Source organism: Heterodontus francisci, chromosome 34, assembly GCF_036365525.1.
Source record: "Heterodontus francisci isolate sHetFra1 chromosome 34, sHetFra1.hap1, whole genome shotgun sequence".
NCBI lineage: Eukaryota > Metazoa > Chordata > Chondrichthyes > Heterodontiformes > Heterodontidae > Heterodontus > Heterodontus francisci.
In genome coordinates, this window is record NC_090404.1 from 13,364,814 (window position 1) to 13,436,902 (window position 72,089).

Below are 72,089 nucleotides of genomic sequence, written 5' to 3' on the forward strand. Positions count from 1 at the left end.
ACATTGTATAAATACACATTCTTGGGTCATACAGCAGCTTCATGGCCACTTCTACTGAAAACCATATTTTTTATTTCCAGATATTATCTTCCAATTCTCAAACTGCCATGGCAGGATTTGAATTCACGGCCTCTGGATGAATGGAACAGAACCACAAGCTGTGTGACAGAGTGTTTAATTCAGGAATTTGGTAAGTGTGGGAATTTCAAGGGTTGATCTCTTTCTAAAATCTAGTCAAGTTTCCATTTAACATGACTTTAACATTAAATTGTAGTTCCTTTCAGTCTTAGTCAGTGGTAAACAAGCTGCCCGCTAGTATCTGCTGCACAGTTAGTTACGTAGGTAGCTAGTTAGAACTGGTTCCTCAGTCAGCAGGGCCTGACTCAGGTCTCTGGATTTCTCGTTAATATAAATGCTGGAGGTTTTGCTAATGCACAAAGTAAGCAGCACAAAGATCTGCGAGACAGAGAGCTGAACTCAGAATTTGGTGCAATGAGGGAGGAGGTGCTGTTCTGGTCTTTTACAGAACAAGCAGTGATCCAAGAGAGGGAGCCAGAGACAGTAAAACCTGAGAGCTGAAGCCCAGAGACATCCATTAGGGAGCAGGTAGCTGATTGGTTGGTGAGTATTAATTTTTTTCCCTTTATAAACTGGGCCAGTAGTTTAAACTGGTACTGACGAGATATAAGTATTGTATTAAATATGTAGGTTAACTAGTTAAATTACTAAATATAACTACAAATTATCAGTGATATTTCTAAACCTAAAACCTAATTAGTTAAGTAAAACACAGTAGAGGTGGCAGGGCAGGTAATGTGTTGCAGCTGTAGCATGTGGGAACTGGTGAATACCAGTGTGATCCACCGCAATCGTATCTGCAGTAAGTGTCTGCAGCTCGAGGAATATCAGCTCAGAGATGATGAGCTAGAGTCCGAGCTTCAGACACTGCGATGCATCAGGGAGGGTGAAATGTCACCTGGACGCTTTGTTCCTTAGGCTAGGTACTTCAGATGTGGTCCGTGGTCTGGGACAGGAGGGTGTGACTGCGAGTGAGGCAGGTATGGGGACCCAGAAAGTAGCAATGGAGGAGTCTCTGTCCCTGCACTTGTCCAACAGATTTGAGGTTGTTACAGCTTGTGTGGCCGAGAGCAGGGACTGCAGGGAGGATGAGCAAACTGACCACAGCACCGTGGTGCAGGGGGCCATTCAAGTGGGGGAAATAAAAAGGAATGTTGTAGTAGGTACAGTATAGTTAGGGAGATAGGTACTGTTCTTTGCAGTTGACAGTGTAAGTCCCGAAGGCTGTGTTGCCTACCCGGTGCCAAGGTTAAGGACGTCTCCTCGGGGCTGGAGAGGAACTTGGAGTAGGAGGGGAAGGATCCAGTTGTCATGGTCCATGTGGGTACCAACAACCAAAAACTGAACTGTATCCGCTACATAAATACTGTGGCTACAAGAGCAGGTCAGAGGTTGGTAATTCTGTGGTGAGCAACTCCCCTCCTGTCTCCCCAGTTCCTGTCCTCCATCTACAAGGCACAAGTCAGGAGTGTATTGGAATACTCTCCACTTGACTGGATGGGTGCAGCTCCAACAACACTCAAGAAGCTTGGCACTATCCAGGACAAAGCAGCCCGCTTGATTAGCACCCCATCTACAAACATTTACTCCCTCCATCATTGACGCACAGTGGCAGCAGTGTGTACCATCTACAAGATGCACTGCAGCAATGCACCAAGGCTGCTTAGACAGCACCTTCCAAACCCGTGATCTCTACCACCTGGAAGGACAAGGGCAGCAGATGCATGGGAACACCACCACCTGCAAGTTCCCCTTCAAGCCACACACCATTCTGACCTGGAACGATATCACCGTTCCTTCACTGTCACTGGGTGAGAATTCTGAAACTCCCTTCCTAACAGCACTGTGGGTGTACCTACCCCACATGGACTGCAGTGGTTCAAGAAGGCAGCTCATGCCAGCGATGCTCGCATCCCATGAATGGATTTTTTAAAAAGAGAGGATTAAGAAAGAGGTTCGACTGAGGGAGTTTGAGCAGCAAGGGGCTAAATTAAGAGGTAGAAGCACAAAGGTAATAGTCTGTGGACTGCTACCTGAGCCATGAGTGAATTGGTGTAGGGTAAATAAAATCAGAGAGTTGAATGTGTGGCTCAAAGATTGGTGTGGGAGAAATGTGTGACATCACAGGAAAGCTGCAAGGTGATTGATTGGTGAGTAACCGCTGTTAGGGAACTATGCAGCGAGTCCCACTCCCCGACTCGATCCCCATAGACCAGCAAGTCTGTTTCTCTTAGGTGGCCATCTAACCTCCTCTTGAAGTCATTGATCGTCTCCACTTCCCCCACCCTTGGGGGCAGCAAGTTCCAGGTCATTACCACCCACTGTGTTAAAAAAAAAAAAGTTCTTCCCCTGCATCTATTGCCCAAAATGTTCAATCTGTGTCCCCTAGCCCTTGTGTCATTTGTTATTGGGAACAGTTTTTCCTTGTCTAACTTAGCTAAGCCTGTAATGATCTTGTACACTTCGATTAAATCTCCCCTCAATCTCCTTTGTTCTAAGGAGCACAAACCCAGCTATTCCAACCTAACCTTGTAACTAAAATTCCCCTTCCCAGGAACCACTTGAGTAAATCTCTGTTCTGTGTGTTCTGAATTTCCATTCTGTACTCACGGTGATAACCTTTGTAAAACTCCTTTTGCAGGGTGTTAGAAGGGAAGGATTTGCAGACAGGATACTCAAACTGTCGATCACCTCATGATCTGACAGAGTCACTCGATTCATCAGGACCTGAATATCATCAGCCTTTGAATGTGGAAGGAGAAATGTTTGTCTGTTCTGTATGTGGGAATACATTTCGGACATCAGTGTGACTGGAAAGGCATCGAGACACACACGCCCGAGTGGGAATGTTCCAGTGCACTGACTGTGGAAAGAGCTTTAACCAGTTACACAGGCTGAAAAAATATTACATTGTTCACGGTGTTCTGTGTATGGACGAGACTTCCACTGATCATCCAACCTGGAGAGATATAAGGACACTCGCACCATGAAGAAAGCGTGGAAATATGGGGACTGTAGGAAGGGATTCAGTTGCCCGTATGAACTAGAAATTGATTAATGCAGTCACACCGGGGAGAGGCCATTCACCTGCTCCGTGTGTGAGTAAGGATTTAATCGATCATCTACCCTGCTGAGACATCAGCGAGTTCACACCGGGGAGAGGTTGTTCACCTGCTCTGTGTGTGAGCAAGGGTTTAATCGATCATCTACCCTGCTGAGACATCAGCGAGTTCACACTGGGGAGAGGTTGTTCACCTGCTCCGTGTGTGGGCAGGGATTTAATCGATCATCTACCCTGCTGAGACATCAGCGAGTTCACACCGGGGAGAGGTTGTTCACCTGCTCTGTGTGTGAGCAAGGGTTTAATCGATCAGCTACCCTGCTGAGACATCAGCGAGTTCACACTGGGGAGAGGCCATTCACCTGCTCTGTGTGTGAGCAAGGGTTTAATCGATCAGCCAGCCTGCTGAGACATCAGCGAGTTCACACCGGGGAGAGGTTGTTCACCTGCTCTGTGTGTGAGCAAGGGTTTAATCGATCATCTACCCTGCTGAGACATCAGCGAGTTCACACTGGGGAGAGGCCATTCACCTGCTCTGTGTGTGAGTAAGGATTTAATCGATCATCTACCCTGCTGAGACATCAGCGAGTTCACACCGGGGAGAGGTTGTTCACCTGCTCTGTGTGTGAGCAAGGGTTTAATCGATCATCTACCCTGCTGAGACATCAGCGAGTTCACACTGGGGAGAGGCCATTCACCTGCTCTGTGTGTGAGCAAGGGTTTAATCGATCAGCCAGCCTGCTGAGACATCAGCGAGTTCACATCGGGGAGAGGTTGTTCACCTGCTCTGTGTGTGAGCAAGGGTTTAATCGATCAGCCAGCCTGCTGAGACATCAGCGAGTTCACACCGGGGAGAGGTTGTTCACCTGCTCAGTGTGTGAGCAAGGGTTTAATCGATCATCTACACTGCTGAGACATCAGCGAGTTCACACCGGGGAGAGGTTGTTCACCTGCTCTGTGTGTGAGCAAGGGTTTAATCGATCATCTACACTGCTGAGACATCAGCGAGTTCACACCGGGGAGAGGTTGTTCGTCTGCTCTGTGTGTGAGCAAGGGTTTAATCGATCAGCCAGCCTGCTGAGACATCAGCGAGTTCACATCGGGGAGAGGTTGTTCACCTGCTCCGTGTGTGGGCAGGGATTTAATCGATCAGCTACCCTGCTGAGACACCAGCGAGTTCACATCGGGGAGAGGTTGTTCACCTGCTCCGTGTGTGGGCAGGGATTTAATCGATCAGCTACCCTGCTGAGACATCAGCGAGTTCACACCGGGGAGAGGTTGTTCACCTGCTCTGTGTGTGAGCAAGGGTTTAATCGATCATCTACACTGCTGAGACATCAGCGAGTTCACACTGGGGAGAGGTTGTTCACCTGCTCTGTGTGTGAGCAAGGGTTTAATCGATCATCTACCCTGCTGAGACATCAGCGAGTTCACACCGGGGAGAGGTTGTTCACCTGCTCTGTGTGTGAGCAAGGGTTTAATCGATCATCTACACTGCTGAGACATCAGCGAGTTCACACCGGGGAGAGGTTGTTCACCTGCTCTGTGTGTGAGCAAGGGTTTAATCGATCATCTACACTGCTGGCATCAGGTGGCAGGACTATATCTCCAACACAGAAGTCCTTGAAGCGGCCAACATCCCCAGCTTATACACACTACTGAGTCAGCGGCGCTTGAGATGGCTTGGCCATGTGAGCCGCATGGAAGATGGCAGGATCCCCAAAGACACATTGTACAGTGAGCTCGCCACTGGTATCAGACCCACCGGCCGTCCATGTCTCCGTTATAAAGACGTCTGCAAACGCGACATGAAATCGTGTGACATTGATCACAAGTCGTGGGAGTCAGTTGCCAGCATTCGCCAGAGCTGGCGGGCAGCCATAAAGACAGGGCTAAATTGTGGCGAGTCGAAGAGACTTAGTAGTTGGCAGGAAAAAAGACAGAGGCGCAAGGGGAGAGCCAACTGTGCAACAGCCCCAACAAACAAATTTCTCTGCAGCACCTGTGGAAGAGCCTGTCACTCCAGAATTGGCCTTTATAGCCACTCCATGCGCTGCTTCACAAACCACTGACCACCTCCAGGCGCGTATCCATTGTCTCTCGAGATAAGGAGGCCCAAAAGAAAGAAGAAACACTGCTGAGACATCAGCGAGTTCACACCGGGGAGAGGTTGTTCACCTGCACCATGTGTGGGAAGGGATTCATGAATTCATCCACCCGGCTGACACACCAGCACATTCATATTATCCAGTTGAGCTGGAATCTCATCTACGCAGCCACACCCTGGAGAGGCTTTTTACCTGCTCCGTGTGTGGGAAGGGATTCACTGAGTCATCCAACCTCCGGAAGCACCGGAGTCTTCACACTGGGAAGAAACCTCTTAAATGTCCAGACTGAGGGAATTGCTATAAACATTCAGCTCAATTGAGGTCCCATCAACGTGTTGACACTGATGAGAGACCGTCCAGGTGCTCTCAGTGTGGAAATGGATTCAAATTATCAAGCGACCTCACTGTACACCAGCGCATTCACACTGGAGAGAGGCCGTTCACCTGCTCTGAGTGTGGACAGGGATTCACTCGGTCATCCCACCGGCTGAGACAGCAGCAAGTTCACACTGAGGAAAGGCTGTTCACCTGCTCCACATGTGGGAAGGGATTCATTGATTCATCCAACCTGCTGAAGCACCATTGAGTTCACACTGGGGAGAAGCTGTTCAACTGCTTCATGTGTGGGATGAGATTTGCTCATTCGTGCCACCTGTTGACACACGAGTGACTTCACAAGTAACTATAGTGATTGAATTCTGCTGTTAATCACATCCAGGACTGAACCATGTTATGACACTGAAGAGAAGTGCAGCGATGAAAATACAGAACCAAACAGAAGAGTTATAAAAATTATAACAATCTTAAAAGACTGATACATTTGTTGTCACCAAAATGGAGGATGTGTCACATGACCCAAACCATCTGCATTCAAGTCTACTAGAACTGAAACCAATTAACTCAGTCTGTGTGGAAATGAGACAGCTTATCACACATGGATGTGAGCTATACACAAAGAGTGCTAAGACAAAGGCATTCCCCAGACTATACGTCTCCAGCTACCCTCACCACAATAGAGTGTGAGCAGCCCTCATGTTATCAAAATGGGGCCATCAAAAACTTTCAAGATCTGAAATCTAAAGTCACATTGGCAAAACTAACACTTGTGAGTTCACCTTTAAAGGTAATCATTTTGAAGAACAAAGAAGTCTTTTCAGTTCAAAACATCAGTCATTGACATCACTGTGGGCTCTCTAGCTACGCGGCCAACATCAAAAGACGTCTTGAATTCCAGCACAAGGTTGAGAGGGAGAGAGAGATTAGTTCCATGTAACACCGTTGAACCCTGCTGAGACAAGTTGGAAGCCAACTGTCAGAGAACAGAGAGTGCCTTTTAATCAACTCCTTCACCTGTGAAAACTGAACTAAGAAATCAGCACCATCTTCAAGCTGAAGTCTTCAGCAACCCAGCAAATACAAGTCAACCAGCAAACGGGCCTGCAACTTTAAAATTCACCTTCCAAGAGGATCCCACAGGTTTTACCTGAAACAATAGACTTTTACACCATGAACATATAACACCTCTTGCCCTTTGCCTTCTATCAATCTTCTCGAGTGTGCATGTGAGAGTGAATGCGTGAGTGGGTGGTGTTGCAAATATTTCCGGTGATGAGTATTGTTCAATAAATATTTAACCTTCTGTTTTTAAACCTATGAGGAAACCTGTCACTCTCTGTTTATTTGGCAAATGAAACACAGGGACTGAAACACTAGTAATACAAAAAACACTGGTCAGTGGGAGGTAAAAAATGAAACAAGCCACGCTATTTCCCATTGGGGTCTGTTTCTGCTGATGTTAATTCCAATATCTGGGCTGGAGTTTAAGGATCTGGATCAGGGTTATCTACTATATGGCCCGTGGGCCAGAGCCTGGCCGGCTGAAGGTTTTCCATCTGGCCCACCAATCTGCCTGTGACTTGGCTCTGATTGACAGCTCCCCTGCATGTCAGGTGGAGAGTGCAGGTGGGATCTGCATCTGACACAGAAGGGACCCCTGTCTATGATTGCTCACTCCCTGTGGCTGACGGGCTGCCCAAGCGGCATTAGCGCTGATTGGTGGAATGCGGCACAAGCACCCTGGGATTGGCCGCCCCTGTTGCTTTCGCACAATTCAGTAAATATCCTGTATCCTGCACACTGGACAGGTTCCCGCCTCTGCTTGCTCCAACTTAAATAAAACAGCCATGGTAAATACATGGTAGTGGGAATGGCTGCTGCGTGGAACATGGAGTGGGGAGTGAGGAGCAGGAAACACGGAGTGAGGAACGGGGAACATGGATCAGGCAGCGGGAACATAGAGCACAGAGTGGGGAGCATGGATGTGGAACATGGAGTAGGTAGTGGGAATGTGGAGCATGGAGCAGGGAACATGGAGAGGGGAGCACAGAGTGGAGAACACAGAGAATAGATTGGGGAACATGGATCAGGGAGAGTGGAACACGGAGCACAGAGTGGGAAACACAAAGCAGGGAGTGAACACGGAGCTGGGAACACAGAACAGAGTGGAAACATAGGAGTAGGCCATTCAGCCCATCGAGCCTGCTCAGCCATTCAATATGATCATGGTTGATCATCCACTTCAATGACTTTTCCCCACACTATCCTCATATTCCCTTATGTCATTTGTATTTAGAAATCTGTAAATCTCTGCTTTAACCAACCTCAATGACTGAGCTTCCACTGCCCTCTGGGGTAGAGAATTCCAAAGATTCACAACCCTATGAGTAAAGAAATTTCTCCTAATCTCTGTCCTAAGTGGCTTCCCCCTTATTTTGAAATTGTTTTCCCTGGTTCTAGGCTCCTCAGCCAGGGGAAACATCTTAGCTTCATCTACCCTGTCTATCCCTTTAAGTATTTTGTAAGTTTCAATGAGATCACCTCTCATTCTTTGAATCTCTTAAGAGAATACAGGCCCAATTTCCCCAATCTCTCTTCATAGGATAGTCCCGCCATCCCGGGAATAAATTTGGTGAATCTTCGTTACGCTCCCTCTATGGCAATAATATCCTTCCGAAGGTGATGGGACCAAAACTGCTCACGTACTCCAAGTGCGGTCTAACCAAGGTTCCATACAATTGAAGCAAGACTTCACTACTCCTATACTCAAATCCTCTTGCGATTAAAGGCTAACATACTATTCGCCTTCTTAATTGTTTGCTGCACCTGCATGTTAGCTTTCAGTGACTTATTGTCAAGGACACCCAGGTCCCTTTGTACGTCTGAACTTTCTAATCTCTTACCATTTACGAAATACTCTGCACATCTATTCCTCCTACCAAAGTGGATAACCTCATATTTTTCCACATTATATTCCATTTGCCACATTCTTGTCCACTCACTAAGTCTGTCCAAATCCCCTTGAAGCCGCTTTGAATCTACCTCACAACACACATTCCCACCTAGTTTTGTGTCATCTGCGAACTTGGAAATATTACATTTGGTCCTTGTGAACATCTGGGGCTCAAGCACTGATCCCAGCCACACCCCACTAGTCACAGCCTGCCAACGCAAGAATGACCCATTTATTCCTACTCTGCTTTCTGCCTGTTATCCAATCCTTAATCCATGCTAATATATTACCTCCTATCCCATGTACTTTAATTTTGCTAAACAACCACCTGTGGGGGCCTTTATGAAAAGCCTTCTGGAAATCCAAGTATAGCACATCCCCACCAACTCTCCTTTATCAATTCTGTCAGTAACATCCTCAAAAAACCTCCAACAGGTTCATCAAACATGATTTCCCATTCATAAATCCATGTTAACTGTGCCCAATCAGATCATTATTATCCAAGTGTCCATTTATCACATCCTTTAGAATAGACTCTAGCATTTTCCCAACGACTGATGTAAGGCTAACAGGTCTGTAATTCCCTGTTTTCTCTCTTCCTCCCTTCTTAAATAGTGGGGTGACATTTGCGACCTTCCAATCTGCAGGAACTGTTCCAGAATCTATAGAATTTTGGAAGATGATCACCAATGCATCCACTATCTCCATAACTACCTCTTGCAACACTCTGGGATGTAAAATATCAGGTCCTGGGGACTTATCAACCTTCAGCCCCATTAATTTCTCCAATACAACCTCCTTAACAATACTAATTTCCTACAAATCCTCATTCTCCTTAATTCCTTGGATCTCTAATTCTGGGAGATTTCTTGTATTTTCCTCAGCGAAGACAGACACAAAGTAATCATTTAGCTTCTCTGGCAGGGGTGAGACTGCTTTCCATCACTATGAGTCTGAAGGCGCAGTAATACACGGCAGCGTCAGTCAGCTGCAGCCCCGAGATGGTTAAACTGGTGAATTTAGTCGCGGTCTGGAGCTCAGCAGAGAAACGGACTCCAAAACCTTCGCCTCTCTCTTGCTCTGTTTCCCAAGACCGTCTCCACACAACAAACTGGGGCTCTTTCTCTGTGTGTTGCCGGTACCAATATAAATAATACCAGACTGCAGTGGTATTATAGGTACATCTGATAGCCACCTCTTCACCTTCTCTCCCGCTCTCTGAAGGCTGGGACTGAGTAACAGAATCGCCAGCACTCTGATCTGTAACATGTGTTCAGGGAGAAGACAAGATCGAGAATTAAAAGGCGTTACTGAAATAATATTAACACAGTCGTTTGGACGCGACACACCTGAAGTCATCCTTACCAAGAATAAACACAACCCAGGCGCTGAATATCCGCATGGCCGCTAATGAGACCGAACCTGCCGGTCCCTTTGAAAGGCCAATTCTGGACCGGAACAGACCCCATCAGAGGCTCCTATTGGTACAACGTCACTTCCTGGTTCAATTGTTCCCCTTGAATGAAGCAATCTCCAGACCACCCGCCATATATTAAAATGAGATTCAAATGAGGGTCAGGGATGATTAAAGCTCCTTTCAGCCACAGAATGAAATATCTGATGGTGGAGTCAGTCACTCAGTGAGCGCAGTGTATGATGTGAGGGAAGCATCGTCTTCGCTGGGGTTGGGTTTATTTAACTGGTCGGAATCAGCTGCACTGAGTGTTTGTTTATGTTTGTGTCAGTGTGTGAAGGCTCATCGAGAGCATTGACGTCATTATCATGCACATTCCCTGTTTTCCTCTGGTCACTATCCCTAGCAAAACAATGATCGCATTTGAAAAGGATGAGCTTGCGGTTTCGTTTAAACAGTTTTCACAGGAGATTTCCACAGAGCGACCAGAGGAAATCTTCTCCTTGTGTGTCCCCAACAGAAGGTTCATCAAACCAGGCCCCGGTCAACCACCTCAGTCTGATGACAAGTAGTGAGTGAAATAAACTGAACATCTTCATCTACATTCAAAGCCTGTCTTTATCACTTTGAGATAATATCTTACCGCCATCATCTGACAGTGTTATTAATTTCCCGAAGGGGACTATCTGCTGACGCCGTTGGAATATTGTCTGAGTGCAACCAAGGGGAGGCGCCATCCCACTGAAATTAATCAGGATTGGGATTATGGTGGTTATTAACATAGAGATTCTTTCATGGGATATGGGTGTTGCCCATCACAAATTGCCCAGGAACTGAGTTCAGAGGGCAGTTTAGTCAACCATATTGCTGTGGGTCTGGAGTCACATGTAGGCCAGACCCGGTAAGGACGGCAGATTTCCTTTCCTGAAGGACATCTAGGAAGCAGATGGGTTTTTACCACAATCGATAATAGTTTTTTATGGCGCCATTACTGAGACTAGCTTTCAATTCCAAATTTTTAAATTCATTTTGTATGAATTAATTGAATTAAACTTCCAGCAGCTGCCTCGGTGGGATTTGAACTCAGGCCCCTAGGCCATTACCCGGAGCCTCTGGATTGCTAATACAGTGATATTACCACCACGTCACCGCCTCCCCGTTAAAGTCCTAACCCGGGTTACAGTCCTATCTCCATGGGTGTGCCCTTCATTCCACATTTTCACATTTAAGGCAGTTTTCGTTCAATTCCTTCGGCGGTTTAAGGTTTTCATTGCATTAGGGATGGACAAAAAAATGCTGGTCTTGCCAGCGACGCTTACATCCTAGGAAAGAATAAAAAGAAAATCAGCAACTCATTCACTAGCGTGTGGGGAGGGATTGTGATAGTGAATATCAGACAATAACTGATGGTTTAATCGGCCTCGCAGCACTGCCGGATGAACCACTGCAAGCTCCTAATGCCGACCCAGATACCTCACTCTCAGCTGCCTGATCGGAACGACTTTAAATAGCACACGCAAACTGTTTGCTTTATACATAATTTTGGCACACCAACTATTTATCCAATTCCCTTTTGCTTTTGAATACTACTATATATTTCTGTTATATATTACTGCTTCTACTGGCCTGTCAGGCAGCGCATTCCAGATCATAACAGCTCATGGCATAAAAATGTTGTTCCTCACGTCTACAACAACAACTTATATTTATCTAGCGCTGAAAATACAATGGAACGTCCCATCAGCCGGTCGCGTCAGTGATCTTACTGAAACATGATTCCTGCTGAGGCCGATGCTGTTGAGCACATAGGTCGCCGACTGTTCTGTCAGAACCAGGAATATTACTTTTCACCAATATTAATTACACTCAGATTACGGGACAGCCTAATTTTAAGACACCATGAATCCTTAGAAATAATCTAATGGTTGAGTTTACTTCAATCCACACTTCAGAGAGGATGTCAAAGCCTTGGAGAGGTTGCAGAGGAGATTTCATTGAATTGGATTAGGGATGAGAGACTTCAGTTATGCAGAAAGATAAGAGAATCTGGGATTGTTCTCCTTACAGCAGGGAAGCTTATTGGGGGATACCTAACAGCGGTGTTCAAAATGTTGCACAGTTTTGATAGTGGTACTAATGAGGTGTTTCCACTGATAGCAATGTCGGTAACCAGAGGACACAGATTAAATATGAAGCAGGGGAGGGAACGAGGCGATTTAAAAAAATACAGCGCGTTGTTATGAGCTGGAATGAATTCCCTGATTCAGATTCAATAATAATTACTAAAAGGGGATAGGATAATTACTTGGCGAAGGGAGATTTCCTGGGCTTTGAAGAAAGACCAGGAGAGTGGAACCGATTGGATAGCTGTTTCAAACAGTCGACACGATGGGTCGAATGGCCTCCTTCTGTGCTGTCAAACTCTATTTTTCAATGAATTTCAGTTCCATCAATCAACAGTTTTGCAATTGTGCTCCTGAAATTGCTATTTGTGACATCAGTGGATGGAAGATGAACAGCAATGACGTTATATAATGTTATTGTAAAATAATAGATATAAAATGCCACCTGAACACATAAAGCATTGTAATAACAGCTTGGATAAAGTGATTTGACTCTGATTGTGGATTCCACCTCAATTTCAGAACCGGAATATATTAGGTTTCCAATTGGTGCAGTGTTGAAAGGACACTAACTTATCGGGGACAATCTGAAACAATGATCTCTCCACCGCCCCTTGTCTGTTGAGGTGGGCATTAAGCTCCCATGGTTCCATGCTGTCAATATTCCTCCCTTTAACCGAGATCAACAAAATTACATGCACAGGAATTGAAAACTATGCTCTATTGTTGATGTTTATGTGCACAAATCGGCCACATTCATCTGTAATTAGTTACACTTTAAATAAGTTGGTAATTCCCGCAGAGGGTGATGAGCTGGTGCATCAGTGAATGTTGCATCATTGTACTCAGTCTCACCTTTATCTGTCTCGCTCTCTTCGTTTCTCTCTGTATCTCTCATTGTACTCAATCTCACCTTTATCTGTCTCGCTCTCTTTGTTTCTCTCTGTATCTCGCATTGTACTCAGTCTCACCTTTATCTGTCTCGCTCTCTTTGTTTCTCTCTGTGTCTCTCATTGTACTCAGTCTCACCTTTATCTGTCTCGCTCTCTTCGTTTCTCTCTGTGTCTCTCATTGTACTCAGTCTCACCTTTATCTGTCTCGCTCTCTTCGTTTCTCTCTGTATCTCGCATTGTACTCAGTCTCACCTTTATCTGTCTCGCTCTCTTCATTTCTCTCTCTATCTCTCATTGTACTCAGTCTCACCTTTATCTGTCTCGCTCTCTTTGTTTCTCTCTGTGTCTCTCATTGTACTCAATCTCACCTTTATCTGTCTCGCTCTCTTCGTTTCTCTCTGTGTCTCTCATTGTACTCAGTCTCACCTTGATCTGTCTCGCTCTCTTTGTTTCTCTCTGTGTCTCTCATTGTACTCAATCTCACCTTTATCTGTCTCGCTCTCTTTGTTTCTCGCTGTATCTCTCATTGTACTCAATCTCACCTTTATCTGTCTCGCTCTCTTTGTTTATCTCTGTGTCTCGCATTGTACTCAGTCTCACCTTTATCTGTCTCGCTCTCTTCGTTTCTCTCTGTGTCTCTCATTGTACTCAGTCTCACCTTTATCTGTCTCGCTCTCTTTGTTTCTCTCTGTGTCTCTCATTGTACTCAATCTCACCTTTATCTGTCTCGCTCTCTTCGTTTCTCTCTGTGTCTCTCATTGTACTCAATCTCACCTTTATCTGTCTCGCTCTCTTCGTTTCTCTCTGTATCTCTCATTGTACTCAGTCTCACCTTTATCTCTCTCGCTCTCTTTGTTTCTCTCTGTGTCTCTCATTGTACTCAGTCTCACCTTTATCTGTCTCGCTCTCTTTGTTTCTCGCTGTATCTCTCATTGTACTCAATCTCACCTTTATCTGTCTCGCTCTCTTCGTTTCTCTCTCTATCTCTCATTGTACTCAATCTCACCGTTATCTGTCTCGCTCTCTTCGTTTCTCTGTGTCTCTCATTGGACTCAGTCTCACCTTTATCTGTCTCGCTCTCTTCGTTTCTCTCTGTGTCTCTCATTGCACTCAGTCTCACCTTTATCTGTCTCGCTCCCTTTGTTTCTCTCTGTGTCTCTCATTGAACTCAGTCTCACCTTTATCTGTCTCGCTCTCTTTGTTTCTCTGTGTCTCTCATTGTACTCAGTCTCACCTTTATTTGTCTCGCTCTCTTCGTTTCTCTCTCTATCTCTCATTGTACTCGATCTCACCTTTATCTGTCTCGCTCTCTTCGTTTCTCTCTGTATCTCTCATTGTACTCAATCTCACCTTTATCTGTCTCGCTCTCTTCGTTTCTCTCTGTGTCTCTCATTGTACTCAATCTCACCTTTATCTGTCTCGCTCTCTTCGTTTCTCTCTGTGTCTCTCATTGTACTCAGTCTCACCTTTATCTGTCTCGCTCTCTTCGTTTCTCTCTGTATCTCTCATTGTACTCAGTCTCACCTTTATCTGTCTCGCTCTCTTTGTTTCTCGCTGTATCTCTCATTGTACTCAATCTCACCTTTATCTGTCTTGTTCTCTTTGTTTCTCTCTGTATCTCGCATTGTACTCAGTCTCACCTTTATCTGTCTCGCTCTCTTTGTTTCTCTCTGTGTCTCTCATTGTACTCAGTCTCACCGTTATCTGTCTCGCTCTCTTCGTTTCTCTCTGTGTCTCTCATTGTACTCAGTCTCACCTTTATCTGTCTCGCTCTCTTCGTTTCTCTCTGTATCTCGCATTGTACTCAGTCTCACCTTTATCTGTCTCGCTCTCTTCATTTCTCTCTCTATCTCTCATTGTACTCAGTCTCACCTTTATCTGTCTCGCTCTCTTTGTTTCTCTCTGTGTCTCTCATTGTACTCAATCTCACCTTTATCTGTCTCGCTCTCTTCGTTTCTCTCTGTGTCTCTCATTGTACTCAGTCTCACCTTGATCTGTCTCGCTCTCTTTGTTTCTCTCTGTGTCTCTCATTGTACTCAATCTCACCTTTATCTGTCTCGCTCTCTTTGTTTCTCTCTGTATCTCGCATTGTACTCAGTCTCACCTTTATCTGTCTCGCTCACTTTGTTTCTCTCTGTGTCTCTCATTGTACTCAGTCTCACCTTTATCTGTCTCGCTCTCTTCGTTTCTCTCTGTGTCTCTCATTGTACTCAGTCTCACCTTTATCTGTCTCGCTCTCTTCATTTCTCTCTGTATCTCGCATTGTACTCAGTCTCACCTTTATCTGTCTCGCTCTCTTCATTTCTCTCTCTATCTCTCATTGTACTCAGTCTCACCTTTATCTGTCTCGCTCTCTTTGTTTCTCTCTGTGTCTCTCATTGTACTCAATCTCACCTTTATCTGTCTCGCTCTCTTCGTTTCTCTCTGTGTCTCTCATTGTACTCAGTCTCACCTTGATCTGTCTCGCTCTCTTTGTTTCTCTCTGTGTCTCTCATTGTACTCAATCTCACCTTTATCTGTCTCGCTCTCTTTGTTTCTCGCTGTATCTCTCATTGTACTCAATCTCACCTTTATCTGTCTCGCTCTCTTTGTTTATCTCTGTGTCTCGCATTGTACTCAGTCTCACCTTTATCTGTCTCGCTCTCTTCGTTTCTCTCTGTGTCTCTCATTGTACTCAGTCTCACCTTTATCTGTCTCGCTCTCTTTGTTTCTCTCTGTGTCTCTCATTGTACTCAATCTCACCTTTATCTGTCTCGCTCTCTTCGTTTCTCTCTGTGTCTCTCATTGTACTCAATCTCACCTTTATCTGTCTCGCTCTCTTCGTTTCTCTCTGTATCTCTCATTGTACTCAGTCTCACCTTTATCTCTCTCGCTCTCTTTGTTTCTCTCTGTGTCTCTCATTGTACTCAGTCTCACCTTTATCTGTCTCGCTCTCTTTGTTTCTCGCTGTATCTCTCCTTGTACTCAATCTCACCGTTATCTGTCTCGCTCTCTTCGTTTCTCTGTGTCTCTCATTGTACTCAATCTCACCTTTATCTGTCTCGCTCTCTTCGTTTCTCTCTGTGTCTCTCATTGCACTCAGTCTCACCTTTATCTGTCTCGCTCCCTTTGTTTCTCTCTGTGTCTCTCATTGAACTCAGTCTCACCTTTATCTGTCTCGCTCTCTTTGTTTCTCTCTGTGTCTCTCATTGTACTCAGTCTCACCTTTATTTGTCTCGCTCTCTTCGTTTCTCTCTGTATCTCTCATTGTACTCAATCTCACCTTTATCTGTCTCGCTCTCTTCGTTTCTCTCTGTGTCTCTCATTGTACTCAGTCTCACCTTTATCTGTCTCGCTCTCTTTGTTTCTCTCTGTGTCTCTCATTGTACTCAGTCTCACCTTTATCTGTCTCGCTCTCTTCGTTTCTCTCTCTATCTCTCATTGTACTCAATCTCACCTTTATCTGTCTCGCTCTCTTCGTTTCTCTCTGTATCTCTCATTGTACTCAATCTCACCTTTATCTGTCTCGCTCTCTTCGTTTCTCTCTGTGTCTCTCATTGTACTCAATCTCACCTTTATCTGTCTCGCTCTCTTCGTTTCTCTCTGTGTCTCTCATTGTACTCAGTCTCACCTTTATCTGTCTCGCTCTCTTCGTTTCTCTCTGTGTCTCTCATTGTACTCAGTCTCACCTTTATCTGTCTCGCTCTCTTTGTTTCTCGCTGTATCTCTCATTGTACTCAATCTCACCTTTATCTGTCTCGCTCTCTTTGTTTCTCTCTGTATCTCGCATTGTACTCAGTCTCACCTTTATCTGTCTCGCTCTCTTTGTTTCTCTCTGTGTCTCTCATTGTACTCAGTCTCACCGTTATCTGTCTCGCTCTCTTCGTTTCTCTCTGTGTCTCTCATTGTACTCAGTCTCACCTTTATCTGTCTCGCTCTCTTCGTTTCTTTCTGTATCTCGCATTGTACTCAGTCTCACCTTTATCTGTCTCGCTCTCTTCATTTCTCTCTCTATCTCTCATTGTACTCAGTCTCACCTTTATCTGTCTCGCTCTCTTTGTTTCTCTCTGTGTCTCTCATTGCACTCAATCTCACCTTTATCTGTCTCGCTCTCTTCGTTTCTCTCTGTGTCTCTCATTGTACTCAGTCTCACCTTGATCTGTCTCGCTCTCTTTGTTTCTCTCTGTGTCTCTCATTGTACTCAATCTCACCTTTATCTGTCTCGCTCTCTTTGTTTCTCGCTGTATCTCTCATTGTACTCAATCTCACCTTTATCTGTCTCGCTCTCTTTGTTTCTCTCTGTGTCTCGCATTGTACTCAGTCTCACCTTTATCTGTCTCGCTCTCTTCGTTTCTCTCTGTGTCTCTCATTGTACTCAATCTCACCTTTATCTGTCTCGCTCTCTTTGTTTCTCTCTGTGTCTCTCATTGTACTCAGTCTCACCTTTATCTGTCTCGCTCTCTTTGTTTCTCTCTGTGTCTCTCATTGTACTCAATCTCACCTTTATCTGTCTCGCTCTCTTCGTTTCTCTCTGTGTCTCTCATTGTACTCAATCTCACCTTTATCTGTCTCGCTCTCTTCGTTTCTCTCTGTATCTCTCATTGTACTCAGTCTCACCTTTATCTCTCTCGCTCTCTTTGTTTCTCTCTGTGTCTCTCATTGTACTCAGTCTCACCTTTATCTGTCTCGCTCTCTTTGTTTCTCGCTGTATCTCTCATTGTACTCAATCTCACCTTTATCTGTCTCGCTCTCTTCGTTTCTCTCTCTATCTCTCATTGTACTCAATCTCACCGTTATCTGTCTCGCTCTCTTCGTTTCTCTCTGTGTCTCTCATTGTACTCAGTCTCACCTTTATCTGTCTCGCTCTCTTCGTTTCTCTCTGTGTCTCTCATTGCACTCAGTCTCACCTTTATCTGTCTCGCTCCCTTTGTTTCTCTCTGTGTCTCTCATTGAACTCAGTCTCACCTTTATCTGTCTCGCTCTCTTTGTTTCTCTCTGTGTCTGTCATTGTACTCAGTCTCACCTTTATTTGTCTCGCTCTCTTCGTTTCTCTCTGTATCTCTCATTGTACTCAATCTCACCTTTATCTGTCTCGCTCTCTTCGTTTCTCTCTGTGTCTCTCATTGTACTCAGTCTCACCTTTATCTGTCTCGCTCTCTTCGTTTCTCGCTGTATCTCTCATTGTACTCAGTCTCACCTTTATCTGTCTTGCTCTCTTTATTTCTCTCTCTATCTCTCATTGTACTCAGTCTCACCTTTATCTGTCTCGCTCTCTTTGTTTCTCTCTGTATCTCATTGTACTCAATCTCACCTTTATCTGTCTCGCTCTCTTTGTTTCTCTCTGTGTCTCTCATTGTACTCAGTCTCACCTTTATCTGTCTCACTCTCTTTGTTTCTCTCTGTATCTCATTGTACTCAATCTCACCTTTATCTGTCTCGCTCTCTTTGTTTCTCTCTGTATCTCATTGTACTCAATCTCACCTTTATCTGTCTCGCTCTCTTTGTTTCTCTCTCTATCTCTCATTGTACTCAGTCTCACCTTTATCTGTCTCGCTCTCGCCGTTTCTCTCTGTGTCTCTCATTGTACTCAATCTCACCTTTATCTGTCTCGCTCTCTTCATTTCTTTCTCTATCTCTCATTGTACTCAGTCTCACCTTTATCTGTCTCGCTCTCTTCGTTTCTCTGTGTCTCTCATTGTACTCAATCTCACCTTTATCTGTCTCGCTCTCTTTGTTTATCTCTGTGTCTCGCATTGTACTCAGTCTCACCTTTATCTGTCTCGCTCTCGCCGTTTCTCTCTGTGTCTCTCATTGTACTCAATCTCACCTTTATCTGTCTCGCTCTCTTCATTTCTTTCTCTATCTCTCATTGTACTCAGTCTCACCTTTATCTGTCTCGCTCTCTTCATTTCTCTCTCTATCTCTCATTGTACTCAGTCTCACCTTTATCTGTCTCGCTCTCTTCGTTTCTCTCTGTGTCTCTCATTGTACTCAGTCTCACCTTTATCTGTCTCGCTCTCTTCGTTTCTCTCTGTATCTCTCATTGTACTCAATCTCACCTTTATCTGTCTCGCTCTCTTCGTTTCTCTCTGTATCTCTCATTGTACTCAATCTCACCTTTATCTGTCTCGCTCTCTTTGTTTCTCTCTGTGTCTCTCATTGTACTCAATCTCACCTTTATCTGTCTCGCTCTCTTTGTTTCTCTCTGTATTTCTCATTGTACTCAGTCTCACCTTTACCTAACACTTTCTGTTGGTGTCTCTCTTTACCACTGTACTCAGTCTCACCTTTAACTATGCTGCTCAATTGGCAGCTCCGTCAAGGTGTGCAGACAGGCACAGAGTGGATCTATGGAGGGGGCATTCACACTGCAGCACAGCTCTACTAATCAAACAATTAACCACTGAGAGCAGACAGACACTGAGCTGATGCACCTTGGGGTGCCTCACCCATCCATCTGCACAGGAAGTTGCTCCCGTCTTCATTCATTGAACCAGACTGGGATAGGCTGATGCACTGGGGGGAGCTTCATTGACCACCATGGGCACAAAAGCTCAGATCACAAACTATTGAGACCAGGCAGGCACTGAACTGATCCATCATAAGGTGCCTCACTCATCTACAAAGGTACATTGCTCAGATAGTCAACTGTGGTGTATAGAGAGGGGCTGAGATGATCCACCAAGGGGAGCTTCACTCATTTGCACAGCAACATTGATGAAAAACTTTAAAAATTGAGAGCAGACATGCGCTGTGTCGATGCACTGAGGGTGCCTCTCAATTGCAGAGGTACATTGCTGTAGTGTTCACCATTGAGTATAGAGAGACACTGAACTGATCCCCCGTGGAAGCCTCACCCACTTCCTCTGATAAATTAAAGCAAAATACTGCGGATGCTGGAAATCTGAAACAAAAACAAGAAATGCTGGAATCACTCAGCAGGTCTGGCAGCATCTGTGGAAAGAGAAGCAGAGTTAACGTTTTGGGTCAGTGACCCTTCTTCGGAATCCTCTGATAAATTGTTCAGCTCTTCCTTTCATTGTATTATTTCATAACTCTAACCTGCTGTTTATTTTTCTGCTCCCTGTGCGAAGTTTTTTAACCTCTGTTTATCCCCATCATTCTGTTTTTCCTTTGACCCCTTTCTCCCCATCTCCCCAGTTCCCTTCACAATCACCACATACCCCCATTGCCATAAAAGGATGATGAAAATCATTTGAAAGAGAAGTTGAGAAAAACAGACAGGTAACAGAAAAAAACAAAGAACGGGTTAAAATAAAACAATTATTCTTATGAACTAGGGTAATACAAGTTATTGAATGAAAGGAAGATCTGATCAAAGTCCCTGTGCAGGTGAGTGCGGGTTCTCTTGGTGGATAAGCTGAGTACCAGTCAGTAAGTAATCGTTAAAAGATGATCCCCAAAGAGCAGCCCGTAGACAGAGACAGAGGCCTCACAGAGGCCGAGGAAGGGTCCATTTGGGAGACTGGAACGTGGCAGACGCTACCGCACGCCCCATCACCACCACCATCACCCTGGACACAGGCAACTGTCTTTGGACTCTTCCATATCGGTCGGGGTCTGTGACGCAGCAAGCTGTTACTTAATAGGTGAGGGGCACTGGACTGGCCAAAGCGGCGTTTGAGTGACAAGCCGCTGCTATATTGGGGGAATGCAGAGTCACTAACCTGTATTCAGGCTGATAAATATCTCTGTATTTTTAAACTTCCTGACTCACTGCTCAGCTATTGTATTGTATGATAACGGATTATAAAGACAGCCTTGGTCTGGTGGCATAATAACAGAGATAGGGCCTAATGTGTTATAAAGAGAAAGAGTCGAGCGTAATATAAAGAGAGGCAGGGTCTAGTGTACCATTATCGGCGACAGGGCATAGTGCAACATAAACGGAGACAGGGTCCAGTGTAATACAAACAAAGACATGGTCTAGTGCAATATAAACAGAGACATGGTCGTGTGTAATACAAACAGCAGCATGGGTTAATGCAGTTATCACTGAGAGAGGGCCTAGTGTAATATAAACGAGGACATATTATAGTGCTGTAATAATTGATGCATGGTCTTGAGTAAAATAAACAGACATCGTGTCTATTGCATTAATAACCCAAGGGTAAAATATAACTGGGCTAAAGATACTTCTTATGGTGCGAATAGATTTCAGACTTCTCACCAGATCATTTGAAACATGACTGTGACGGCATTGACAGGGAAGTGAGAGTGGAAATTGCAGAGGCACTGGTCATAATTTCCCAGTCTTCCTTAGATTCAGGTTTGGTGCTAGAGGACTGAAGAATTGCAAATATTCCACCCTTGTTCCAAAAAGGGTGTAAAGATAAGCCCAGCAAGTATAAGCCACTCAGTTTAATCTCGGTGGTGGGAAGGTTTCGAGAAACAACAATTCAGGACAAAATTAATAGTCACTTGGGCAAATGCGGGTTAATTGGGGAAAGCCAGCGAGGATCTGAGAAGGGAAAATCGAGTTTTACTAACTTTCTGAACGTTTTTAATGAGGTAACAGAGAAGGTTGATGAGGGAAATGCTGCTGCTGTGGTGTGCATGGACTTCCAGAAAGCATTTGATAAAGTGCCGCACAACAGACTTGTGAGCAAAATTATAGCTCATGGAATAAATGGGACAGTAGCAACCTGGATACAGAATTGGCTGGGTGACAGAGAGTAGTGGTTAATGGATGTTTTCGGACTGGAGGAAGGTTTGTAGTGGAGTTCCTCAAGGGTCGGTGTGAAGACCCATGTTGTTCCTGATATATTTTAATGACCTAGATCTTGCTGTTCAGGGCAAAACTTCAAAAAATCTGTGAATGATACAAAACTTGGAAGCATTGTGAATTGTGAGGAGGTTAGTGTAGAACTTCAAATGGAAATAGACAAGTTGTTGAAATGGGAGGACAAGTGACAGATGAAATTTAATACAGTGAAGTGTGAAGTGATTCATTTTGGTAGGAAGAACAGGGAGAGACAATATAAAATAAAGAGTGCAATTCTAAAGGGGCTGCAGGAGCAGAGGGACCTGTGTTTATATGTATATGAGTCATTGAGGTGGCAGGACAGGTTGAGAGTGCGGTTAATAGAAGCTATAGTATCCTAGGCTTTGTTAATATGGGCAGAGAGTACAAAAGCCATGAAGTTTTGTTAAGCTTATATAGAACACTGGTTCGGCCTTAACTGGAGTATTGTGCCAGTTGTGGGAGCGACACTTTAGGAAAGATTTGAAGGCATTGGAGAGAGTCCAGGAAAGGTTCACGAGAATGATTCCAGGGATGCGGAACTTCAGTTACGCGGATAGATTGGAGAATTTGGGACTGTTTTCTTTGCAGAAGAGTAGGTTGAAAGCAGATTTGATAGAGGTATTCAAAATCATGATGAGTCTGGACGGAGTAGATAGAGAGAAACTGCTCCCATTGGGGGAAGGATCGAGAACAATTGGGCACAGATTTAGCGTAATTGGCAAAAGAAGTAATGGCGGCATGAGGAAAAACTTTTTCACGCAGTGAGTGGTTGTCTGGAATGCACTGCCTGAGAGTGTGGCGGAGGTAGGTGCGATTGAGGCATTCAAAAGGGAAGTAGACAGTTATATGAAAAGGAAGAATGTGCAGGAAGCAGGGGAGAAGGTGGGCAGTGGCACTAGGTAAATTGCTATTTTGGAGAGCTGGCGCAGACACGACAGGGCGAGTGGCCTCCTTCTGTGCTGTAACAATTTTGTGATTCTGTGATTGTCTGACAGAACGGATGTTAGAATTTGCAGAAGTGACCAGAATCTGTATTTTTTTTTAATCTACGGACTATCGAGTGTTACAGAGACAGCCTGGAGACTCGGCTCCACAGGTGAACTCACCAAATTAACCCGAATGGCTCTAGGAGCGCAATAAGGCTTGAAACCACCGAGTTTCTGATAGGCATGTCCCAGAGCTGCCAGTGGGTGAAGCTATCTCCACGAATCTGGGCTCAGCAGTTAATGGGCGACTCTGTGTGTGACCTGTATAATCGTAGCAGAGATCATCTTTCCCAGATAGATGCTGCAGGGTCATTACTGCGCGTTGTCTGCCACCTGGTGGAATAAATCAGAATGTCCACCCCCAGCAATCTTTCCTTCACTCAGAGAACTTTTGTTTAGAAGTTCATTTTGTAAGACATTGAGAAGGAGACTACACCAAAACCAAATCGATTGTGATAATTAAACAATTAGTACAGGACAATGCCCAGTTAAGAGACGGCTCGTTAAGAATCTTAAACGCAAATAAGAAGTGCTGGAAATTCTCAGCAGGTCTGGCAGCATCTGTGGAGAGAGAAGCAGAGTTAACGTTTCAGGTCAGTGACCCTTCAGAACTCAAACTCGTACCTTTCACGGTTTTCGAACTTCTTTGTGTTGTATATTTTAAACTCTTAGTCACACCTTGCTAACGTGATAACATTTCAATGTATTCAATTTATTATTAATTCATACAAAACCCTTTAGTTAAATTATACCAATCTCTTTAGTGAGTCTGCACACCCTTTTATGGTCTTTACACAGTGTCCTTTCCTGGGTTCTGGCCTCGCTATTGCAACCTTTCTGATACCCTTTCTATCTGCATTTTGGATTCAGACCATCTGGACTGGTACCTAGAACACACCACGCCTGTCCTTACAGATTATTAGTCCATTAATCATTGCTCATCACCTTCTAATGCTCTCCTGAAAACGACCTGATTATATTGCAGATTCTTAATCTTACTATGTGTAAGCGGCGTTGACATTGAGAAATGTTTAAGCAGGTTACTTTAGTTATTACGATCTTTCCCACCTGGCGTGTCTGTCTAGACTGTAGACTGATATTTTAAACCAATCATTAGTGGGTCATTTGCATCGAGTTATATCGGAAGTAGCGGCGCACGAATATAACTATTTGCGGGCCAACTGCTGGAGTTTGTATTCTCAATGTGATTGCCGAGTTCCCAGGGACACACAAATAAACAGCAGCCAATTCTGCCCTCACACAGTTAATGTGATAATCAGACTGAATCAGTGATCGATGTGAATGATTTTAGATGGTGTTTATGTGGATTGTGCTCGGGTTCTGCCCGCACAGGAATGTATTCACGTGTCAGTGTGTGATCCGCTGTTATAAACAGCCCTCAGCAGACAGCAGCTGTGACCCAGTAACCTGCGGCAGTTATTGTACGAGGCTTTAGCTCGTTCCCATCGCTGTGAGACTCAGTGCACAGTAATAGACCGCGGTGTCAGACAGCCGCAGCTCCGAGATGGTCACTCGGTACAACTTGTCTGAATGCTGGACTGTACCAGAAAACCGGTTCTGAGCGAAATCCGCCTTCATTTCAGCACTACCGCTTGTGTGCCTCCGGACTGCAAACTCGGGCTGTCTGCCTGGGTATTGGCGGTACCAGAATAAGTAATAAGCACGGTCGGGATAGGTGCAGGTTAAAGTGGCATCTTCTCCCTCTGTCAGTATGAGAGAGGACTCCCGCTGAGTAACAGAATCTCCATCGCTCAGATCTGGAACACACGGTTAAAGAAAGGGGAAATCACCGAATAAGACTTCAACTGAACCGAACTGACGGTCAAAATTCGCAGTCATTTTTTTTATAAATTTAAATAGGATTTAGAAAACATTCTGCTCAACTGGTCCATACCAGGGTTCCCACTCCCCACGAGCATCCCCCACTCCTCTTCATCTCACTCTACCAGCATATCTTTCCATCCCTTTCTCCCTCATCTGTTTTTCAGTTTCCCTTTAAATGCATCTATGCTATTCACCTCAACCCCTCCTTGTGGTAGCGAGTTCCACATTCTCACCACTCCCTGGTCAAAGATGTTTCTCCTGAATTCCCTATTGGATATTTGGTGACTTTTATGTTTGTGGCCCATAGACTTGGAATTCTCCAAGTGGAAACATTTTCTCTACGTCTACCCTCTCCAACTCCTTCACAATTTTAAAGATATCTATCAGGTTACCCTTCAGTTTTCTCTTTATTAGAGAAACGAACCAGTCTGTACAATAGTTTCTGCTAAATTATCTCTCAATTCTTGCAAATCGTTCTTGTACTTTCTCCTGTGTCTCTATACCTTGTCGCAATTTGGAGACCAGAACTGCTCACAAAAACCCAACTGTGGTCTAACCAAGTTCGATGCGAGTTTAACATGAACTCGCTGTTCTTCAAATTTATTCCTCTTAGAAATGAATCCCTTTCATAAAATTTGAAATTTCTTACCGACAATGAATGCCGCCCAGAGCACGGCGAGAAGGGAGAGCCGCATTGCTGCTGCTCGGGAATGCGAGGGACTTTTTTGTGTGTCTCGGGAACCTGCAGAACATCGAACAGGAAGGACCTGTTGCTGGTCTTACGTCACTTCCTGCAGGACATCAAATAGAAAAAGCTGAGAGGATTGGCTCCGCCTGGTCTGATGTCACTTCCTTAACCACAAGGAAGTGTTTTTTTCTGGAGAACTGAGATATTAACATCGAATTCTGCTAATCGGAGAGAAAGGTGAATAAAAATAGTCATCTGAATCTCAAATTGATCTGATGGAAAGTTTGCACTCTAATTACCCTGAGAGGCAGTTTGACCTGCAACTGCTCCGTGCAACAGTTTGATTTTTACTTGGCCTGAGGGAAATCGTCTCAAAGAGACAAGGACAGGGTGTTGAATGTAGATGAAGATGTTCAGTTTATTTCACTCGCTGTCACTGGTTGACGGGGGTGGGTGGGAGAGGTAGGGGTTGTGGGCTGAGGGTTTCGTTCATATTCCGCTAGGGTCACACAAAAGAAGACTTGCTCTGGTCTCTGTAAATTAGTGACATCCCAATCTGAATGGGAAATGTCACCTGCTGGCTGCTTTCGTGGAATAGTTGCTTATTATTTGAGAATGTGTTCACTATGTCTCCAGCTATAGCGACCAGATGAAATCTACCCGACCGAGTGGATTGTTCAGTGTAAACTCCCCAATGTTGCAGGAGAATGAAATTAATGCTGTCGGTGAGCCGTCACACAGCCAGAGTAGAATTCCAACCCTCAGTAAAGCTGGTCATTTCTGTGCTGGTTTAAGTAGCGTGAAACAGAAAAATAATACATCGGCATTGAAGGGGAACCTGAACTGGAACACACACTATACACAGTCAGTTGGCCTATTAAACCTGCGCGGGTTTTTCCTGTTCATCCCTCATTATAAAATGAGTGAAATCTAAAATCTGTATTCAGTGCTGTTGGGACCTGTCCTGCGGGAATATTCTATCCGAGTAGTATTTGTCCTATTCAGACATTCACAGGGCGGGTAATCCGGACGCACATTGTTCTATTTACAGAGTTGGCTGCAGTTTTATTTTCTCTTGGACACAGAACTGTGCAGCTGTTGGTTTCAGAACACAGTAATACACGGCGCTGTCTGACTGATCCGCCCCACAAACTCTCAATTGAAACGTGCTCTCCTCTGTGTTCAGCTCGGCTGTAAAACGGTGCTTGGCGAAGTCGGCTGAGAACGTGCCTTATTTGGTGAGACTATTCCCCGATCCGGATGTGGAACCTGCCGGCAACAGAATAGATCAGCGACAGCTTCCTGCACAATCTCTTCTTTTCTCTCCTACTCTATTTGTTGCAATCACTTGATCAGTGAGCAGTAGCAGTTTATACAGAGACATCTAGAGATGGAACCATCGCCATTTCCGCTCCATCAGCTCCCAGTGCAGCTGAGCGGCGCCGCGCACTTTCCGCCCTTACACAGAGTTTTCAATTCACTCCATTTGTTTCTGCGGTGTCCCCGCCCACAGTTTCCGTTTGCTCTCACTCTGACCCGCCTTGCCTGCCCTGTGTTACTGGAGAGATTGCTGCTGCTGTTCCCTGTTTGGAATTGGTCGGATCAGTAGTGCAGTGGGGCAGGGATCTGTATTTCTGCTCGGACAGAGCTCCCACACTGCGGAGTTACAGACTCAGGGAGCATCATGCGGAACCGTCTCACACCGCTCCTCATCATTATATCACTTCTCAGGAAATATTCTCAACTGGTACAGTCAGCAACCCCGGACTTCCGCCACAGTTTAGGACTTGAGTCTCACGGCGTCATAGTTTAGAGGAGATTTCACTGTTCTGGAGGTTTTTCCTCTATGCTCTATTAAGTAGTTACTGAATGTAACCCCAACTTTCAGTTCATTTCCAGCCAACTGGAGCGCCAGGTTGAGACTCTCACACAGAATGAGAACTAGTTTTATATTTGTTTCACTAAGGTTGAAATTTAAGATGCCCGCGAAATGAACTGAGATTGGAAGAACAGTTCAATCAAACATCGTATTATGAAATCAACCTCAAGATTATTATATAAATAATAAACATTATTCCTGTGCTGGACTGTTAGTACAGCTGTTGATTTGGCTGTTTTTTCACTAACACTCTCCTGTAATAAATACTGACACTTCTCTTTCCTCCCCATCTGCCCGCTGCTCCGTTCACCTTGTTACATTGAGGCAGTGTTTTTGTACGCGGCTCCCTCTGGTTCCTGTCACTGTGTCTCTCAGCCCGCAGTAATACATCGCGCTGTCAGACAGCCGCAGGTCGTGGATGGTGAAATTCCCCTCACTTTTCGAAGTGTCGAGAGATGCAGAAAACCGATCCTCCACGCCCTTTGCTCTGAAAACATCTCCGTATTTAGGAATGTAGATGAGGAATGTGGGGGCTTTACCCCGGTCCTGACGGTACAGTTGCAGGTAATAGGAAAGCTCAGCGGTCGAATAGCTGAAATTAATGGTCACCGAGTCTCCTTCAAACTGCATCGCTGCAACCGGCTCCTGTGAGACCGAGTCTGCACCACTGACACCTGCAGAAATTTAGAAATACAGAACTTCAAAGTTTTATTGTCACTTTATTATAACTAATATCATCAGGTGACGGAACACATTGTAAATAGAGAGAAAGCCAATGATCCATGTAAGAGGAAGATTATGTGACTTGTAAACTTTACCCGTTAAGAGAGCTGCAGCTGTGAGGAACGAATACAAAGTAACAAGCGACATATTTGCAGAGAGTTGATGGCGGGTTTGAACAGAACGGGTTGAATCTGAAATTGTTTCAGTCAAGAATTGGGAGGATGTTCATTCACTTCCGGTCTCTCTACCGATTGGTTCGTTCCTGAATGGGCGTCACCTGACGACTCAATCAGCTCACAGGTCCTTTGTTCTCGATATCATGACGTCAGAGCGGGGAAGCAGGAAATGAGTGAAATCGACAACAGGGAACTGGACGAGGATTAAACCCAATACTGGCCCTTAACAGGGTCTGTCTGTGAGGTGGAGCAGTGAAGGGAAATAGTTAATGTGGTTCTGCTGTCAATGCCGGAGGCTCGTATTAAAAGAGCTGCTCACTGACCATGGGAACCACACACAGCCGATATTAAGAGGGATATTACACAGAATGACATTGCGTCTGCAACACAGAAATGTAGCATTCGGCCAAACGGGTCTTCAGTTTGCTTGCCGTTCTGTTAACCATCCAGGTCCCAGGTCTGATTCCAGTGCGAGGAGGTGAGAGTCCTTTACTGATTTTTGTACGGACGGACTGCGGCTCTGTAACAGTGTGGGGATCAGCGCACAGTGATACATGGCAGAGTCAGAGACAAGAGCCCCGGCAATTGTTAAAGGAACCGTTTCCTTGTCTTTGTCCAAATCGGCAGAGAATCGATCTGGGAAATCTGGAGACTTATCCCCCTTCCCCGTCATGTATTTCCTCAGTAAATATCTCGGAGCTTCCCCGGGATACTGGATGTATTAGTAGAGGTATGCAAAGTCACTGGACGTGGAGTAGCTGCAGTTCAGTATTACAGTCTGTCCTTCTTGAAACGTTAATTCAGGCGAATCCTGGGACACAGAGTCTTTGCCTTTCGTTCCTGTAGCATAAACACAGAAGGTGTCAAGATGTTGGCAGTAAATATAACCCATGGAACACACACTGACTATTTAATCGCAGACTCACCAATCAGCAAGACCATTATTATCAGTAAGGAACATGGGGAGCACATAGTGCGTGTTTTAGAGTTCCACAGAAAAATAACAGTATGTTTTAAATGTGTTGACCCTTCCAGGCTGACAGTTAACAGTAAACTCAGATAATGGGGCAGATTTCACATACTGTGAGAATGCGGGGCTTTCCCCATTGACAGGATTGGTTGGTCTCTCAGAACTGACAACAGATATGCGCCAATCAATTACTCATGTCTCATAACTAACCCTTTCCATGCCTAGCTGTGTGAGTGAGTCTCTCTCTTTCTCTCTGTCTCGATTTAATTAATCTGCTTAACTCGGCCTCGGTGTGTCTTTGCCTCTCTCTGTGCGTGTTCCTCTGACTCTATCTCTCTCTCCACCCACCCCCCCCCCCCCCCCCCCACTCTGTGTCTCGGTCTCACTCACTTTGTTTAACTCGGCGTCTTTCTCTCTCCATCTCTCTCTCCGTCTCTCACTTTCTGTGTCATTCCTTTTAACTTGGCCTCACTCTGTCTCTTTAACGCGCTGTCTTTCTCACTCCCTCTCTCTCTCACGCTCCATATCCCGCCCCCACCCCCGATCTCTGCAAGAGGAAGATTATGTGACCCCTCCACCACCTCTCTCTCTCCCTCAGTAACATGTGAAGCGGGAAACTAATAGAAATCAGTCTCAAAACTTGTCATCACTGCACAACCATTACCATTGACAGCCTAGGGACCACGGGGGACATGATTAAGTGGACGTAACTCTGCATTGAGGTGCTTTGAAAAACGTGACCTGACGGATCTACACCGCAACCAGAAATCGATTCTATTCATTATCCCAGAAATTTGAAATTCGTGCTGACACTGGGGGTAGAAATGCCTGAATTTGATCCTAACTTAAATGATTGAGGAATTTCGCTGATCCTAGGACTGACAGCAATGAGAAACCCGACTGATCAGGCTGTATTTTACCATTCATTTTCTGGCAAGTCTCTCCGGGAGTTAAACCCTGGTAATTTCCTGGGGTGCAGCTGTGCCCTTTTTTTTATTAAGCCCAGAAGACCCTCATTCACTGCGCGTCTCAGGACACAATAATACACGGCGCAGTCTGTGATCTTCAAGTCTTTCAAGGACAAATTAAAAGTGCCGTGTGTTCGATTGAATTGCCCACTGAGGTGCTCAAAACTGGGAGCCGTATCGTGTCACCCGTAACTTTCGGCTCTCTGCAGATACTGAGGGGCTTGTTATGGATATTGGTGATACTGGAAGAGGTAATAGCTTCTGACTGAATCTGATACAGAGTCCCTGCATGTTCCACTCTGAGATCATTGAGACTGAGTTCACTCCATTTACCGGACCTGGAATAGGAAAAACTCGAACAGTACCGAGATCTCATCAAATCGGGTGCAATTTCTCCGCCCCGCCCGCTTGTTTCTCTCTCAGCCGCCACTTCCGGGAGCTGGGGGATCATGATTTTCATCAAGTGATCAGAGAGCGCCATCCCGTGGACGGTAGAAGCCTCACCCAGGAGCGCCATCCCGTGGACAGGAGAAGCCTCACCCAGAGCATGGGAAATGCGCACAGACACAGACAGGCACGGATAAACACACAGGGACACACGCACGTATACAGACATATAAGCATAGTACATAAACATACAAGGCGGCGTTGAATTCTTTGAGATGAACTGCAAAAACTGTGAGAACGCAATTTACCTCACATTGCCACTCGAGCCAGGGCACTCACGGTGTTTGTGTTTTCACATCAGCAGATTAATCACAAGGCTGCTTACAATGTGGTCTCCTCTACATTGGGGAGACCAAACGCAGACTGGGTGACCGCTTTGCGGTACACCTCCGCTCAGTCCGCAAGCAGGACCCCGAGCTTCCGGTTGCTTGCTATTTCAACACCCTCCCCCCCCCCCCCCCCCACCCCCGCCCCCACCCTGCTCTCATGCCCACATCTCTGTCCTGGGATTGCTGCAGTGTTCCAGTGAACATCAACGCAAGCTCGAGGAACAGCATCTCATCTACCGATTAGGCACACTACAGCCTGCCGGACTGAACACTGAGTTCAATAATTTCAGAGCATGACGGGCCCCCCATTTTACTTTTAGTTATTTTTTTCTTTTCCTTTTTAAAAAAAATTGTGTTTATTTTATTTCATCTTAGTTTGTTCAGTTTGCCTACCCACTGTTTTTTTCATGTTTGTTCAATATTCAGTCCATTAACACCCTATCTGTACTAATGCTTTGTCTTTCATCACAGTATTAACATATTGTTTGCTTTTGCTCCACTGCCTTCTGGTCAGCTATTCTGTGACCTTGTCCTATTTACACCTTCCCCTTTGTTATCTCTTGCCCCAGCCCCGCTTTACTTGCTTATAACCTTTTCCTTTTCTAATATTTACTAGTTCTGAAGAAGGGTCGCTGACCTGAAACGTTAACTCTGCTTCTCTCTGCACAGATGCAGCCAAACCTGCTGAGTGGTTCCAGCATTTCTTGTTTTTATTTCAGATTTCCAGCATCCGCAGTATTTTGCTTTTATTAATCACAAGGTACTTGCAAATGAGGAAGGCCGTTCGTTCCATCTTAATTTTCCCTCCAACAAACCGCACGCTGCTTTCATTTTGCTCTAGTTGTTACAAAGATAATTCCATGGTTTTGGACTCTGTCAGTTTGTGCGGAGACTGTTCCAACTTTTGAGCACTCTCTTTCTGACCAACAATCAGTTGATATCAGTTGTAAAAAACTGTGGGAGGTACAGTGCCGCAGTGGTTAGCACCACAGCCTCATAACTTCAGCAACTCGGGTTCGGTTCTGGGTCCTGTCTGTGTGGAATTTAAAAGTTTCCGCGGGTGCTCTGGTTTCCTCCCACAGTCAAAGACTTGCAGGTTGATAGGTAAATTGGCCATTGTAAATTGCCCATAGTGTAGGTAGGAGAATGGTGGGGATGTGTCAGGGAATATGGGATTAAAGTAGGGTGGTTGTTGGTTGGTACAGACTCGGTGGGCCGACGGGCCTGTTTCAGTGCTGCATGACTACTTTAGTGGTGTTAGCGGGAATGAATCTAGAAGACTCACTCAACTCTCAGGACTGCTCCAATGTCAAACAGTTTATTGAGTTACGCCAGCGGGGAGCAGGTCACTGGGCTGTCCAGATGCCTCTCCACCGAGCAAAGGAAAATCATCCATACTTATGCATTTTTCAAACAGTTACTCAGCCCATCCTGGCTGGACATGATCCAATCATAACGGTTATTGATTACATACATTACACATATTACCAATTAGATTACTCAGTAGGCATCATGTGGCTTCGTGATCAGCTCATAGCAAGCCCCCTGATCATCTTGTGATGTTTCCCAGACCCCATTATCAACTATCCTTGAGTCTTCACAATGAATCCTTCTACCTCTATCAAGCTTGCATTCCTGATTGCTTTGTGCAGTCTGCAGTTACACAAAGCAGCTGCCTTATACACTGATATGAGGGGCCCTGCTTGGTCAGGCTAATTGCCTGTGCTAAGCAGTACCATGCTCAAGGCTGCAAGCTAACTAACTTGTCCCACAATGCCTTGGGTAAATACCCCATTTTGTAACAATATGTGGCTACACTTTCATCTTATATATATATATATATATATGTATTTATTTAGCTGCATCGGCCACAATTTTTTCCCTCTACAATCCCCCCTTTCGGTAAAGGACGACCCCTAGTCCTGTTAACCGACATACCTACTTTATTATCCCCGTTTTACCCCTGTCCGGTATTTCCTGCCTCTACGTGCTGGCCAGTCACGTGATTTCAGGAATCCCGGTCACTTAAATCAAATCAATATGACCCACATTATCGTATCCCTTTGAGGTTAACCTCCTGTGTTGTTCCTTTACCAAAGCCTTTGCTTTCTTTCGCTTAGTATATTGTCCGCATGATCTACAAGCCAATATTACCCCGGTGGGAGCCAGTACCAATTGCACTCCCACCAACACGTGTGATATTATCCTGATCCAAGGGTGAATATTGACGTTCATCCCCCAATACCAAACTCTTCCCCGCCAGCTTGTACTTTGAAGTCCCTGTTCAGTATTTTCCTTGAGAACCTTTAACTTTCTTTTTAACTGATGGTAAAGCTTCACTGAGTGACCTACTTTGTCCCGTAATCCGCTCAATTTCTCATCTAGGTGTGGGATTGGGGCTTGCTCTGACTCTTTATAATGCTGGAGGTGATCGTGGAGCTGATCAGTTGCATTAACGGTTTCCAGTCCCCGCTGTTGGATATAAACTATCCAGGCTAGTCCTATAGTGACTGGTTGTTGAGGGGTAAAACAGAAGTCTGGGTATGGTATGGGGCAGCGTCAACTTCCATAGCAGTATGATGTTTCGATGGTGGAAACGCAGTACTTTCCATTTCCCTGGTACCCCGACCTTGCAAAATCTCTGTCAGATAATATCAGAGGGAGGTATTGGCCTGTCGATCCAATCTGGTACCTCCCCCCTTTGGAACTGATCGAGGTTGTGTCTCATTTGTTCCACCATCCACAGCCCATAAGTGTGGCACAATTGCCCCTGCCGGGTACGGCATCCAAAGTGATTAATAGTCTTGGCATGGGCCTCCAGCACTGCTATTCCATCTAATTGTATTTCCATTGTTCTCTGCCCCAGACCTGTTTGATTGGGCCCCCTCAGCTTGAATTATGAGCTCCCTTATAACCCTCCAGAGTCGTTCCGCATTCTCGTTTACCGCTTGTGTATGTAAAGAATTGATTAAAGAAGTCCCAATATTGATCTCTGTTACTTCATCATTTAATACTTTTTCCTCTTGTATCTATGAAATGGGTTACGCCCCCTTATCCTTGTGGCCCCTGTGGCGTCAGCAGCTTGTCACAATATTACAGTGGCTAACATACTATACATATTCTTAGCCTGTTCTGAACAATACTCTGGCATCCGGATACCTGAGACATTGATCAACACAGGCACAATTTCATGTTTTACATTATCATACGCTTCCCCTGGGCTCGATGTACCCACACACATCCATGTTCCTTTCAACTTTCCTTATCATTTGTTGCCCAATTGGAGGGGCACAAACAATTCAAAAGACACAGCTCTCAGTTACCCATTCCCCTTTCTGTCTGGTCACGCAGTTAGCACGGTCATCTGTGGAGCACCGTACACATACTGCATCTTTGCCCGGATTCACCATAAGCCATGCATTCAAGTAGGTTCAGTCCCTATTTTGATCTTTACTCGCCCTTATACACTTCCCATCCAACATGTTGTGCAATGCCCCATAGTTCATATAGTCCATATTACTACTCCTTTCATTGATCTGTTGTGCATCCATTACCGGCTCTTTGTTCTTTCTCTCCGGATATTAGCACCAGGCCCCACAGCCACTGCAGTCCGGATCCTTCCCATTCTCCACTAGTGGTTATATCTGTAATTTAAACACACTGCCCTGGTGGTCACCAGGTGTCCATGTTGTGAGTATCCCCTGATGAGGGATACATGTCTACCTGTGGGGACCGAACATGTCCTGGGGAATCCAGGAGTTAATTTATATTCTTATCATCTCTACTCTTTCGAAATTATCTATATGGTCCCGACGTGCTCGGGCTACACTCTCCACAATCCTTGCCCAGTTAGTAGCCCATCTAATAATAATCCAAATGCCTATCAATACTACCATTATTCCCAGCCCCCCGAGTAGTCCATTCTCAAGTGTATTCTTCCATTCCCGGTATCTCTTTGTGTACCAGGTGGTCTTTATTTCGGAGTCTATCATTTGCTGTTGTCTTTATAAACCTTCAGTTGGGACCAATGTTTCCATCGGCCCTTCCCTTTACCATTATTTTGTCTCCCACAACAGGCACATTTGTCTGTTCCTCTTTCATGTTTCTATAGAACCTTCTGCCTCACCTTGTGCAGTTGTCTGCACAACTCCTTCAAAAATCTTTTAACCCTTTCTTTTGCGGGTCCTATTTCCTCACTACCTGCTACGACATCCCCTGGCAACCTCATTGCCCTTCCTGTCATTATTAAGGTGTTTAATTTATCCTGATTATTATAAAGTCATGTTCTCTATGTGAGTTGTTTCACTGCACTGGCTGCATTAACCATTTCATGCCATGCTGTTTCTCAAGTCAGTAAACATGTTTGAGACCCGTTCGTCAGGTGATCTTATCAGAAGATAGAAAATGGCCAGACTTTCAAATGTAGCTCTCTTAAAAATTCATATCTCCAAGAGAAAACTATCAATTGCCAGTCTTATCTACACTTTCCTGACTTTCACTGGAAAATTCTAGACTTCTTGGAAATTTCACACTATATTAATTTAGCTGTTTGAATTCTAATTTCACCATTTGTTTATCCCCAGAATTCCTTTATTAGCTCTTGCATCAGCCAGATCTGATTGCCAATTCCTATTAATTATAATTCTATTTCATTTTGAGCCCTGGAGAACCTTTACAATCAATATTCGTAATTCCTTAAAACAGAAACCAAACATTTCCATTTGATTCCTGACATTACTATATATTGTTTTTTTTTTTACCTTAGATGACATTTTAGTTCCTTAAATAACTTGCCAAATTAAACCTGGATTTTCGACATCTCAGATTGTTCCAAATTCAAATAACAGTAAATTTCCCTGCGAATGCTTTAAATAACCACTCACATCAATTTAATTTTGTTTATCGATTCCAATTTTTCCCTCTACAGTGGTTATTCTCAACTCAAAGCACACAAGCTGAAGAATCCGCCTCCAGGATCACCTCTGCAATGCTTGAATGTTTCCATTGTTACTTTGTGGCTGGAATTAAATTCTGTGCTCACGGTGTGTTCTGACCAGAGCTGTGTATGTTTCCACCAGGTCTGCCTGTGACTTGTGTCTTTGTTAGTTCGATGTTAAACATCGGATTGGTTTTGTTCACTTCCTCACTGCATTCCCTGACCACGTGGGACCTAATTTCAATCTCTTTATCATCGCTCTCTCTGTCTCTGAGTATCTCTCGCTCTCTGTCTCTCACTGCCATCTTCCATAGTGTAGAAAATCCAATTTCTCCCGGTCTCTCGGTTCAATGAGTTTCTCATATGAAGTACTCCATTAATAATGGCAGTCATTATGGATGTTACCTGGGCTGGAGCATTTCAGCTATGAAGAGAGACTGAAAAGGCTGGGGTTGTTTTCCTTAGAGCAGAGGAGGCTGAGGGGGGACATGATTGAGGTATACAAAATTATGAGGGGCGTTGATAGGTGAGAAAGGAAAAAACTTTTTCCCTTAGCGGAGGGTTCAATACCCAGGGGGCATAGATTTAAGGGAAGGGGCAGGAGGTTTAGAAGGGATTTGGGGGAAACTGTTGTCACTCAGAGTGTGGTTGGAATCTGGAACGCACTGCCTGAAGAGGTGGTAGAGGCAGGAACCCTCACAACATTTAAGAAGTATTTAGATGAGCACTTGAAACGTCATAGCATACAAGGCTATAGGCCAAGTGCTGGAAAATGGGATTAGAATAGTTAGGTGCATAATGGCTAGCACAGACACAATGGGCCAAAGGGCCTGTTTCTGTGCTGTATAACTGTATGACTCGTAAAGATAATAACCACAGCACAGAGACAAATTTAAAGTAGTTGCATTAAATTCTCACATTATATAGGATAGGCGTGAACCATGAGTCACGTTTACATCCGCTGTATGTGGCACGGTGATTAATGTTCTCTGTGGTTTCATCTTTAAAGCAAACAATATTACACTGTTATGCCTGGATATTAAAAATAAAGAAAGGCAATCATCAGGATTTAAGACAGCATTAACGCCACGTATATGTTGAACTGCATTAAATTGTATTAACATATTAATGATAAGAACATGGATAATGCGACATAATCATGCAACATCCTCCTGTAATTTGAGAATCCGGGGATTTCCCAGGCTGAGGGCCATTTACTTCACCTCGCCACCAGAGGGCGTACTCTCATAGCGCGTTTGCGTGTTCATTGCAGTAGATCACAAGGCACTGGGGAATGAGCAAGGGCGTTCCTTCCCACCTTTGAGTGACTTCGGTAAGACCAGCATTTATTGCTCATCCCTAATTACCCTGCGACAGGTGGTGGTGAATCGCCTTCTTGAACCGCTGCAGTCCATGTGGTGTAGGTGCACCCACAGTGCTATGAGAGAGGGAGTGTCTGCATCAGTTCACAGAGCGTGTTACAGTTCCGATTCAAGAAATGACAAATATAGCCACCAGAGGGCGCAATAGTGAGACTAACTCGTCAGTATTGGATTGTTCCCGCGCCCTCAAGTGAGTATGAGGTTGACCTTCAGAAAATAATACCATCAATTGCACATCAGAATCATCCGAAGTTAAATCGGTTTCCAGTAATATTCCCGATGCACCGAGAGCAGAAACCAGGAAAACACAACTAATGAAATTGCAACTTTCTTTTTTATATTTTAGACGAGTGTTTTGTGCAGAAAAGTGTTCACCGTTAAAGCATTTTGTTAATTTCTCAATTCCCTGTCTCTTTTGCATCGACAGTTATCAGCGGAGAGGCTATGATCCACCAATCACAGCAGATGTTTATACAAGAGGGACAATTGATTGAAATCCAGTGCAGTGCGACAACCAGCAACACCGAAAGTATCCACGGGTACAGAGAACGACAGAACCATGGCTCCAAATTCATCCCATCTGCTATCAACGGCAACACCATTGACAGGCGGTTCAGACTTTTTATTGACTCAATAAGAAGTTATAACATTCTCGGTGTTGACAGCACCGCGATATCAGACACTGGAGTGTATTACTGTGCAGTGAGACAAAAACTGAGCCCTCCAATATAATATCTGCTGCAGGTACCTATCAGACGATCTCCAGGTATCTACTTTTCCCTCCTGTGTTGATTCCTTTACGGGGTGGAGTTCCACAGGCTCCATCCATCCTTTAAGGAAAGGGTTGTTCAGACTTTCCTGAATGTGTTGATTCCTTTATAAGGCACAGTTCCACAGGCTCCATTCATTCGGGAAGGAAAGGATTTTCCTGGATTCGAACCCAGCGCCAGGTCTGTCCCTTTAGAGTGTCACTATCACAAAGTGATGGGATTCCCCTCAATTCCCTTCACAGGAGAAGAATAAACTGATCATGAGACAACCGACATGTGCAGATGTGAACCACCGGCGCAGGGAGCAGCGGATCCACAAACATCCTCCTTACATCAGGTGAACAGTATCCAGTTCCAGCCAATAGAAGAGCAGCACACCCACGTGACTGAGACCTTAATTGGGCGTTGCAGCCTTTAATATGCCGACTGTTCAATGTGTTCACTCAGTTCGTGTTATTCTGGTGTGAACTCTGTGCCATTTTCTTATTGACATTTTAATTGTGAGGATGTATTACTCGGTTCCAGTGAATCTATTGCCTGTGATTCTGTCTCTGCTAACATGTAGGTACAGGATCTGAACTGAATAATCCACTGTGTTTTTTTTTTATTCACGTTGCTTCGGAATTTCATGATCTGAGTGTTGTTTTCAGGTCGATGTCTCTCGGACCGAGTGTTCCAGTCTCCAACTGCAAGAACAGTCCAGAGTGGGGATTCGGTGACGATAAACTGCAGCTATGACATGTCCAGCATTTACGCCATGCATTGGTACAAACAGAAATCCGGTCACGGACTGGACTGGGTAATAAAGCGACTATCGAGTGGAAAAGAGAAAAAGGATCGATTTGAACTGGATCTTTCCACTGCGGACAAACGCGGCCAATTTGTCATTGAAAGCACGGAGAGCGCGGATACGGCGGTGTATTACTGTGCGATAGAGCCGCACACTGAGAGGAAACGCGGCATTCACTGTACAAAAACCTCCCGCCTGTTTACAGTTCCGGGACGGCGGCAGCAATCGCTCCAGTAACACAGGGCATGCAAGGCGGGTCAGGGTGAGAGCAGCAAACGGAGACTGTGAGCGGGGCTGCCTCAGGCAGTGTTACTGCAGGATCTGTCTCTGTAATTCCCATTGGATAGCGGGTTTGAGCAGAGATACTGACGGTCACAGCATTAGTATCGGACTGAGCAACCAGTCACTCAGTGAGTGCAGTGTATGGCGTGAGAAATACTTCAATATTGTTTAACTGTGGGATTATATTCAGCGTTGCCGAATCGGTTACTTCACTGAATGTTTATTTTGTGCTTCCCTGTGACGTCTCTTCGAGAGTATTAACATAAATCTCCTGTAACACCCGTGTTTACACTGAAGTGTCCACACTGTGGCCTAATAATAAATGCTTTCTCAATGAATGCCTTTGTGATGACGCTAAAGCAACTTTACGGGTCGATATCCACACAGACAGCACAGATGATCCCCTTGTGTATCCCCAGCAGAAGGTTCATCAAACCCGAGCCCTCACGCTCCCGCTCCCCACCAACATTTCAGTCCGATCAGTGACAGTAAGTACAATGAAAAAAAAACATTTTCATCCATATTCAAACCGATATTTTGTCACTGTGAGATAATGCCTTAACGTCATTTACCGATTCAGTTGGGCATTTCTCGGAGGGAAATATCAGCTCTTTCCACAAATATCTGCTGAAACCTGTCCGAATAATGCCTGTGTGAAACTAACAGGAGACCTCACCCTACTGTGTTCAAATTAATCACATGGAGAGGAAAGTGATGGTTAATGATACTGCAGGAACTCCTCACTCGGGTTGCAGTCCTGTCTCTGTGACTCTGTCTTCCATTGCACATTTTAATATACAATTGTTTTTTTCGAACGGTAGCTTTACACCCGCAGTTGCTTTAAGATATTCGGTATCTGTAAAAAAGAAATTCTACGTGTGGTAGGAAGGGATTTTGACGATGAATCGTAGACAGAACAAGGGGCAGGACGACGGTGGAAGCATTTTACTGAAACTCACAAACATAAACACCGTATAAATAAGTTTCAAATGTCAAAATGGTTTCCCACAAATCAGGCAGAACACGGGACGTACGGTCCGACACCTTTGTGTGGCCTACGGTCGGCCATGTTTCAGTGAAGGCACACAGTGCTCATGTTTGTAGTTTATTGAAAATAACAACTCGATTGAAAGGAAACCTACTTCGATTTCCATCAAACCTGCTGTCCCATCTTCATCTATAAAAGTGAAGGAATATAAAAAACTGTGGTTGAAGCAGTTGTGGATGAGCGCATGTGCCGTCCGGTCTCCCAGAGTGCAGCGCGACACTTGACACAGATAGGGGCCGTTCACAGCAGCTGTGAATTATGGGAGCTGCAGCCCTCCATGGCCCAGTCATTACCTGAGTGAATCCAAACCCAACCACCTTCCAGCCGGGTACTGCCCGGGTTGTTGTCCCGGACAGACTTAAAAATGAGGTGTTAACCTGGTGAATTTACAACAAAGAACTACATTCACGCTAAAGAGTGAAAGCGGCATGCGAGAGAAAGAGTTAAGTGATCCCACAACCAATGGATCAGATCATAGAAACAAAGAAAATAAGAGCAGGAATAGGCCATTCGGCCCCTCGGGCCTGCTCCGCCATTTATAAAAGATCATGGCTGATCGTCTAATTTAGTATCCTGTACCCACTGTCTCCCCATATCCCTTGATCCCTTTGGCATTAAGAAATATTCATTAAGAAACATCCTTCTTGAATATATTTAATGATTTGGCCTCCACTGCCTTCTGCGGTAGAGAATTCCATAGGTTCACCACCCTCTGAGTGACGAAATTTCTCCTCATCTTGATTCTAAATGGCATACCCCATATCCTGAGACTGTGACCCCCGATTCTGGACTCCCCAGCCATCGGGAACATCCTCTATGCATCTAGCGTGTCTAGTCCGGTTAGAATTTTATAGATTTCTATGAGGTCTCCTGTCATTCTTCTAAGCTCTAGTCAATATAGACCTAGTCGACCCAATCTCTCCTCATACGTCAATCCTGCCATCCCAGGAATCAGCCTAGTAAATCTTCTTTGCACTCCCTCCGTGGCGAGAACATCCTCCCACAGATAAGGAGTCCAAAACTGAACACAATACTCCAGATGCGGTCTCACCAAGGCCCTGTATAACTGCAGTAAGACATCCTTGCTCCTGTACTCAAATCCTCTTGCAATGAAGGCCAACATACCATTCGCCTTCCTAATTGCTTGCTGCACCTGAATGCTTGCTTTCAGCGACTGGTGTACAAGGACACCCATGTCACGCTGCACCTCCCCCTTTCCTAATCTATCACCATTCAGATCATAATCCGCCTTTCTGTTTCTACAACCAAAGTGGATAACCTCACATTTATCCACGTTATACTGCATCTGCCATACATTTTCCACTCACCCAACTGTACAAATCACTTTGGAACCTCTTTGCATCCTCCTCATAACTCACTCGCCACCCTCCCCCCCACCCCCACCCCCCACCCCCAGCTTTGTGTCGTCTGCAAACTTGGAAATGTTACATTTAGTTCCTTAACTCAAGTCATTAATATATATTGTGAGTAGCTGGTGCCCAAGCACTGATCCCTGTGGTACCCCACTAGTCGCTGCTTGCCACTCGGAAAAAGACTTGTTTATTTCTACTCTCTGTTTCCTGTCTGTCAACCAGTTCTCAATCCATGCCAGTATATTACCCCCAATCCCATGAGCTTTAATTTTGCACACTAACCTCTTATGTGGGACCTTATCAAAAGCTTTCTGAAAATCCAAATACACCACATCCACTGGTTCTCACTTATCTATTCTACTAGTTACATCCTCAAAAAACTCCAGTAGATTTGTTAATCATGATTTCCCTTTCGTAAAGCCATGCTGACTTTGTCCAATCCCGTTTATGCTTTCCAGGTGTTCTGCTATCACATCCTTTATAATAGACTCTAGCATTTTCCCCACTACTGATGTAAGGCTCACTGGTCTGTAGTTCCCTGTTTTCTCTCTCCCTCCTTTTTTAAATAGTGAGGTTACATTTGCCACCCACCAATCTGTAGGAGCTGCTCCAGAGTCCATAGAATTTTGGAAGATGACCACCAATGCATCCACCATTTCCAGGGACACATCCTTTCGTACTCTGGGATGTAGATTATCAGGCCTTGGGGATTTGTCAGCCTTTAACCCCATTAATTTCCCTAGCACCATTTTTTTTTACTAATACTGATTTCCTTCAGATCCTCCCTCTCGTTAGACCCTTGGTTCCCTAACATTTCTGGGAGGTTATTTGTGTCCTCCTTTGTGAAGACAGAACCAAAGGATGTGTTTAGTTCTTCTGCCATTTCTTTGTTCCCCATTATAGTTTCCACCGTTTCTGATTGTAAGTGACCTATATTTGTCTTCACTAATCGTTTTAGCTTCACATATTTATAGAAGCTTTTACAGTTAGTTTTTATGTTCCCAGCAAGTTTACTCTCATACTCTATTTCCCCCTGCTTAATCGACCTCTTTCCCCTCCTTTGCTGAATTCTAAACTGCTCCCAATCCTCAGACTTGCTGCTTTATCTGGCATTTTTATATGTCTCATCTTTGGATCTAATATTATCCCTAATTTCTTTTGTAAGCCACGGTTGAGTCACCTTTCCAGTTTTATTTTTGCGCCAAACAGGAATGAATAATTATTGTAATTCATACACACGCTCTTTAAATATTATCCATTGCCTATCCACCGTCAACCCTTTCAGTAAAGTTCCCCAATCTACCATAGCCAACTCGCGCCTCATACCTTCCTAGTTTCCTTTATTTAGATTCAGGACCCTAGTTTCGGTTTCAACTACTTCACTGTCCATCGTAATGAAGAATTCTATCATGTTATGGTCGCTCCTCCCCAAGGGACCCCACACAACAACATTGCTAATTATTCCATTCTCATTGCACAATACCCAGTCTAGGATAACCTGTGCTCTAGTTGGTTCCTTAACATATTGGTCTAAAACAACGTCACGTACACACTCCAGGAAATCCTCTTCAACAGTATTATTGCTAATTTGGTTTGACCAATCTATATGTAGATTAAAATCACCCATGATTACAGTTGTACCCTTATTGCATGCGTCTCTAATTTCTTGTTTAATGCCATCCTTTACATCTCCACTACTGTTTGGGGGCCTATAGAAAACACCCACCAACATTTTCTGCCCCTTGGCGTTTCTTAGCTTCACCCATATTGATTCCACATCATGATTTTCCGAGCCAATATCCTTCCTCACTATTGCATTGATTTCCTCCTTTACTAACAATGCTACCCCCGCCCCCTTTCCCTTTTTGTTTGTCCTTCCTAAATATTGAATACCCCTGGAAGTTCAGTTCCCATCCTTGGTCACCTTGCAGCCATGTCTCCGTAATCGCAACTATATCATAACTGTTTATATCTATTTGCGCAGTTAATTTATCTACCTTATTGTGAATGCTCCACGCATTAAGAGACAATACCTTTAGTCTTGGCCTTTTAACATTGTTGGTCATCTTAGCTTTATTTTGCACTTCAGCCCCATTTGTTTCTCGGCCTTGTTTCCTCTGCCTTCCACTTTTGCTTCTTACCTTTCTGTCTTTCATTTCTATCCTTGTTTCCCTCTCTGCTGTCTTCCTGCTCAGATTCCCATCCCCCTAGTTTAAACCCTCCCTGACAGCACTAGCAAACACCCCCCTCCTGAAGAAATTGGTCCCGGTCCTGCTCAAAAGTAACCCGTCCAGCTTGTACTAGTCCCACCTTCCCAAGAACCAGTTCCAATGTCCCAGGAATCTGAATCCCTCCCCCCTACACCATTTCTCCAGCCACTTATACATCTGATATATCCTGCTATTTCTGCTGTCGCCAGCACTGGTAGTAATCCTGAGATTACTATCTTTGAGATCCTACTTTTTAATTTTCGTCCTAACTCCCTATATTCAGCTTGTAGGACCTCATACCCCCTTTTTTGTTAACCTATGTCATTGGTACCGATATGTACCACAACAAGCGGCCACTCGCCCTCTCCCCTCAGAATGCCCTGCAGCTGCTCAGAGACATCCTTGACCCTAGCACCAGGGAGGCAACATACCATCCTGGAGTCTGTTTTGCTGCCTGGCTGTTCCCCTTACGATTGAATCCCCTATCACTATAGCCCTGCCACTCTTCTTCCTCCCCTCCTGTGCAGTAGAGCCAACCATGGTGCCATGAACCTGGCTCTTACTGTTTTCCCCTGAGCCATCTCTCCCAACAATATCAAAGGTGGAATATCTGTTAGAGAGGGAGATGGCCACGGGGAACTCCAGCACTACCTGCCTTCCTCTACTCTGCCTAGTGGTCACCCATTCCCTTTCTGCCTTTGCAGCATTTTCCTGCGGTGTGAACACCTCACTAAACGTGCTATCCACAACAATCTCAGCATTGCGGATGTTCCACAGTGAATCCACCCGCAGCTCCAGCTCGGTAATGTAGGTAGCCAGTAGCTGCAGCTGGAGACACTTCCTGCACACGTGGTCGTCAGGGGCACTGGAAGCGTCCCTGGTTTCCCACATAGTGCAGGAGGAGCATATCATGGGTGTGAGCTCTTCTTGCATGACTTACATTTAGATTACTTAGATACTCCATTTAATTAAAAATACTAATTATGCTCGGGGCCTTGTTCTACTCCAAACATTATACATTTCAATCTAAAGTACTTAATGAGTTACACTAATAAAAAAAAAACACACTTCAGTAGTCCTAACCTTGTCACTTATATGGTAGGTTTTGAGGTGTTTTTTTTTAAAAGAACGTTCTCCTTATTTTTTAAAGCTATTTACAGGCACTAACAGCTGCTACGCCCCAACCAATCACCTTGCAGCTTTCCTGTGATGCCACTGTTGTCTTTTTAAACTTCTTTTTTCAAAACTCCAGCGAGCCTGGACTGCTCTCACACAGGTCCGCTCCTCCGCTCCGCTCCCGGAAGGTAAATGTTTAGGCCGCGATCCTCGGGCTCTATTTATTGGCTCTTCTCTCGCTGTTCTCCCCTGAGGCCCGCTCCCCTCCCGGAAGCTCTGCAGTCCTGCCACATCCAGTCATGAAAAGTGGCGAAAATGAAACAAATAACCAGACGAGTAGGCTGCAAAAACATCGTCATCCTCAATGGTGGGGAAATCAGTGCAAAAGACAAGACTATTTAGAGCCGTCTTCAGCCAGAAATGCTGAGTGAATGATTGATCTCAGTCTCCTCCTGAGGTCCCCAGCATCACAGATGCCAGTCTTCAGCTAATTCAATTCACTCCACGTGATATTAACGAAACGGCTGAAGGCACTGACATCCCAGCTGCAGTGTGGAAGAACTTTGTCCCAGAACTGGACTTACCTCCAGCCAAGCTGTTCCAGTACAGCTACAACACCAACAGCAACTACCCGGCAATGTGGAAAATTGTCCAGGTATCTCCTCTCCACAAAAAGCGAGACAAATCCAGTCCAGCCAATTACTGCCTCATCAGTCCATTTTCAAACATCAGCAAAGTACTCGAAGGTGTCATTGGCCGTGCTATCAAGTGGCACTTACTGAGTAACAACCTGCACACCGATGCTCAGTTTGGGTTCAGGCAGGGCTACTCGGCTCCAGACATCATGATAGCCTGGGGAATAAACCTGGACAAAGGAGTTGATTTCCAGAGGTGAGGCGGGAGTGACTGCCTTTAACATCAAGGCAGCATTTGATCGAGTGTGGCATCAAAGAACTCTAGCCAAATTGAAGTCAATGGGAATCAGGGGCAAATTACTGCACTGGTTTTAGTCATACTTAGCACACATGGCTGTGGTTGTTAGAGGTCAATCATATCAGTCCTAGGAAATCATTGCAGGAGCTCCTGAGAGTGGTGTCCTAGGCCCGACCATCTTCAGTTGCTTCATCAATTATTTTCTGCCCATCATATGGTCTGAAGTGCGTATGTTCACTGATGATTACAGTGTTCAGCACCATTCATGTCTCCTCAGATACTGAAGCAGTCTGTGCCCGCATGCAGCAAGATCTGGACAAACATTCAGGCTTGAGCTGATAAGTGACAAGTAACAGGGCGTCACACAAGTGCCAGGCAATGACCATACCCAGCAAGAGAGAATCTAACCATCTCCCCTTGACATTGAACAACATTACCATCTCTGAATCCCCCACCATCAACATCCTAGGAGTCAACACCAACAAGAAACCTAACTGGATCAGACATATAAACATCGTGAATAAAAGAGCAGGTCAGAGGCAGGGAATTCTATGGCGAGTAACTCACCTCCTGACTTCCCAAAGCCTTTCTACCATCTACAAGACACATGTCAGGAGTTTGATGTAATGCTCTTTACTTTCCTGAATGCTGCAGCTCCAACAAAAAACAAAAACCTCAAGAAGCTCGACACCATCCAGGACAAAGCAGCCTCCTTGATCAGCACTCCGTCCAGCACATTAAGCATTCATTCCCTCCACCACCGGCGCAAACTGGCATCTACAAGATGCACTGCGTCTTGTGTGTAGCATCTACAAAATGCACTGCAGTAACTCACCTCGCCTCCTTCACCAAGACCCTCCAAACCCGCGACCTCTACCACCTAGAAGTACAAGGGCAGCAGACGCATGGGAACACCACCGGCTCCAAGTTCCCCCCTTCATACCATACACCATCCCGAATGCGAGCTACAATTCCGTTCCTTCACTGTCGCTGGGCCAATATCCTGGAGCTCCTTTCCTAACAGCACGGCGGGTGTACCTCCACCCAATGGATTTTAGCGGTTCAAGAAGGCAGCTCACTACCACCACCAATTAGGGCTGGGCAGCCAATGTTGACCTTGTCAGAGACTCTCACATCCCATGAAAATAAAAAAAAGAAAGACCGCGGGTGTCCTTTTGAGAGAGAGAATCCCTGAGCAGATTGGAGACGGAATCCAGAAAAGCACAGGAGGTGGAGACCGCTCATTAACCAAAGACGGAGTGAACCAAAGAAATGGAAAGAAGAAACTCGACCCCGTGGAAACGGGCGGACAATAAGTTTAACCCCCTGAGTGATAAATCACGATGAAGAAAATAAATTTTTATAATAGAAAGGGGGAGACTTTTATTCTGCAGCGTCTTTCAAGGCCTCGGGACGTCCAAAAGCGTCTTATAGGCAAGGAAATACTTTTCCGGTGTAGTCGCTGTTGCAATGCAGGAAATATTATTTGCAAGGAGGGAGGTGAGAATATTTAATTCTCTGACAGAAGTTTTTGTCAATCTGACTCTTGTGGATGTGAAGGGATTTGGAAGTCCAAATAATTCCAATTTGTCATCAATAGTAAAACAATATCCGGTCACAAACAATCGATACAATTGTCTGTCTATGACAAAACAATGACGTTGGATGAAAAAACATTGATTACAACGCTTCACTGTCTCAGTCAACCGTGCCGTGACACCTGTAATTTACTCTCGCTGTAAATACACCGCCATGTGCGGTGTTACCACACAGAAGTATTTCCTGTAATCTCCAGCTGTCACCTGTGAAACCACGAAACTGACGACTCTGCAACTTTTAGCCAATGAGGAGGGGCTGGAGCGCCATCCAGTGGCGTCAGGCGGTAATGGAATCCTGTCTGACGCATTTGGATTCTCAATTTATCAGCGAAACTGCTGCCTGATCATATTGAACTATTATTATATTAGAGTACTGCAATTGTCATTGTTTTATTTTTATTATTATTGTAACTGCTGTCATTTTGTTGTTTTGCTCTTCCTGCCGTTGCTATTTTATATTAATTCTGAGGTTTCTTGTCTCAGTTTTCTGGTATGCCCAAGTCACTAACCTATTACATGCTCATTTGCATAGAGTAGAAGGACTTCACGGTATTAATTCTTCACTTCATCTGACTGGATTTATAATTTGGTAAGAATAGAAGCCTTTTGACCTCCCGAATTATCAAATGCGGAGATCAAGCAATATTCAGTAACTGCATGACGTGAAGATGATTAATGTTTTGCTATTGAGGTTTAATCTGTATGTTGAATCAAACACTATATATATATATGTATATATATAATGTAAATCAATTTCATTGCATATCAAACAATGCCAGTCGGGAACATCAGGGTTAGGGCTAGGACTCGAGAAGACGGTAAAGCTCCCTGTGCACTGCCCAATGTCACACTCCCAGAGCAGGTACAGCACGGGGTTAGATACAGAGCAAAGCTCTCTCTGCACAGTCCCAACAAGCACTCCCAGGGCAGGTACAGCAGGTGATAATACACAGAGAGGTTCTGCCTGGATCGGGCCCGATGAGGCATGAAATGGTGAAAACAATAAAGGTAATTCCAAGTACACAGTAAGTATTATTTCATTATGTTAAAATAATGCCTCTGATAATGTCGTTACGCATTTTAATTACCTGCTTTTACTTGTATCACACACGCCCTGGAACCCGTAAACCGGTCCTCTCCTCAGTTCCCGTGCCGACTGAGTTATTGTACAGCTTCCTCATCACTCTGCTTCACCGTGTCTCACTGCACTGTAATACACCGCAGCGTCTGACAGCCCAGCCGTGTTAATGGTGAGCGTGGTGGAGCCTTTCTCACTGTCCACAGATATTTTAAACCTTCCCTCAACTCTCTCATCTCTGTATGTGGAGAGGAGATACTGGGGAGCTTGATCGGAGAACTGCCGGTACCAGAATATAGAATCAGCTGTAGTGAAAGTAGCGTTGTGATGAAGTGAAATATTTTCTCCTTCGGTCCCTTGATGCACCGATATTTTGAATGTCTCCGAGTGACAAGGAACAGCTGTCAAAGCAAGAACAATAATTAACATAATGATCTGTACAAGGGAAACTAAATACTCTGTGATTGATCCGGACAAAATAGACGAATCTACGCATTGTCTATCTATCTGTCGATCTTTCTATCGATATATATTTTTATCTATCTATTCACCTATCTATACCTATCTCTCTATCTACATATATTAATCTACCTCCCTCTCTCTTTTGCGCTATTTATCTATCTATATCGGTATGTGTGATGCAGTTCCATGTCTTTCCATCTATTTACTCTGTATGTTGTCTAACTAAACACAGAATATCTTAGTTAACATATTTCGATGCACTGTAGCTGTAGTAACAGCTATAGGATGCTGTAATTTTATCCAGATGGAAGTTTAAACACGGGCAATTAACATTTCTGAATATCACCTGTACTTATAAATGACTTGGTTTGGGGAAAGGTGAACGGTGCAGCGGAGACACGGCAGCAAACAAGATATTGTGCAGCTGGATCCGCTCTTTGCCTCACTGTGTCCCACTGGCACAGTAATACAGTCCGGCGTCCAGGGCCGTGGTGTCATCTATAGAGATGGTGTTGGACTTCTTTACTCGGTCCAAGGACAGTGTGTAGCGTCCAGTAGTCTCAGTCCCCTGGTATATGGAGCCGATAAATGTCGGGGCCCCGGTCAGTGTTTGTCTGTACCAGGCTACGGTATCCCCAGTAGCAATGGAGAGCCGGCAGTCCAGTTCAGCCCGTTCACCTTCCCGAGACACCACCTGCTCAGGGTCTGAGCTCTGATCCTCACACCGAACGGCTGTGAACAAAACAAAATCACTCAACAACCGCGAGATATTAAGAGTTTGATGAAACAAGGTGTCTGATCAGATAAATAAACTCACACAACATCAAAAGCACCAGAACTCCAACTGGAAGCAGGTTTTTGTGGAGGTTTCTGTTCATGATGGTGAAGATGGACAAAAGGTGGATCAATCAGGGTCTGATTTCCAGACTAGGACTTGCTGCCGAGTCCCAGGCTCTCAATGGTGAGGAGGGGGAGGCGAGGGGAGAGCTTTACATTCTCCTCGTACAGTGTGAGACTGATGGGCGACATTCACCAATCGGACAATAGGGGATGTCGTCACCTGACGTTATTCACTGTGACTCTCAGTGATTGGCTGTTTCTCAAACCTTAGACCTCTTGAACCGTCGCTGGGAGGGAATTTATCTTGTCGCTGTATAAAGCAACAGGGAAATTTGATTTCTGTCGTCTTTCTACTTCAAAAAGTCATTCTTAGCCTTGGAATCATAAACACTGACATCACAGAGGCCATTCGGCCACCACTCTGTTGCTGCCTCTGTGAAAGAGCTGTCCACATAAACCCAATTCATCTGCCTGTTCCCTACATCTTATACATTTCAAAAAAAAAAATCACTTTTCAAACTGTTATTCACTTGGCTGTTAAACGTGCCCACCAGTGTTTCCATCCTATTTCTCGTTGGTTCATCTCATTCCTTAACAATGCCGCGCTGAAAAATGCAACAATTTACTAAACTCTCCCTCCGTTTAATTCGTGGTGATCTGAAATGTCGCCCTCAAGTGATCCACTGAACAAGCAGTCATCCAGTTTGTTTTTCACCTTTTCCTCAACTTTCCTAATTATGAGCCCTGTCTGTCACAGCATTTCCGCTCTGGTGAAAACATCCTCAGTTCCTCAAGTCTCCGCTCAGAAATCTCGACTCTCACCACCCCCCCCCCCCCCCCCCCCCCCCGCTTCATATTTTGTCCATGAATTGTAACATCTTTCTAAAGAAGGGACCAGAACCTGGATTAAATATTCCAACTGCAGCCTCACCAATGATGTGCAGATTTACCATCGTTTCTGTGCGTTTTAAAATCTGTGCTCCTCTATCAATTTTAGATTATTTAACCCCGTCACAGCAGCCCCACGTTCCCCACGTTTTGTCTCTGAACCCCGAATTCTCTGCTCCTCCTTTCCTCATTTAAATTAATATTTTCTTATTCGTTATTTGCCTGCTTTACATTTACTATAATGTCGGTATGGTTTATATGGTTTCATTGCGTGAGACAATCAGAAACCACAAGTTTTGATTATAATTTTCGAACCACTACCTCTGTTCTACTTTTGACATTGATTGTCCTTTTTGGCCCTGTGTCTTAGATGAATCTTCCTAATGGGGCAGGCGCGCCACCTGGTGGCGATTTGAGGTAAATTTTGCCTGTCGAATTTGTCAAACTTGGCATTCAGTCCTGACTTATTTGTAGTGATTTGTTTATTAATTTTACTATGAAGAGAATGTTTACCACCGAAAAAAATCAGCCTAACACGCATGTAAATATTGTGGCAACTTACACTATAATTTATTTGATTTGACGTGATACAAATTAAAAATGAATAAAATGTTTTCAAATTAGTTCCAGGAATATCGGAATCAATGTCAAGACCGGTGCTTATTAAACATCCCTATTTTTTTTCTCACGACGCTCTGGAACTGTATAGTGAGTTTTTAATGGTACCATCAGATTGGACGTGTCCCAGGCAACTCACGGCTGCCGGGTAGCCTCAGCCCCACTGGGATTCGTACAAGTGCGTCCTGTTTGATTTGATTTTGATTTAGAGATACAGCACTGAAACAGGCCCTTCGGCCCACCGAGTCTGTGCCGACCATTAACCACCCATTTATACTAATCCTACACTAATCCCATATTCCTACCACATCCTCACCTGTCCCTGTCCCTATATTCCCCTACCACCTACCTATACTAGGGGCAATTTATAATGGCCAATTTACCTACCTGTTAAGCTGGCGACACCAGCAACCTTTCCTTAATTCTTTAGATTTTTGATGAAATGGTCCAAAATGACAATATTTCAATTTTGCAGTTTGTTTTCACGGTCGCTCCTGAAAACAGTTGGGTGACAATTTGAGCAGAGTTTAATTTAGTTTCTAATCGGTGTGTGTTTGAGCGCTTGATGCCTCAAATTGCTGAAGGATGTTGTGACATGATTAATGTCGCATTCTTCTCGTTCCTGTTTTTACAAATATAATATACTTTAATGCAGTTGAACATATGCAGAGTCAATACCAACTTCAGTTTAAATCTTGGTGATTCCCTTTCATTATTTTTAACATTCCAGACACATTGGTTAAATTATATTTGTTTTAAACAATATAAAACCACAGAGATCCCGATTAGATGCTGATTCTTCAAAACTCGCACATACAAAGGATACAAATATGACTCCTGATTCACACCTATACTATATACTGTGGGATTTTAATGTAACTGCTTCGATTTGGAACTTGCCTGTGAGTTTGTGTTATTACATTCTATCTATTATATCTGCTCCTATTAGTACAACACTTTGGGGAACTCGTTGAAACGGGGAATATGCAAATTGGATTTCCTATACTCTGCATAGAGTTATACAGCACAGGAACAGGCCCTTCGCCCCATCGTGTCTGTGCCGACTATCAAGCACCATTCTAATCCCATTTTCCAGCACTTGGCCCCGTAGCCTTGTATGCTATGGCGTTTCAAGTGCTCATCTAAATAATTCTTAAATGTTGTGAAGGTTCCTGCCTCTACCACCCCTTCAGGCAGTGCGTTCCAGATTCCAACCACCCTCTGGGTGATTTTCCCCCCTCAAATCCCCGCTAAACCGCCTGCCCCTTAACTTAAATCTATGCCTATGCACTGTCAAGAAACACGGTAGAAGGTGATAGGGACAGAAAAAGTAAGAGAGAGGTTCAGAGACGAAGAGATGGGTGATAGAGATACAGAGAAACCGAATGACAGATAGATAGACAGATACCGAGACCCAGAGAGAGAGAGAGAGAGAGAGAGAGAGAAAGCTGAAGACACAGAGGAAGACAGCAGGAGAAAGAGAAACTGTCTGAGGCAGTAATTGGGCTGTAAGTTACGCTGATTGGAGCCCAACTGTCATCAGTTCTGAGCGACCAGCCAATCCTGCCCCTGGGAAACGCCCCTGAGTTTCTCAATACGTCAAATCTCTCCCTGATCTGAGTTTCCCCTTTCATATCAGACTTGAACTGTTAACATATTTGAAACATTCTGTTGTTTCTGCGGAACTCTGAAGCAGACACCATGTGCTCGCTATGTTCCTTACTGATAATATTTGTCGTGCTGCTTGGTGAGTCTATGTTTAAATGGTCAGTGTCTGATCCATGGGTTATATCCACTCAGAGATATTTGATACATTATGTATTTTGTTACAGGAACCAGTGGAGAAGATTCAGTATCCCAGGATCCGCCTGAACTAACGGTTTTGGAAGGACAGACCATAATACTGAACTGTGGTTACTCTACAGCTGGTATTCCAACACTGTTCTGGTACATCCAGTATCCCGGGGAATCTCTGAGATATTTGATGAAGATATATAGCTCGGGGAAGGGAAATCCGTCTCCAGATTTCCCAGGCAGATTCTCTGCTGTTTTGCAGAAAGGAAACAACACGGTTCCTTTAAATATCGCCGGGGTTCTTCTCTCCGACACGGCAGTATATTTCTGTGCCATGAACCCCACACTGCTGCAGAGATATAGCAGGTCCCGGACAAAAACCCACACTGAGATTTCCAGTTAGAGCTCAGCAGAGGGCGCTCTCACACCGATAAACAGTAGCAATAAGTCAGCCTCCACCGTGAGAGTCACAGGGATCGACTTAAAATATAACGAAACTCACAACGCTCAACAGGAATAGGCGAGGACCACTTGCGAATTCACAATAATTGATTTCATCTGAACCATAACTAAACTTCACAAATTCTTTTGCGGCGTGTTAACTCACTTTTTGTCTTTCGATGTCCTTTCCTCCCCGGTCTGAATTATTGTGCAACCCTTTCCCCATCTCCGCTGTCAGTTTCTCTATCCCTTTGATCAGAGCATGTTGTTAGTTCACAGACAGTTAGTGCAAAATTAACACATTTCACAAGGTAGTGAATTCACTCTTTAGAACAAGGAACCGGGCGCATATTTCCATCGATGACCATCGTCCTTTCGAATACCATTTGAATGTTTTAATGTTTTCTGACACCATTCCGCCTGACAATAACCAGGCCAAGTTTTGAATCCCAAACACTCTCCAAATGTGTAACAATTTCTCCTACAAGGACACTGCCTGCAGCCCAGTTCCATTCACTGGCATCCAGCTTACCACATGGCGATCTTACAGCACCACTGGGGACACAAGGAAGTGAGGTGAGAGAATCCTATGTTTTTGACAGGAACGAGTGGCGCAGATTCAGTGTCTCAGGTGACAGTCTGAGGGAACGGTTCCACAAGAACAGACCATAATAAAAGCTGAGTATTTCCAGCACTTCCTGTTTTTAGAACAGGCCGCAATGTCCAGCTAAAGTTACCCCACATCTGATAGTTTACTCCGCCCACCTTTATTTGTTCGCCACTATTTCGGGTAATCCCCGAGATATTTACTGAGGCAATACAACTCCTTGATACAGAAACCTGACAGTCTTTGTTCTCCGTGAGCCTTGGTATTCGAGCCTTCTCGATTAGTATTGACTTGTGAGGAAGTATCCATTCTCCAACTGTTTACTGGTTACCAAATGTTATTGCTTCTGTTTATCGGTTTGAAAGCGCCCTATGCCGAGCACGAACTGGACTCTTAGTGTTAGGACAGGAGTATCAGGATTATTATATTATTCAATAATAAACGAAATCTTCCTCAGTGAAGTCGGTTTAAACCAGGGTTGAATCTATGGGTTGCAGGAGCTCTGAATTATGGTACAGAGAAGTTGCAAAAGTTCATATCTGTAAACTAAAGACTGGATGAAGGAAATGTATACAATTATGGGTGAAAAGTGGAAACAAGTTGGCAGGGAAAGGCATCAAAAGGCAAAAGGGGAGTTAAAAGGGAAACGGTGGCCTTGTGCAGTGTCACAGGGCTGGTAATTCAGCAGTCCACTCAGTCTAATGTCCTGGGGGCATGCGTTCAAATCCCGCCATGGTAGCTGGTGAAATTTAAAATCAATGAATTAATAAAATAGGGCATTGAAAGCTAGTCTCAATAATGGCGCCATGGAACTATGATTGATTGTTGTAACAGCTCATCTGGTTCGTTAATGTCCTTTAAGGAAGGACATCTGCTGCCCTTACCTGGTCTGCCCTACGTCTGAGTCCAGAACCACAGCAATGTGGTTGACTCTTGACTGCCCTGTGAAATGGCTTAACAAGCCACTTAGTTGTCAAAGGCAATTAGGGATGGGCCGCAAATGCTGGCCTTGTCAGTGACGCCCACATCCCATGAAACAATATAAAAGGCATCATAGATCGATTTGTAAAGGTCATTTTATTTTCATTGTAAGTTGCAAACACAAACTGATATAAGTGTGCAAGTAGACGTCGCCTGTTGCTTCGGAGTGCTTTTTCTTCCCTATGTAAGAATCCCTGTGACTCTCACAGGGTGAGGCTGAATTATCTCTTCTGTTGATCGGTGTTTGAGCGCCCTCTGGTGAGCACTAACTGGAATTCTCATGTTTTTTTTGGGTCCAGGATCCACTTTCTCTCTGGTGGGCTAGATAGCACAGAAATGCACGGCGCTGTCGGACATCAGGCTGTTCCCGATCATTAGCTCGTTAATCTTGGTTGTTTTATTAAATGCAGAAGTAAACCTATCAGTGATGTCGGTGTTCTTTACCACATTCCCTCCAATAAGACAAAGAATGTAGTGTGGAATCTGCCCGGGGTTCTGACTGTACCAGTACACATAGGATTAGAAGCGCTTGTTTTCAAGCTGCAGGTCAGTGTGACGTCACTTTCCTCTTCAGCAGTTATTTCAGCAACCGACTCTGTCCTGGTGGCTCCATTCTAACATAAAAAAGTAACGGCACCAATCAGCATCAGCATCATCTTGATCAACACAACCGTCATCACCACCATCACTATTGTTTTACCAGTAATAACATCCGGGTTACAGCAGTCTGGGGGAGAATGGATTTTTACTGGGGAGGAATTTACTGACTGAGAAGTGATAGAATGATGAGAAGCGCTGAGAGGCGGTTCCCCATGATACTTCCTGAATCCGTAACTCTGCGGTGCAGGAAATTCTCTGTCAGATCAGAAATGCAGATCCCAGTCCCACTGCACTGCTGATCCAACCAATGACAAGAATTGACCAGCGGCAGCTATCTCTCCAATAACACAATCGGGTCAGAGCGAGAGCAGCAAACGGAAGCTGTGGGCGGAGATACCGCAAGGCTCAAAACTGAGCGAAGGGTGCGGCGACACTCAGCTGCACTCGGAACTGATGGAGCGGAAATAGCGACAGTTGAACCTCCGGAAGTCTGTGTTCATCCCTGCACCTGCTCACTGTGGAAGGGACGTTAAGGAACTCGAACGGAACGGAATGAGGCCATGCGGCCTATCTTACATGTACTACTTTGAAAGAGTTCTCCAATTCATCGTTCACTCTGCTCATTTTCCACAAAGCCCGGCATTATATTTCCTTTTCAAGTTATATTCAATTCCCTTTTGAAAGTTACTGTTCTTCTGCCACCCTTTTAGACAGTTTTCCAGATTTTAACAATTCGCAGTGCAATAAACACATCTAATCTTTCCTTGCCTTTCGTTAATCAATTCTCTTAAATCCGGATGCCTGGGTTATCGAATTTTCTGCTAGTGGAAACAGTTACATGTGATCTACTCTATCAAATCCACTTATATATTTGAAAATATCAATTAAGTCTCTCCTTAAACTTCTTTGACACAAGGAGAACAATCCCAGTTTCTCCAATCTGTTCGCCTAAAAGTCCCTCATCCCTGCTACCAATCTGGTGTATCTGTGCCGCACTTTCTCCAATGTCTTGACATTCTTTCTCATTAGCAGTGTCGACAATTGGATACAGAGCTCTAACTGATGTTTAAACAATGTTTTATAAAGGTTTTGTATCACATTCTGGCATAAACATCAGCAAAAGCAAAGTCTGGGTATACTATAAATAAAAGCAAAATACTGCAGATGCTGGAAATCCGAAATAAAACCAAAAAAAAGAATACTCAGCAGGTCCGGCAGCCTCCGTGGAGAGAGAAGCAAAGCTAACGTTTCAGGTCAGTGACCTTTCATCAGAACTGGCAAAGGTTAGAAATGTAACAGGTTTTAAGCAAATAAAGTGGGGGTGGGGCAAAAGAGAACAAATGGGAAGGTATTGATAGGACAGAGGGTGACAGAGAATAACTAACAAGGAGGTCGTGGGGCGAAGACATTGAGTGTGTTAATGGTGTTTTGAAAGACAAAGTGTTAGTGCAGAGAGGGTGTTAAATGACAGAATAATGAAAGCCCTAGCCACAAGCAAAAACAGGAAAAAAATGAAAAAAAAAACAGTGGGTAGGCACATGGTAAAAAAAAGTGTAATGATGAAACAAACTAAAATAAAATGAAATGCAAATAAATAATACAAAGTAAAACTAAAAAAAGGGAGCGTCAGTAATGCTCTGAAATTATTGAACTCAATGTTCAGTCCAGCAGACTGTAGTGTGCCTAATCGGTAAATGAGATTCTATTCCTCGAGCTTGCGTTGATGTTCACTGGAACACTGCAGCAATCCCAGGACAGAGATGTGAGCATGACAGCAGGGAGGGAGCGGGGTGTGGGGGCGGGGGTGGGCGGGGGGGGGGGGGGGGGGTGGTTGTGGTGGGTGGGGGGGGGGGGGGTGTTGAAATGGTAAGCGACAGGAATCTCGGGGTCATGTTTTCAGACTGAGCGGAGGTGTTCGGCAAAGCGGAAACCCAATCTGCATTTGATCCCTCCAGTGTCGAGGAGACCACATTGTGAGCAGCGAATACAGTATACAAAATTGAAAGAAGTACGAGTAAATCGCAGCTTCACATGAAAGGAGTGTTTGGGGCCTTGGATAGTGGGCAGGTATTACACCTCCTGCTGGGTTAAATTAGCTCCAATTTGCTAATTAGCTCTTGGAGACACAGCCTGACATTCTTGTATTCATATGTAAATCAGGATACCCGAAATCCACTCAATGGCCCCAATCTAAACTAGATGAAACAGGAAGCGCCGGCAGAGGGCGCCAAGTTCAAACATGGTAATTACAAACTCACGTGATGCCAGCACTAAAGCCAATCGGGATCGCAGTCTGAATGAGGTCACAATGGGGCCGCCCCCTGCAGTGTGTGGGTGGAACTGTGAGTTCAACAGGCCCTGGGTTACCTCTCTCCCCTTCTCCATCTCTGGCTCATTCCATTCCAATCCACTGCGAGGATTCAGTCAGACATGTTTCTGATAATACTGGCGGCTCTGTTGGACAGTAAGTACTGAATTATGTTAATCAAGGCAGGTTAGTAGATTGATGCAAAGAGTTTGTACTGGGATTTAATCGAATTAGCTGGGTAAATGGGAGGCTACACACACAGATAGACACACGTTTAGATCAACCTGTTTAACCTCTTGTTCTTTATTCCTCTAACGCCGCAGGCGGACGATGTGCAGATCCAGTCGCTTAGTCTCCAGTGACAATAACCGTGTCAGAAGGAGGTTCGGATCAGTTAGATTGCGAATATGCAAACCCGGATATTTACAGCATGCAATGGTAACGGCACAGCCTCCAAGCTGAATTATTAGCAAAGTAGTAGCATTCAAGGACGAAATCTCAGGACAATATCTGGCGGCTGCTGACAAGTCTAAAAAGTACGGGTACCTCAATGTAAGCGGCCTGAGTGTGGAGGACGCGGCGGTCTGTGCAGTGAGGCACAGCGTCAGATAAAAAGCCAAGACTCCGTAGAAAAAACCTCAGCGGGTTTACAGCTCCGTTAAGTGCTGGTTGGTGCCTTTATCGGCAGGGTTAGTTCGATGCCAGGTCCACGGAGAACAAACACTGTCAGGTTTCAAATCAATCAGTTGTGTTGTTGTTTTTACCCTCATTCAAATCAACAGAGAAAACGGTCTGGGAAATCTTGAGACTTAGCTCCGTGCCCTGAGTTATACCGCCTCGGTGCATATCTTGGAGCTCGACGGTAGATAAGGAGAGTGTTATAAAACTGCCAGCGTTCCGTTAACTGCACAGGCTACACACGGTCAGGAGCAGCCCCGGTAGGTTTTTGTACGGTCCCTGCTGATCTTTGCTGCACCGTGTCTCCATTGCACAGAAATAGGTGGCGGTGTCTGTCACTCGAGTGTCGCGAACAGTCAGAGAGCTGCGCTTCTCTGCTGTAATGAACCGAGCCGTGATCCTGTTCTGACCACTGGTACCGCTCGCCAGGTGCTGCACAGGTCGGTCCCAGACTTGTCTGTACCATTGTAGGATCCGTCCTCCAACTGTGGTGGAACAGTTCAAGGATGCAGTGTCTCCCTCGGTAACAAGCACTGACTCCGGAGACTGCGATAGCTCTTCATTGCCAGTGGCATCTGAGAAAAATATGGAGATATAATATCATATAATTCATATAATATAAAACAATGCAATATAACACACCGAAATAAAATACAACAGAACAGAAGTGACCACACTCACACGGAGGGTGGAGTAAGAAATCCAGGGAGATAATAACTAAAGTGAAGCTCAGCTTCATCTTGGATCCCATCCACTTGTGTAAAGTAACTGTCGGCAGATCCAGGCGGAGAGAGGCTCCTGGAGAAGGTAGCGCTGTTATGCATCCAAGTGAATCTGACACCAGGACACCGTGCCCGCGGGTGTCTGGGACTTGTGCTCACAAAGTGAAGTGTGAGGGAGGTTCAAGCTCACCATTGATGGAGAGTAGGGGGAAAACTCATACGTCAGAGCATCAGTGCGTCACCCTGAATCAAACCCAGAAATGGAAACAGAGAGAACACAAATAGTGAACAGTGACGGTGAGAACCGCTCAAAGAGGATTCTTTACACACAGCCACCAGATGGCGCTGACAGGCCGCTGTGTCCCACCACCGGTCCCGTTACCTCAACGAATGTTAACTGGCAGCTCTTTTCATATAAATTAACAGGAACTTGATTTTAACTCTTAGATTTGTATTTATTAATATTATATCTTCACTAACACTGTTGTAATTTCACACATTACTTGACTGCAAATGAGCTGGTCACGTCATGCTGACAGTTTCGAAATATTTGCCCTTGAGAATTACAATTCGGAATGGGTTGGGATTTTTCTGAGTCATCCAACATCTGCTTTCAGCCCCATAGTTCAATCCCAGCTCAGTGGTGAAGGTATTTGTAGCTAAATAATAACATTGCAAATCCCTTTTCCGAGCTTGGGAGTATCAGGGTTTTTATAGAGAAGTGGAGTTATATTATTTACATTATTTTAAATCATTATTTTGTTACTGAAATAATTTCCTCACACTTGTATTGTCTGTGTGCTGTACACATCAACGTTGTAAACAGCGTCAACCGATATTATATCCCGTGCCACTGTCAATGCCAGCATCCCCTGCAAAGAGACCCCTGACTCTGGCGAGTGTCCCAGTGTTCTCCACTGTATTCCCCGTGTCTGTGAGGCCTCCAAATCTCTCGGCTCTCTTTCAAATTCACCCGTAGTTATTTCAACAGTTCTGTATGTTCTCCATTATCCCTACTTTTGTACAATACTTTGCAGGTTTCTACATTACGTTTCATCTGCTTGAAAAAAAATGCATTTTTTTCTCACTCGAGTGGATCATTGCGTTCACCGGGGACGGCGAACATTCATTTCTCCCTTATAGTCGGGAGCCCGAGTGCCTTGGAAGGTAAACGTTCTGACACACTACTCACTCCAGTCAGCGCCACCAGAAAAGGAGGCCTCTGTCCACTTTGTCTGGGTCAGATTTCAACACAGAGTCCAAGAGGGTGAAAGGTTGGCTGCGGACACATTGCGAGGACATGTCTGCGCTGCCAGAGTGAGTGGGCGCCAATCGCTTATTGACGTTTACCAAGTCCAACTAAATGGAATATCGGGCGTGGCGGCAAGTCACACCTCAGGCATCTGACTATAAGATGCTGAAGAACAAACCTCTAAAAGGCGTCCGCCTTTGGCAGAAGCTGGCAAATTAAAACGCGGAAAAGCTTACTTGCTCAACGATTCAGGCGGACTCTGAGACAATTGATATCACTGTGATTTCAAAACCAATATCCTGAAGTACATCCAAATGGGACATTCACCGTTTTATCCTCATGGGGATATTCTCAACTGAGGAGGCTGGGTAGGAAAATAAAGCTATTGAGAGTTTTGCATGTTCGTCTTGTATTAACAAAGACCCACGGTGAGGAGAGGATGTCCCAAACCGAGCAGGTGGCGGCGGTGGAGGGGCAAGCGGTTAAAATCCGGTGCGGTGCCAACACCAGACGCGATGTTTGGATGACGTGGTACCGGCAGTTACCGGACCTGGGTTTAACACGTTCGGACGGGATATATTACTGTGGGAAGATGTACATTGTAGCAAACGGTGGGACATCCTGTACAATAACTCGAATACTTCTCAATCATCGAGTTCAGCATTTCCATCCTCACCCTCTCGATTCGCCCTTTACAGTGAATAGAAGAATTGCAGTATTGTTATATAATGTTAAATGACAAAGATCTGAATGTTAATGGTGCTACTACTGCAGGTGAACACATTTGTCGGAATTCCAGAGTGTTTGGGGTTACCCGCTAACAGTGATTTCCCCAGGATACATAAACCAGAATGGGTTGCATTGTTAAAAACTCAATTAGGGAGGTTTAGATAGGTAGGTATGGATGACGGCATTGCCAGCGACAGCAACATCCCGAGAACGAGTTTAAAATAAAAATAGAAAGTGCTGGAAATATTCGTCAGGTCCGGCAGCATCTGTGGAGAGAGAAACACAGTTAACGCTTCAGCACAGATGCTGCCAGACCTGATGGGGTTTTCTCAGCATTTTCACTTCTTACTTCAGATTTCCAGCATCCGCTGTCTTTTGCTTTCATTTAAACTAAGTTTTAAATAAATTGGTATAATATTCTAAGGCGTTTTTGTCCTATTATTTAGCGTCATTTCAAATGAAATAAATGATAATGGAAATTCCTGCAATATTCACGTCAGTGGTGGGTTGATCTAACCCCGCAGTAAATAACCGTCCTCGGTAAAATGCATAGAAACGTTACAGATGATTTGGGAGCAAATATAATGGGCTGGATTTTACCAGCCCCTCGATTCCGAGATGCACCCGCCGCATTTTACCGGCGGCGCTGGCGGGACCTCGGTGCGCCCCGTCCACCACCACCCCCCCCCCCCCCCCCGACCCCGTCGCATGGTAGAGGCACCATATGGTAATGCTTACTTACCTATGCTGATTATGCAGCCCGCCTCCACCGACACTGCCGGATTTTCCGCTGAACGGGCGGCCGTTACATGCCGTCCCGTTCACGATCTGAAAAGATGGCGGGTCCTCACTCTGCATTACCGAAGGAGGAGGGAGGGGGTGGGTGGGGGGGGGGGTGGTGGTGGGGATACACAGGGGTCTAACTCTGCATTCTGGAAGGGAGGAGGGAGGGGGTTATGCAGGGGTCACACTCTGCATTCTGAAAGGAAGGGGGTCTGAGTTTACTGGATAGAAAGATGTGCTGGCATGAAGGGAGGTACCGTGTACCATCCCTCCGTTAACAGTGCAGGCTCTGTGTTTGTGAGGGGCAATGGTACACTAGGCACCCTGTGTGTGGGAGGGTTCCAGAAAGGGCAGGGGCGTTAAGGTTTTATGGATGGTGGAAGCAATCGACTCAGCTGGTAGGTCATGCCGTGCCACTCTGAGTGCTGTCCAGGATGGGCAATGCCATGACACGCCACATAGTTGATCCAGGAAAGCAGCTGGTGTACCCGTCAACACCAATCCCTGCCCTGTTAGGAACCTTCGAATAATGCAGGGTTCAACTTTATTTATCACATGGAAATAGGTATGGCTCATCCTACATTGTGTGATCCTCTGCACGTGAGGATCTGTATGCACCAGAGGCAATATCAACAGGCAGGTGCGATCCACGTAGAGGCCCCTGGTCGCGAGCAGCAGCCCCAAAGGGGAGCTCATCATTACGTTTGCCGTGCATCTCCAGGCCCCACATGACTTGCCATCGGATGTCAGAGCACCAGTGTCCCAGGAGATTGCGCATATAGAGAGGATGGTGACACGACTCTGTGCCCTGCTCAAGGATCACCTGCAGCCCATGGGCTCCTGTGGACATCCCATGCCTTTGTTCCTCATAGTGGCAGCAGTTCTCAAGCCTGGCGCCCCAGCAGCCTTTCAGGGACCCACCAGAGACTTTTGTGGGGTCACACAGTCAGCATTGCACCGCTGCATCAGGGAGGTCACCAATGCCCTGCACCGGAGGGCCAGTGAGTATGTCCGCTTCAGGACGGACTCTCACAGCCAGGCCCAGAGGGCCATTGGTTCTGGCACCATTGCCGGAGAACCATAGGGTGTAATGTTCATAGACTGCATTCATGTGGCCATCAGGTCTCCCGCCAGGCTACCACCTGCAGATATCACCATTAAAGGAGCCCTCTTAATCTAGGTGAAGCTGGTATGTGATCACCGCAGATACTTGCAGCGAATGTGTGACCGCTTCTCGGGCAGCTGCCATGACACCTGGGTCTTGTGCCAGTCCCGGCTTCCACCGCTGTTCACTGAACTGGATCAGATGGAGGGGTGGCTTCTTGGAGATAAGGGCTGTCCGTTGCAGACATGCTTCCGAGAGACTCCGAGAGGAGAGATACAACGCCAGCCACTGAGCTACCATTGAGCAGGAGATAAGCATGCTGAAAGAGTGCCTCCAATGCCTGTATGGATAGGGTGACGCCCTGTACTACGGGCTGAAAAGGCCAGCTCCTTTCTTTGCTGCTCTCCACAATTGCGCACCCAATAGGGGCCGGGCCTGGCATGATGAGAAGAGACGCCAACACGATCTCTCCTCGGACTATGTGTATGCTGAAGCCGTACACCATGAAAGACGCATGGAAGGGCAGATGGCACCCAGGCTCTGCACGCAGGGCTGGCAGTGAGCTAGGGATGTAGGGCAGTGGCTTATCAGACAAAGGCTGTCTGCTCCATAGGAACCGACACGAGCTCTGCAAGCCACACATCACTTGCTGTGCACCAGTCCACATCTGCAGCATCCCTGTGTAAACCAATGGAGGCAACAGCTGACTGAGCCAATGTCCACGTCACTGATTCCGTGGAGATGCTCATGAGCAATGGTGGCACAGCAATGATGTTATTACATACGTTGGCTCTCCTGAAGGGCCAATGGTGCAAAGGGATGTGACATTGGTGCTACATGCTGGCACACATCACTCTCAGAGAAAAGGACACACATGTTGGTGAGGAACATTTAGTGAAAACGTATTTACATTGCTGTGACATCCGTACATTCCCATTTGTGTTAGTGTGTTCTCTGTAAACCTCTGTAATACCTTTTGTGGTCTATTTAAGTCTCACATCCTGGAATGTGCAAATTTAAGATTATTCACCCAGGTGCGGCACGCCTACAAGAAGGAATGTTACACTTGAGTGGGAGAAGAGGATCACAACTTCACAGGACACTGGGACACAGCAGGGTAAGTATGTGGCAGCAAAGCGGAAAGTGCTGGGGTAACTCAGCAGGTCAGGCAGCATCTGTGGAGAGAGAAGCAGAATTGACTTTCAGGTCTGTGAACTTGGACAACTTAACTCTGCGTCTCTCTCCCCAGATGCTGCCTGACCTGCTGGATTTCTGCAGCACTTTCTGCTTTGCTTCCAGATTGACAGCAGCCCCACTCTTCAGCAGTCAGGTAAGTATTTCTTTGACAGCTGTCAGGAAGCAGGTGCCAGAGCGCTTAAAATAGGGCCCCAGCCCCTGTTGCACAGCTGTCGAAGACTCACTCACTGCGCCGAATGTCCCGTTTCACCCCGCGTAATTTTTTTTACAAGGGAAGGAAATATAAAGTTAATGTTCTTTTAAAGGAGCAAATAAGGAGAAATATCGAGGAGCTCAGATAAATAAAGTTTGAAACAACGCTGTAAAATTTTATGATTTCAGACCGCGCTGAACATTTGCGATAGAAATATACAGATATCAAATCTTCCTGAACCATTTAATTTGTCACTACTCACAGCAAGAAGAGAAATTCCTTCCCAGTGACGGCTCAATAGGGTCAAAAGAAACAGCCAATCCCTGACAGTCACAGTGAATAACATCAGGTGACAACATCCCATAACAGTCCTGTCGTATAACTCAGATACGTTGTATTTGGTTGCACCACATACAAAGTAAATAGATGGACGGACATGGAACACTGCCTCTCACACACCAAGATAGATAGGTAGATAGATAGATAGATAGATAGATGGAGGGAGAGAGAGGGTTCCAGAAGCAAGTGCAATATAAGCAAAATCAACAATAAAGTAATTCAAATGAGACATCATCAGAGACATTATTCCTAATATAATAAAATAATATTTACTGCCTACTTGGAAAAACGATTAATTTTCACCATTTTACGCATCATCAGTCCAGACCCAAGCAGAACCTCTCTGTATAGTAATATAATAAAAGTTATATGATTAAAGGTTCTGATGAAGGGTCCTGAAGCGTTAACTCTGCTTCACTCACCACAGATGCTGCCAGACCTGCTGAGTATTTCCAGCATTTCTTGTCTCTCTGTATATTATGTCGTGCTTTACCTGTCCTGGGAGTGTCTGATGGGGCAGTGTAGAGGGAGCTTTACTCTGTATTTAACCTGTGCTGTACCTGCCTGGGGCTGCTTGTGGGGACAGTGTAGAGGGAGCTTTACTCTGTATTTAACCTGTGCTGTACCTGCCTGGGGCTGCTTGTGGGGACAGTGTAGAGGGAGCTTTACTCTGTATTTAACCTGTGCTGTACCTGCCTGGGGCTGCTTGTGGGGACAGTGCAGAGGGAGCTTTACTCTGTATCTAATTCATACTCTACCTTCTCTGAGTGTGTGTGATTGGGCAGTGTACAGGCAGCTTTGCTCTCTTCTTAACTGATGAAGTTCCCAACTTCGATTTTTTGATACGCAATGAAATGTTATGTGTGTGCGGATATGTAGATACATAAACATACAGATTAAACCTCAATGGCAAAATATTAATCACATTAGCATCATGGAGTTACTGGATGTTGCTTGATCTCCATATTTGATGATTCGAGAGGCTGAAAGACTTTCATTCTTACCAAATTATAAATTCAACCAGATCGAATTTTTTTTCTGAAAAAAAACAAAAAATAAATAAAAAAATAAATTCAACCAGATAGAACTGTGGAATTATTCCGTGACTTGGGCACACCAGAAAACTGAACAAGAAACCTCAGAATTAATATAGAATAGCAGCGGTGGAAGCAGTAAAACATTCAAATGGCAGCAGATACAGTGATAATAAAAACAAACAATGACAACTGTACTACCCTAATATAGTAATAGTTCAACATGATCATGCAGCTGTGCTCGTTAATGAAATGCAGATCCAATTTTTTCACAGTCGCGAATACATCTTTGGCCAAATCTTGAACAGCCTCTAGTTTAATGATTTCACAGGTGACAACTGGAGATTACAGGAAATATTTCTGTGTGGTAAATTACAGGTGTTACAGCACGGTTGACTGCCGGAATTATTGTTTTTTCATTAATTCAGTGTCACCGTATAGTCGGAAGAAGATGATAATAATTCTTCCGTTCAAAATGGTACTTCAATGTGTCATAAACAGACAGGCAGACAATCTCATCAATTGTTTTGTGACCGGATGTTGTTTTATTATTGATGATAAATTGGAATTATCTGAAAAGTATTTGGACTCCCAAATACCTTCACTCCTCAACAAGAGTGAGATTGGTAAAACTTTCTGTCAGACATCTAAACTTCTCAACTCACTTTGTGTAAATAATATTTCCTGTATTGGAGCAGCAACGACACCTGGAAAGTATTTCCTTGGCTGCTAATTGGCGCTTTTGGATGGACTGAGGCCGGGAAAGATGAAGCATCAATCTGCCCCTTTCTATTAAAAATTCGTCCGTGTGATATATCACTCCAGGGGTTAAGCCTATTGTCCGCCTATTTCCGCGGGGAGCAGTAGAATTTCTTCTTTCCTTTTCTTTGGTTCAATCTGCCTTGTTTGATGAGCGGTCTCTGCCTCCTGCGACGTCCCAGATTTGGTCTCCAAACTACTCAGAGATTCTCCGCGCTCAAAAGGACCCCCGCAGTCTGTTTTTATTCTTTTATGGGATGCGGGCGTCGCTGGTAAGGCCAACATTGGCTGCCCATCCCTAATTGTCCTTGAGAAGGTTGCGGTGAGCCGCTTCATGAACTGCTTCAGTCCGTGTGGTGTAGATGCACCCACTGTGCTGTCAGGGGAGGGAGTTCTATGTTTCTGACTGAGCAAAAGGGAAGGAACGGCGATATAGCCCCAAGTCAGGATGGTGTGCGTCTTGGAGGGGAACTTGCAGGTGATGTTGCTATGCCTCTTCTGCCCTTGTTCCTCTAAGTGGTGGAGGTCGCGGGTTTGTAAGGTGCTGTCGAAAGAATCGTGGTGAATTGCTGCAGTGAATCTTGTAGCTGGTACACACTGCTGCCACTGTGCGTCGGTGGTGGAGGGACCGAATTATTAAGGTGGTGGATGGAGTGCCAATCAAGCGGGCTGCTTTGTCCTGTATAGGATCGAACTTCTTGAGTGTTGTGGCACACATCCAGGGAAGTGAAGAGTATTCCATCACATTACTGACTTGTTCCTTGTGGATGGTGCACAGGTCTTGGGGCTTTAGGAAGTGAGTTACTCGCCGCAGAATTCCCAGCCTTTGACCTGCTCGTGCAGCCACAATATTTATATGATTGGTCCACTTAAGTTTCTGCAAAACGTTAAACCCCAGGATGTTGATAGTAGGGGATTCAGCGAAGGCAATGCCGTTGAACGTAAAGGGGAGATGGTTAGATTCCCTTTAGTTGGAGATGATCATTGCCTGTAAATTACGTAGCGTGAATTTTACTTGAACGTTATCCAGGTCTTGTTGCTTGCCGGCATGTGGCGGTGGAAGCTCAATCATTGAGCATGTTCAGGACAGAAATCGAGAGATTTCCAAATGATTAAGACTTCAGGGATATGGGAATAGTGGGGAAAATGGCGTGGAGGTAGGTGATCAGTCATGAGCTATTTGAATGGCGGAGCAGGCTCGACGGGCCGAATGACCTATTCCTGCTCCCATTTCCTATGATCCTATAACGACTGTTGTGCAATCATCAGCTAATATCCACACTCTGGCCTTATGATGGAGGGATAAAGTAGTTGAAAGTTGTTGGGCCTAGGACACAACTGGGCAGCTCCTGCAGGAATGTCCTGGGAATGAGATGATTACCCTTCAACGACAACAACCATCTTCCTTTGTGGTAGGTATAAATAAAACCAGTGGAGAGTTTCCCCCCATTCCCATTGACTTCAATTTTGCGAGGGCTCCTTGATGCCACACACGGTCAAATTCTTGATGTCGAGGCAGTCACTCTCTCCTCACCTCTCGAAGTCATCTGTTTGTTCTTTTGTGGACCAAGGCTGTAATGTGGTCTGGAACTGAGTGTCCAAACTGAGCATCGGTGAGCAGGTTATTGCTGAGCACTGTCAATGACACCTTCCATCACATTGCTGATGATCGAGCTTAGACTGATGGGACGGTAGTTGGCCGGATTCAATGTGTCCTTTTTTTGTGCACAGGGCGTACCTGGGCAATTTTCCACATTATAGTGAGGATGCCAGTGTTGCGGCTGTCTGAAACAGTTTTGTTAGAGGTGCGGCTAGTTCGGGAGCACAAGTCTTTAGTACTACAGCTGGAATGTTATCAGGGCCTATAGCATTTTCCACATTCAGTGCCTTCATCCATTTCTTTGTTTCACAACAGCTTTGTTTTTCATTGAAAGCTAAGAATTCTATGTGCTTTTAAAAGTTAGAAAAATATTTTTTTCTGTGATCATTGTGTTTGAACTGAGTGCATTAATTGCAAGACACCTGTTCCAAGCAGCTCAACAGGGAAATGACAGGAAGATTTATGACTGTCACATGACTTGATTGTGGGTTTTAGTTTCACTTGGGAATGTAAACTGAGCAGCATTGCAGTGAGCTGGCTGGGACCTGTGTTTACAGACCAGAGAAAAGACCTTCCGTTTGGAAAAAAGATTTGCCTCTCTTGGAAAAAAATCCTACATTTGGGGTGTGGCTGTGATCTGTTTGGAGAGATGAAAGGACTCCTGGAGAGAGAAAAGGCACAGAAAAAGAGGAGTTGCTACACTCTGTGGAGGAACGCTGCTTTGCAGAGAGGAAGCCCTGCAATTTTAAAGGTAGGAGATTCCTATTGCCTCCAGTCTCGGAAAGATCTCTGCCTCAAGATTCCTGTTGCCTCTTGTATTTTTGGAGATCCTGTAAGATCAAGAAAGCTTCTATGGCTAGACTGCTACATCAAAGTCCAAGTAGACCTGTTGCTACACATTTTAAAAAATATCTGCGTGACGCCTGCTGCAGACATAGGAACATAGGAACATAGATAGATAAGAGCAGGAGTAGGCCATTCAGCCCATCGAGCCTGCCCCGCCATTCAATATGATCATGGCTGATCATCCACCTCAATGCCTTTTCCCACACTATCCTCATATCCCCTTATATCATTTGTATTTAGAAATCTGTCAATCTCTGCTTTAAACATACTCAATGACTGAGCTTCCACAGCGCTCCCGGGTAGAGAATTCCAAAGACACACTCTGAGTAAATAAATTTCTCCTCAACTCGGTCCTAAGTGGCGTACCGCTTATTTTGAAATTGTGTCCCATGGTTCTAGACTCTCCAACCAGGGGAAACATCTCAGCTGCATCTACCCTGTCTATCCCTTTAAGTATTTTGTAGGTTTCGATGAGATCACCTCTCATTGTTCGAAACTCTAGAGAATACAGACCCAGTTTCCCACTCTCTCTTCATAGGACAGTCCCACTATCCCAGGAACAAGTCTGGTGAACCTTCGTTGAACTCCCACGATGGTAATAACTTCCTTCCGAATGTAAAAGACCAAAAATGCACACAGTACTCCAAGTGCGGTCCAAACAAGGTTATATACAATTGAAGAAAAGTGAATTGCCTTGAACGCCTACCCATCACTGACTGTTCGTCAACCTCGACTGGAGAGACTTCGAGTGGCATCCGAATATTCGCCTCTGGGACACCTCACTTACCCGGAAATATCCTACCAGAACGTTACAATCCAGTTATTTGATTATTCCTAAGAAACAGATGCAAAGAGAAAAGCATCTTTTCCCAGTTAACTGGTTTTTGAATGTATGTGTGTGTGCATGAGGGTTAGGAAGAATAAGAAATTATAAAATCTTTTCATATATATAGATTTATCTCAATATTGTTGTTTAAGATTTAGTTTATTAATAAATAGTCAATTTTATTGTTGTTTAATGAAACTCAGTTTGTGAGTTTTATTCTGGGGGACAAATATTGTGTTTAATTTGGCTATTTTCCTCGAGGTGAGAAACATTACTAATATGCTGTGACCCATGGAGTAGTGGGACTGAATTAACAGTGCATTACTTCTGCCTTGGCCACAACATATTAATTGGGGGCTCTTCTGGGATTCGAATCCAATGCTAATTACGTTAATGATGAACAGGCATGAATAATTGAAAGAAAAATAAACTATTTCTTGTATAATAAGGTAAAGTCTATACCATCGGAAAGGGACGTAGAGGCATTTTACATTTTTTTTTAAATAGCCAAACAAATTAAATGGCCAAAGGAAAGCTGGATACTGCTTATTCTTATGACCGAGGTGGGTGTAATGCACTATTAATTCAGTCCCACTACTCCACATGTCACAACATATTAGCAAAGTTTCCCACCTACCAGAAAAATAGCCAAATTGATCACTTTAATTATCCCTAAAATAAAGCACGCCAAACCAGGTTTCTTGAAACAGCAACATTGACTATTTATTAATAAACCAAGTTTTTAAACGATGATGTGATGAATCTATATGTATGAAAATATTTTATAACTTCTTAATCTTCCTAACCCTCGTGCACACACATACATTCAATGACCAACGGTTCACCGGGGAAAACAGAAATATTCATTTTGCAAGAGCTTCTTAGGAAAAAAGAAATAACGGCGTTGTAACTTTTTGGTAGCATTTTTTCTGGATCGTGGAGGTGTCCCAGAGTCGAATAGTCAGATGCCACTCGCTGCCTCTCCAGGTGAAATTAAGGAACAGTCGATTATGGGTAGGCGCTCAAGGTAGTTCATCTGCAGCAGGCGTCACACAGATCTTTCATCAGCAGATTGTAGCAACAGGTACACTTAAATTGTGTAACAGTTTAACGGTAGAAGCTTCCTTGAAACTTGCAAAAAACGCAAAAGTCAACAGGACTTACTCTCAGCAAAGGAGCCTTCTCCACAGAGCACAGCAATTACAGAACTCACTCTTCAGGCAGGAATTCTTGAATGGAGGCAACAGCAACTTGTCATGCATGAAACACAAGCCCTCCCTCGCAAAAGCAATGTCACTCCACAACAATTCCGTCCCTCTTCGGGTCTCTTCCTCTTTGATATGGGAATAATTTTTCAAGAGAACAAGAGATGTCTGGGCTGTATTCCTGGCCACTTACCAGCAGTAACTCTTTCAGCTGCTCACAACAACCTGGTTTCTCCTTTCACTGCCAAAATAGAACTGAAAGCCTTTCTCAATAGGAGTCATAAAACAGTCGTAAAACCATCAGGTTGCTTGGATACACATTTCCCTGCAGCCTGGAATCTTCAAACACTAAACCTCTGCAGTTATTGTCCACATAGTTTCTTTTCAGTCTTAAAGGCACACAGTCCTCCAAGTTAAAAAAAATGCTTATGACATTATGCAAAGCGGAGTAATGGGCAGAGCTCATGTAGTTTAGACCATGCTTCCTGAAGAAAAGTCTGCAGATTATGAGATGTCAAAAAGCCTATTCTCGCTGCGTGTGTGTTAATCCCTGAATTTTACCATCAGAAGTTTCGGAATTTATGGAGATCAGCTGGGCAGACGCATGTAAAATTTCAGGGGGTAAAGAAAATTAATTTTATCGTTGGATATGAACAGTAAAGATGGAAGCACGTATGAGAACCTTAGAGAATTGATTCTTTTGGAAGAGTTTAAAGGTTAAATCCCTCCAGTATTGAGAACGCATGTAGAGAACCAAAAGTTTCAAAAGTCAGGCAAACAACAGAAATTGCTGATGGTTTTGAGCTTGTGAATAAGCCATACCCTTTACCAATCACCCCGACAAACACGAGAAGGTTAGAAGGTGGGAGAGTGAAAGAAAGGCAAATAGCCGGGGACAAGAAGGAACAGCTGAGAACGTCCCAGGATCCCTTCCTCAGGCCTGAAAGAACACAAGAACACAAGACATAGGAGTAGACATAGACCATACGGCCCATCGAGCCTGCTCCGCCATTCAATACGATCATGGTTGATCTTGGGCTTCA

General features: G+C 44.8%; 1 protein-coding gene, 1 pseudogene and 6 gene segments (V, D, J or C); 4 read left to right on the plus strand and 4 right to left on the minus strand.

Moving 5' to 3' along the window:
* Positions 1-140: 140 nt before the first annotated feature.
* LOC137348655 (zinc finger protein 271-like) lies at positions 141-4,849 on the plus strand (annotated as a pseudogene).
* A 475-nt stretch (positions 4,850-5,324) lies between these two features.
* LOC137348656 (zinc finger protein 22-like) lies at positions 5,325-5,833 on the plus strand. Its single transcript, XM_068013919.1, has 2 exons — positions 5,325-5,448; positions 5,559-5,833. The coding sequence occupies exons 1-2, from the start codon at positions 5,325-5,327 to the stop codon at positions 5,831-5,833; spliced, it is 399 nt and encodes a 132-aa protein (XP_067870020.1).
* A 3,607-nt stretch (positions 5,834-9,440) lies between these two features.
* On the minus strand, positions 9,441-9,938 carry LOC137348657 (T cell receptor alpha variable 38-2/delta variable 8-like). The segment is given in 2 exon segments: positions 9,441-9,796; positions 9,902-9,938. Coding segments are annotated over 2 exon segments (393 nt in total).
* Positions 9,939-23,470: 13,532 nt separating this feature from the next.
* Positions 23,471-25,393, minus strand: LOC137348507 (T cell receptor alpha variable 38-1-like). The segment is given in 2 exon segments: positions 23,471-24,476; positions 25,193-25,393. Coding segments are annotated over 2 exon segments (372 nt in total).
* A 2,023-nt stretch (positions 25,394-27,416) lies between these two features.
* LOC137348658 (immunoglobulin lambda variable 6-57-like) lies at positions 27,417-28,001 on the minus strand. The segment is given in 2 exon segments: positions 27,417-27,784; positions 27,929-28,001. Coding segments are annotated over 2 exon segments (420 nt in total).
* Positions 28,002-28,262: 261 nt separating this feature from the next.
* LOC137348508 (T cell receptor alpha variable 17-like) lies at positions 28,263-39,160 on the plus strand. The segment is given in 3 exon segments: positions 28,263-28,487; positions 37,469-38,372; positions 38,462-39,160. Coding segments are annotated over 2 exon segments (432 nt in total).
* An 8,960-nt stretch (positions 39,161-48,120) lies between these two features.
* On the minus strand, positions 48,121-49,829 carry LOC137348509 (T cell receptor alpha variable 4-like). The segment is given in 3 exon segments: positions 48,121-48,640; positions 49,048-49,433; positions 49,519-49,829. Coding segments are annotated over 2 exon segments (351 nt in total).
* LOC137348659 (T cell receptor alpha variable 9-2-like) lies at positions 49,581-53,244 on the plus strand. The segment is given in 2 exon segments: positions 49,581-49,662; positions 52,880-53,244. Coding segments are annotated over 2 exon segments (447 nt in total).
* The last annotated feature ends 18,845 nt before the right edge of the window (positions 53,245-72,089 follow it).

What these genes read in the sequence shown, in the direction of transcription:
- LOC137348656 (XM_068013919.1), top strand. Translation starts at nt 5,325, where the DNA reads ATGTGTGGGAAGGGATTCATGAATTCATCCACCCGGCTGACACACCAG. An exon ending in AGGCTTTTTACCTGCTCCGT is followed by an intron (nt 5,449 to 5,558) that starts GTGTGGGAAGGG and finishes ATAAACATTCAG; the next exon opens with CTCAATTGAGGTCCCATCAA.